The sequence below is a fragment of the Carassius carassius genome, chromosome 8 (assembly GCF_963082965.1).
Source record: "Carassius carassius chromosome 8, fCarCar2.1, whole genome shotgun sequence".
In the NCBI taxonomy this organism is placed as follows: Eukaryota; Metazoa; Chordata; class Actinopteri; order Cypriniformes; family Cyprinidae; genus Carassius; species Carassius carassius.
In genome coordinates, this window is record NC_081762.1 from 11,177,393 (window position 1) to 11,248,962 (window position 71,570).

The 71,570-nt window shown below is 36.6% G+C and overlaps 8 protein-coding genes across 15 annotated transcripts in view; all 8 read right to left on the reverse strand.

The window, feature by feature from the left end:
• Positions 1–5,792: 5,792 nt before the first annotated feature.
• LOC132145252 (homeobox protein Hox-A1a-like) lies at positions 5,793–8,185 on the reverse strand. The gene is made up of 2 exons (XM_059556112.1): positions 7,070–8,185; positions 5,793–6,860 (listed from the first exon to the last, which is right to left on the reverse strand). The coding sequence occupies exons 1-2, from the start codon at positions 7,704–7,706 to the stop codon at positions 6,508–6,510; spliced, it is 990 nt and encodes a 329-aa protein (XP_059412095.1). The 5' UTR covers positions 7,707–8,185; the 3' UTR covers positions 5,793–6,507.
• A 2,544-nt stretch (positions 8,186–10,729) lies between these two features.
• Positions 10,730–14,187, reverse strand: LOC132144865 (homeobox protein Hox-B2-like). Its single transcript, XM_059555421.1, has 3 exons — positions 14,146–14,187; positions 12,061–12,166; positions 10,730–10,969 (listed from the first exon to the last, which is right to left on the reverse strand). Exons 1-3 carry the CDS (start codon positions 14,185–14,187, stop codon positions 10,746–10,748), a joined length of 372 nt encoding a protein of 123 aa, XP_059411404.1. The 3' UTR covers positions 10,730–10,745.
• A 341-nt stretch (positions 14,188–14,528) lies between these two features.
• LOC132145254 (homeobox protein Hox-A3a) lies at positions 14,529–33,616 on the reverse strand. 8 transcript variants are annotated; one of them, XM_059556116.1, is made up of 5 exons: positions 33,297–33,616; positions 20,068–20,128; positions 16,451–17,009; positions 14,780–16,057; positions 14,529–14,748 (listed from the first exon to the last, which is right to left on the reverse strand). In XM_059556116.1, the coding sequence occupies exons 3-4, from the start codon at positions 16,890–16,892 to the stop codon at positions 15,264–15,266; spliced, it is 1,236 nt and encodes a 411-aa protein (XP_059412099.1). In that variant the 5' UTR covers positions 16,893–17,009; positions 20,068–20,128; positions 33,297–33,616; the 3' UTR covers positions 14,529–14,748; positions 14,780–15,263. The 8 variants fall into 8 exon arrangements, with proteins under 8 accessions (XP_059412099.1, XP_059412103.1, XP_059412102.1 ...); XM_059556120.1 differs by lacking the exon at positions 33,297–33,616 and adding an exon at positions 29,629–29,878; XM_059556119.1 differs by lacking the exon at positions 33,297–33,616 and adding an exon at positions 22,001–22,530.
• Positions 26,286–28,186, reverse strand: LOC132145256 (homeobox protein Hox-A4a). Its single transcript, XM_059556124.1, has 2 exons — positions 27,645–28,186; positions 26,286–27,166 (listed from the first exon to the last, which is right to left on the reverse strand). Exons 1-2 carry the CDS (start codon positions 28,054–28,056, stop codon positions 26,841–26,843), a joined length of 738 nt encoding a protein of 245 aa, XP_059412107.1. The 5' UTR covers positions 28,057–28,186; the 3' UTR covers positions 26,286–26,840.
• A 432-nt stretch (positions 33,617–34,048) lies between the features above and the next one.
• Positions 34,049–36,526, reverse strand: LOC132145253 (homeobox protein Hox-A5a). The gene is made up of 2 exons (XM_059556113.1): positions 35,472–36,526; positions 34,049–35,001 (listed from the first exon to the last, which is right to left on the reverse strand). Exons 1-2 carry the CDS (start codon positions 36,016–36,018, stop codon positions 34,751–34,753), a joined length of 798 nt encoding a protein of 265 aa, XP_059412096.1. The 5' UTR covers positions 36,019–36,526; the 3' UTR covers positions 34,049–34,750.
• Positions 36,527–45,213: 8,687 nt separating this feature from the next.
• On the reverse strand, positions 45,214–46,634 carry LOC132145255 (homeobox protein Hox-A9a-like). The gene is made up of 2 exons (XM_059556123.1): positions 45,765–46,634; positions 45,214–45,498 (listed from the first exon to the last, which is right to left on the reverse strand). Exons 1-2 carry the CDS (start codon positions 46,432–46,434, stop codon positions 45,260–45,262), a joined length of 909 nt encoding a protein of 302 aa, XP_059412106.1. The 5' UTR covers positions 46,435–46,634; the 3' UTR covers positions 45,214–45,259.
• A 16,316-nt stretch (positions 46,635–62,950) lies between these two features.
• LOC132144706 (homeobox protein Hox-A11a) lies at positions 62,951–65,010 on the reverse strand. The gene is made up of 2 exons (XM_059555257.1): positions 64,287–65,010; positions 62,951–63,607 (listed from the first exon to the last, which is right to left on the reverse strand). The coding sequence occupies exons 1-2, from the start codon at positions 64,903–64,905 to the stop codon at positions 63,375–63,377; spliced, it is 852 nt and encodes a 283-aa protein (XP_059411240.1). The 5' UTR covers positions 64,906–65,010; the 3' UTR covers positions 62,951–63,374.
• A 5,499-nt stretch (positions 65,011–70,509) lies between these two features.
• The window catches only part of LOC132144707 (homeobox protein Hox-A13a), a 2,154-nt gene continuing 1,093 nt past the window's right edge, over positions 70,510–71,570 (reverse strand). Inside the window, exon 2 of the mRNA XM_059555258.1 lies at positions 70,510–71,570. This exon is cut by the window's right edge and continues 168 nt beyond it. Within this exon, the coding sequence (XP_059411241.1) occupies positions 71,491–71,570 (80 nt within the window). The 3' untranslated portion in view covers positions 70,510–71,490.

Below are 71,570 nucleotides of genomic sequence, written 5' to 3' on the forward strand. Positions count from 1 at the left end.
ACATGATGTTTCAGTTCATAAACATAGTTGAGTGTCATACCCACCCCAGGCTGCATTTCCAGTCTTTTGAGAACAAGAATATCATTATTACTCAGAGACTGACAGTGTGACTATTGTAGGGATTAACAGGAAGTGTAGAAGCAGTTTTTGAAAACCAAGATGTACAAATGATAACACACTTATGCTTCTTGCCCTACGGTAACCACAAGTAACGATTGTTGAGACTGTCGAGTTCTGATGCTTTTCTCCACTCCACGAAGCAGCATGGCAGTGTAGCACACATTGAGAGGTGAAGCCCTCCCTCCCTCCCTTTTAAGTTGTGTTTGTCTTGGTGTGAAGGTGAGTGGTGATGAAAAAAGACTAAGCTACCTGTGCCTCAAAATTTACAGCTAATTATCCAAAAGGCAAATATATTTAATTTGTCTTGCTAACATCGATGACTCATGAGCTACCATGTAATAAGTTAGCTAAAACCATGTAATAAGTTAGCTAAAGTTTAGCTAAGGCAATATATCATGTGCATACAGGCTAACTTACTGGAGAAACAACAGCTGAATACAGTAAAATTAATAATGTCATCAGAATAGCAACATGAATATGCAAATCAGGCATTAAATAATTAAAATGCGTACATTTGCATTTATAAGGTATTGCAGATGAATAGGATAAATAAAATAACCCCAGTTCTAAGTTAATAACTTACATCAAGAGTCTTTTCTCTTGAAATTTTATGTGTAAATATACAGTAGCTTGTTTTGGTTAATAGAAGAAATTTACAGAAGCAAACAGACGAGGGTAGCAGGCTTAAAACAAACACCTTAATGTGTATTTTGGAAATTTCCTTTCCATTAGAGCAAAGGAAGACATGGAAGCAAAATAGACCAAAATCTCAAAAATGAACAGAGTGTCCTGCCTTAAACAATAACTTCATAATTTTGATCCCAGGCTCCTCATCTACTAACTATCCAGTAGTATGTTGTATGCTGATAGATTTTAACAGCCCTCCCTCGAATGTGAAACAAAGTTCTTGTCACCATCAGTTTGTGTGTTTGTGTGCGTGGTACAGTAAGTGTAATTATAGTAACATTGTGAACTGATTATTTTGTAGACATCTGTTGAAAAATGAAACAACATGAAACAATTGGGTGAGTGTGAGGGAATTAAAATAAACAGGTAAGTCGAGTTGTGTTAATATATTTAACGTTTTGTTTAGATTTTTTTTTATAAATCTGAGTCCCCTTTTTTCCACTTGAGCCCCTGCCCCTCAAAATGCCTGTGAACATCCCTGTTCCCCACTTCTCATAACCTATCTTCACTCTCTACTTCTGTTTTTGCACCCAAGGGCATTTTCACATGACCAGCATCAGTAGTTTTTGCACACTGTAAAAATACAATTAGATATAGACAATTAAAAGGACATAAGCACACACAAATACACAAGAACCTAAACCATTTTTGAATAGGAATTATAGTTAAAAATGTTGTTATATTATATTATATTATAAAAATGTATTAAAATGTTATAAAAGAAACTGCTTATGCAGGTGGTCTGACTAGAAAAATCCCATAAAAATTAAAAATCCCATGATATTATGTAGATTTAGCACTATAATTAGCAGAAAGTTGTATATATGTATATATTATTAACAGTTATAAAGCACATATTTTGCATGATCAAATTCTAAAATCCTACCCAATACCTAAACTTAACAACTACCTGATTAACTATTAATAAACAGCTAAGCAGCTAGGCAAAAGTCTTAGTTAATTAGTTAATAGCAAGAACTGGACGTTAAAATAAAGTGTGACAAAATGATTTCAAAATGTTTATTTTTATTTTTTTCTGTATAATTCAAATTAGCCTTTCAGTTCACTACTACTCTCAGTAAAAGGTTAAGGCATACAAACTTTCCATATACAGCCATTCCTATGCCATGCATCTATATGGAGCATCAGAACAGTTTATTATTACATGTATGGTTAGATTGACCTTCAGATGAGAAATATTCTATGATTAATTTATATCAGTTTGTGTGTGTGTGTGCGCGCACATTTTTTCCCCTCGTATGAATGGTTGTGTTCTTATATTTATTTAATCTGAGGTGCTTGGTTTATTTAAGTTATTGTGGATCCAGTCATTTCAATCAAGTAGTGGCATTCACATCAGTTAAGCTGTAGTGAGACGTTCTGGGAGGTGTTGACAGACCGCACAAAAAGAGCATGCTAAAACATTCAGTTCATCTCCACGGTTACCCGATCTCCTGCACAGACGGGAGGTGCCTCATTGGCTGCCAGGCTGGGGTCACTGTGAGGTTAAGACAGTGTGATGGATGGACCTCTCTCTTTCTGTCCTTTTTACTCTATCTGCCTCTCTCTACCCCCCATTTCTTCCTTTTTTTCTAACTGATGCTCCCTTGAACACCCCTCTGTAATGTTTTTCTTATATCAGCTTTGCTTTTATAAATTGAAAATAAAAATACAGGCTTTATGTATGACAATGAGAGTAAAATTCTGTGTATATTGTGTTTGTGTTATTACAGTACAGTTAATTTTACTTAAAGGACGGTTTACTACATATAATCACAAGAACAGAAAAGCTGTGTTGAAGCTTCACACTAAAGTGAAAGTCCTTTTATAACATGAGACAACATGTCTCATCTTAAAAGTACAATTGCAGCTAATATGTAAAACATTCCTTTTCAGCTTTCTACATGTATGGTCCAGTTCCATCTTTAGCTGTTTTAGGATGGACATTTGGAGATGTTTTCTTATGCTAGTGTTTTTGTCAACACGGGAAATGTCTGGAATTTAAGAAGCTTGAGCATCATTCAATCATGTAAAAATAATAAATAAGAGAAGTTTTATATTTTAATTTAATTCCTTCCCTATTGTGCTTGAAAAATATTTTCATGAATTGCAGTCCAGAGCATTTTTAGTTATCTGTTAGATGAAGAAAAAAAAACAACAATATTCTGTTGGAAAGAGTTTGATTTTTGAAGAAAGTATGTTTTTTGCTGTATGTGTGTTGCCAAGTTTGTATCCGAGTGTATCATATGTTATGCTTAATTATTATTTCCAATCAAAGCATTAGTTTTTTTTGCTGGCTTTGTGTTAAGTTATTATGGTTACTCAAAGCAAGGCCACAAGAAAATTAAAGTGTTTTGTGTTGATTCTTAATTCTTGCCTTCTTTAGTTACCAGTCAAACTGTATTCTTCCATATTGTTTTGCAGAGTTGGTAAGGTTTTTAATTTATACTTTTCATTAAAACAGGACAGCATACCTGAGTGAAACTAACAACTAAATTATAAAAGACTTATTATAGACACAAAAATAAATAAATAAATAAAATAAAATAGGTTTAGAACAATGCTTTAAAAAATAATGAACATTCATGTTTATATTCATATTATAAATTATTTATAATTGTAGACAAAGATGGATAAATTTGTTGCCAACTTTCAGATTCATGTTAAAATGACTACATGACTAAACTCCTGACTCATATGACATGAAGATTACTGATATACCAATCATGTCTGTCAAAATAAATAAATAAACGCATACACACATACAAACATTAAAATAAAATTATTTATTTTTCTACCTTTTCGTAATGGTCTTTAGACATCATTCATTTGTGTTGACGCCTGCGTACCTGTATAGGTATGTTCAACTAAGCCATTGTACACCTACGGAATTGCGTTTCTTATATATAAACCTGTAAATTAAATAATTTTTTTGTTTTACATTTTTCAAACTTAGCATTCAGTGTGAAAGTCGTATACATAATATGTCATGGCTCAGTGGCCATTCAGTGACCTCGGGGTTTTCTTTCTAGGGTCAGGTCAATGCAAAGTCGCATCTTTCCTCGATTTCGAAAATAATTAGTCTATAAATGAATATTTGCTTGAAAAAAAATATATTTTTACAACAAACATATAATTTGAAGCATCTTTATTATTGTTGTTGTTATGGAATAATCAAAAGAGGTAAGTTCTGCATTTTTTAGTTTGTAGCGTAGATTCTATTTTCACGAACGCTCTTTCCGTTAATTTTCTCTTTTAATGTCTTGCTTAAGACCTGAATGTTTAATTTAGTTTGGTTGTCAGGAGCTTTAATATTTCTTTAAATCCCGGGTCATTCTTTCAATGATTAACTCAATGAATAAACAAATGTCTCATTTTAGTAATTATAGTAGATCCTGTCACCCTTTTATAGAAATGTAAGTAACATTTCAGTTTTTAATACTTAACAGTCTCTTTAAAAACACGGTCAAAATGGCGATTACATTTTGCAAAATATAAACATACTCAATGTATAAAGTACATGTAATTACATAACATTTATTTAACGTTTCTTGCTTTATTGTTAGCCTATACCCTTTTTTGTTTTTGGCGTACCTACACTGCAAAGAATATAATCGCATTTATGTTTTCACAGTCACGAGTCTTCCTGTTTAAATCTGGTCATTAGAGACTGAACAGCCTGACATTCAAATCTCAGAATCGAAATTTTAGACTGATTTGCGTTTATCTCTTCTAATTCTTTCTTCAGTCTATTTATAATTGAAATAATTAGATATATGTTTGTCTAATGCTTTTTTATTTTGTTACTCTTTTTTGTATTTTGATCAAAATTTACATAATTTTATTGAGTTATGAACTTTTTTGCAATGGTTACTCACACTCACTAAATTCATACAAATGGCATAGAGGCATTTTCGTCACTTCAGCATGAGGACAAATCGATAGCTACATTTTCAGTGCGTTCACAGGTGTGCCCATACCCTAAAAATGTAGAGAAATATCTTTCCTTTTATATTATTAATCTGAATATCTAAACTGACATTTTGCATTGTTTTAGAAATGACATTAACACGATTATCGTTTTGAACATCAACAAACAAACACACGTCGTGCCTTAGGAAGAAGAACATACGCACCCAGGAGACCAGGAGATATTTAGGCTCCATGCAGACTCACACGCAACCCTCATGTTTAAGGTAAAGGTGAAGCTCAAACAAGACCAATGTGAGGGTAGAGAAAATGGCGCGCTCTCTGTACTCAAGTAAGTATTTTTTTAATAACCAAAATATATATATATATTTTTTTTTTTAAAGACAGCATGCCAGTGTGTCTTAGAAAATATTTTCTGTGCTATATGGGCAACAGTTTGGTCGTGGCTTTATAGCTTTATTTGAGAGCGTGTGAATGAGAGAGAGAGAGAGAGAGAGAGAGAGAGAGAGAGAGAGAGAGGGTGGGAGGAGGAATTGACAAGCTATCTTACTTGAATGTGATGTTTGGCTTTCAGATCTGTTATTTAGACTTTCTGCTCTTTATTTTGCTCTGTTACCGACTCACTCAACACTCTGTACGCACAACTGATATGATTGTGATATGAGGAATCAGACATGTCATCAACCCAATGGGGTCAGGCCGACTCATCCTTGTGGATAGTTGAGATGATTTAATCAATGTTCTCTCTCTTTTTTTTTCTTCTTGTCCTCCGTTTTCCTTCGATAAACTAACAGGTCAATAGGGTTGTCATAACGAATGACGGTGACAGCATTGCGCATCCTCTTTCGTGGATAAACATGCTTGCCATGTGCCAATATAGCTTCCTCCCTGAGGAAGAAACTACGAGTGGATGCATATATCAGTCAAAGAGCCAGAGAGCAAGTTATCTGTGGACTGAGACTATGCAAATAATAAAATCGATAATCAAACATAAAAGTTCAGGCAAAAAAAATACTATAAATATAAAAATAAAAAACTTTGGAAAAACGTATACCTAAACGTTATAGAAATTACTTGTAGATTATTTAAAGTTACCAGAAATATTTTGACAGGCTTATACCAGGCATTTGGCACTATCACAAGTAAAACACCAGTGTTCAAATAAATTATATTTACATTTTAATTCACACATTTAATTCACCCGTATCTTGATAGTTTTCTAAAGCATGTTTCTGAAGGAGACTTGAGTCTTTATCTTTGACTGATAAAACTCAGTTTGACCGGATGACAACTCTGAAGAGTTGCGCATCATGTTGCAGAACTCACAACACATACACAGCATCAGAGTTAACACTATACACGTTCCAGAAAAATTGTCAGTGTGTTGAAACAAGCCTTTGGCGAAACGTACAATTGATTTGTCTCTCTTAATAATACATCTCTTAAATATATTGCACTACTTCCTTTGGTTCTTGAGGTAGGTATTTTGACAAGTGGTGCAAGTCCGACCAAACACGTGTAATAGTGCAGCATTTGTTATTACTGTGCATTTCTAGGTGCATGACAATGTGCCCTATACGACAATTAACAGTCATTTCACAAAAACACAAAGTAGCACAGGTGAGTGTTCAAAGTCTGTAAATTGTGCACTGGTCTCTGTGTGACACTGATGTCACATGATGATTTTGACAATAACCTTGACACGAGAGTCACTAACAGTAGCATACTGCAGTATCATTAACAGGTTGGCAGAACAAAAGTGAGACCCTTTTAATTCGAGGTGTAGGCATCAACAGTCGGGGAAGAGGGAGAGGGAGTGGGTGGTGCGGAGAGCGACTTTTCAGATGCAATCTCCTGTTTTTCGTGCCCATCCTTCGTCTCGGACTGAGATTTGGGCAAAAGACCTTCCTTTTCTCGCTTCTTTTGCTTCATACGACGATTCTGGAACCAAATCTTCACCTGAGTCTCGTTTAATTGGAGCGCAGCCGCAATCTCCACCCGCCTTGCACGAGTCAAGTACTTATTGAAATGAAACTCCTTTTCAAGCTCTGTCAACTGTTTTGTAGTAAAATTGGTGCGTACAGTGTTTGGCTGCCCACCAAATCCATACTCTCCAGCCTTCCCTGAAGAGAGACGATGAATAGATGAATAAATGAGAGTGTGCATGCATAATCTTGTCTTAATTATATCACACCAGTTTTCCAGAATTTTACACAACCAGGGTGTTCGCAAAGCAATATTAAATCAGTTCTTGTTTTCTTTTTCATTCTTAACATGAATAGCCTACTTTATCTGGAAAAGAAAATAATCTGAAAGTTCTCTAGCCACTCACCTGTTTTCGGCGGGTTCCGTTTAACCTTCATCCAGTCAAATGTCTGCCCTGTTGACACATCTGATAGAGGTGAACAACATGCGTCGTGATGAGCCACATGCAGAGGGGATAGCGGATTTGAGCAGCCCGCCACAAACGTTAGGTTTGCCTTATCCGAACTACTACCATATGTGGCAGGTGCGTACTGGAATTGGCCATGGAGGTGAACGTTTCCACTACTGTAACCATGGCGATGGTGACGGTGCTGCACAACCGTGGAGGAAATATTTCCAGAGTAAACTAGCGGGCCGCACTGGGGAAAGCTCACAGACGAGTCCACATCCTGATTTAGGGCATAGTGATTGTACCCGGCGCAAAAACTTTGAGTCCCGCAACTTGGATGTGCGCTGTAGGTAATTGACAGAGTCCCGGGGGACTGATACGAGCCGGCTTGGTTTGGCTGAGGGTTAATTGCGTCTTGTGATAATCTACTGGACATGTACCTCTCGTCTCCACCGCAGCCATTTACCCTGACAGCACACGATGACTGAAATGTTGAAAGTCCGTGGTCGCCATGAAACGCTCTGACTGAGCACGAGCCCCCGCCACCTGCATCTCCACCACCACTTATGGCCGAGAAATCTAGAAATGTGCTCATCGTGGCATCTTCTTGGGCGTCTTTGCGCGTGGCTGCCACACTGACAGATCTTTGGGCCTGGGGACTGATTAACGTCGCACGACTCGCACCATTCACCCAGGGTTGAGCCGAGCCACCCTTCTGCCTCCTTCAATCAGTCGTGGATTGGGGGGTGTCCGCGCTAGTGATATGAATGACCAGTGACAGTCACGTGGGCTGGGTCAGCCAGTGATCAGTTGTTCTGTCTCATCTTGATCTTAAGTGGCCTTGCACTGACAGGTTGTCGTTAAAGACCCGGCTTATGTAAATGCCGACCTCTTGTCGATCAACGTGACGTAGGCCCACCTTATCCCCCATTGCAAGGATGGATTCGCTGGCAGAGGAGCAAGGAGGGGATGTAGTTTCACAGACAGCGTCCAGGCAGCAACATATCGGTGTAAGGAATTATGTTGAAGCAATGCGGCAGGTAAGATGAGCTGCAAACCACAGGCAAATAATGTGAAGTGAATGTCTTTTTTTGATCTCTTTCTGGTTTGTTGTATATTTTAGTCAGTTGAGCAGTCATCATCTTTAGTCAACTTGGCCATGTGTATAAAAATGATAAACTGGTAATAAAACTGACTGTATTTGTTTTCCATTATAGCTTATAATTATATATGAAGGACCCTGTATTGCACATTCTGCATGTCTCCCTATATCTGTCACACCCACTTCATGTATTGCAGTATCCACTTATGAGCTGAGTTGAATCAGGTGTGATAACTGAGGGATTCAAAACTTGCAGTGCTGGGGGTACTTCATGGAGAGGTCTGAGATCCCCTGCTCTAGCCCAGTGGTTCCCAACCCTGGTACTGGTGGCACCCCAACACTCCACATTTTGCATGTCTTCTTTCTCTGAAACACCAATTTCAGGTCTTGGAGTTACTACTGATGAGCTGATGACGTGAATCAGGTGTTTGATTAAGGAGTCATGCAAAACGTGCAGTGCTGGGGTCCCTCCAGCACAAGGGTTGGGAACCACTGCAGTCCAGCCTATTGGGAAGGGGGGACGTGCGCCCCCTCTGGACGAAAAGGAGATTTTTGAAAGATATCCAATGTTATTTTTTTTGTCCTCAAAATGGCGCTTTCCACAAGCTTTTGACGGCCTAGTATTTCCCATCCTATCTTCTTAACACATCGTTTTTAATCATGGTCCCTGACAAACAAGGCAAGAAAAATAACAGCTGTTCTAATGCACTTACTGTTTGTTTATTGCGACTGTTCTTCATCTTGTATCGAGCCAGAGTGTTAACATAGTACAAATTAGAACCTTAAAACAATGCATTTAAACAAAATGTCACTACGAATCCGTCATTTGAGGTTTAAAAAGTAGAACCAACTAAATATTGCAGAGCTTTTCAACCACATTCACAGACAATATTCGGAGAAGATTTATAGGAAGTGTGGGTGAGAAATATATGAACAAAAATATGTTTGTCATTACGATTATACTATTTTGTTAATATTGGAAACATTTGAAAAAAGTTTTTAATGTAGGGTTCATAAACCATTTCTATCACATTATTTCAGTTAGGCTAGAAGGACACACATACACAGAAAATAGGCTACTTAAAAGAGACAAAGACAAATATGCCACGCGCAATGAAATATGTAGTTTATGAGTGTTTTGTGTAATCCTAATGCCCGGTGTTAAAACGCCAATAAAAATGAATTATTATCCGTCCACGTGGGTTGTGCTTCGGGATCCAAAATCTTCTTAATGATAAACAGTGAGTGAAAACACTTATTTGGGCAGACTGTTCACAGGCAGTGATTGTCTTGGTGCTGTCAACTTGCCTGAAAGTCTTTGATTTATGAGTTCGTTATGGAAAGAAACATCCTCGGCATTTCCCCACGCTGAGCGGAGAAAAGAATCCGACACAAAGAGCCTATAGCTCTGGCGAAGAAGCCATATTTGAACACGGTTTTGTCATTTAAATCGTGACTTTAAAGATTTAAAAAGTTTACGCATTAATATGTGAGTCTATCAAATTTAGTAGGAGTAATTATACAGTTTCTTAATGTGCATCGTGCAAAATGGGCAACAACATAATATTTCATAAGTAACGATAAAATGTTTTAACTAGTACTGATTTTTCCATGACATCTAATAATATTTCAGCATGGAAATCACACATGCAAGGAACATGTGAAATTATCAAATCAACGTCCATTTCAAACACATTTGTGACTTCTGCAAAGAACACTGTAGTAGACGTGAGTCTAGTACATTTAATTTGGTTAATATTTATTTATTTATTTTGTGTTAGGACTGGTATAATGGATTTATATTTAGCAAATAGTAATAGCTGTTGATCTGAGAACAGAATATTGTCTTGACATTTGTATTTACAAAGTATGTTTATTTATTTTTTTTACAAAAATAAGCAGCACTCGATACAGAAATACAGAAAGTATTCCAAAATGGTTAATACTTCTGTTACGAATGCATTAGGCCTATTACTAAATACAGGGCACATGACTTATATAGCTTACCTTCGATATGTTATCATAATCGCATCAGTTATATTGCAAAAAAATTATCCTTTCATTTCCACTTCGATAATCAGTAGATTGCATTTTGTTAATCAGATAATCCGTTAAGAATATGTGCTTTCCAGAGAATTGTACAGCAGTGGCGAAGCTGCATCAGACAGACATGAGTCAGTCGAAAAAAAGTCCTGCACAAACATGTCCATAAAATCCGGGGAATCGCAATTGTCCGGACTGGCACATCGGTTGCGTATTATTGTCCCCTTGCCCAGAGCAGTGGGTGACTGACTAGAGACATCTTTAAACTTCTTTCCATAATCTGTTGGAAAACATTTTTAAAAAGTTTGCATGTCGTTATCATTACAGGACTGTCCAGAGACGTTTGACAGGTCGTTTTGAAAAGTGTTCGACTCTCCATCTTTAACGCACAATCTTCGATGACTGAGGCCACAAATGGAAGCGTCCTCGTCGCTCGGTGTACCACTATCCTCCTCGACAGTTGTCTTGCTTAACTCCCCGTGGATGTCTTTAGTCTGGGTCTGGCGTTTGTGTTTCATCCTTCGGTTCTGAAACATGGCGTTCCATAAGGTCGAGCAGCACGGCTATTTCCACACGGCGTGGTCGGCAAAGATATTTGTTGTAGTGGAATATTTTCTCCAGCTCCAAAAGCTGTGTGATTGTGTATGCTGCTCTCAGGCAGCGCGAACCTCCTTCTCCTCTAGACAAACCGCCCTCGAGAAGCTCGGGTGAGCCTGAAAAAAATCAGTCCACAAAGTAACACACGAACACTTATGTTGCTTAGTCAAGCTTGCGATATAGGAACATGACAACATGTAGTCTTAACTGTAAACTGCGCTAATTAAAACTGATGAACTAAAAAAGTATTGTTAGAAAAAATAAACTGTAGACTGCAAACAGGATCATCGTGTTAGCGAGGGACGGAGGTACCGACTAGCCTACCATCTTCTAATGAATGCACTCTCCACCACAACAGTAATCTATCATTCTCCCTTACACGTCAGACACCAGAAAGATCTTATTGATTTGAATTAAGCTAGAGAGTCCAAATAAATAAATAAAATACAGAGGTGGTAAATGAGATTAATATTAAGTAAATACTGTGGAGAGGATTGTGCAGATGTATGGCGATGCTCATATTTCCCTCGGACCTTTAATGACCTTAATTCTTCCCATATTCTTCCCATCTCTCTTCGCTTAGCGCTTAGGTTTTCCTAAAACTCACCTTTTGGAGAGAAGCAAATGACTCCCGGGTTGGACTCCTCTAACATGAGAGGACAGTTTCTCATGTTAGGCTTATTTTCGCGCATCGACGGGTAGCCTATTCCTGGGTCAGAGATTTGGCGTGTAGTGGGCTACCCCCATCTACGCTGTGCCGGGGCCCTGCATGGCGTGGCTGAGTCCCGAGACTCAAGCTTGGGATGGTGTGCTCGAAAAGGAGGTTAGGATAAGAGTTCTTGAGCGTTGAGCTTTTGATTGATGACTTCTGAAATGAGTCGTCAACGGGGGGGGGGGGGGGGGGGGGGTGTAAAGAAGTAAGGCTTTCCGCGAGCAAGGGCCGACTATTGATGAAACCCGTCTCACGCTCAAACTCGTAATTCATTGGAAACCTGTTGTCTTACACTCCAAGAGCTCAGGTAGGGAAAGTTTGGCTCCGTTGAAGTTTACGAGTTTTCGCTCTCAATTAAAAATGAAAACATGAAAAAAAAAGGCATTCAAATTATTTTGTAGCTAATATGCCCGTGCGGACCGCTTACGATTGACTATATTCATTCAAAAGTAGACTTGGTTGAAATTGGACGGAAAAGACATGTTACATGATTACCTTTACCCAGTGGCAATGTGGGGTTTATCCAGCTTGAAAGATCGATCCGTAGAACTTCTAAGAGCAACTCCTTTCTTAACAGGGAGGTCACTGCTGTTATGTAGGCCTACATCGGTGTTATTGTGTTCGCTAAAGGCAATGGCCCTGGAGCTTCATTGTCAATCTCAAAACCGGTGGCTGCATGGTGCATATAAGAATTAGAACCTCCCTTTAGCCCCTGCTACACAAGCACGTGCATTCTCTCTGTGTAATGGTTATACAAATAATGTGAGGGAATCAGTCTTACTCCAATACATTTGCCAAATAAGTTAGCCTGCTACTGACAAATAAGTTTTTTGTAATATACTTAATTTTAGCTTGGAAAGACAGCTTTTTCAGCCTATAGTCCCTCGTACATCGCATATCTCCTCCCCCACACGCAAATCAGTTGACGCGGGCTAACTTTTCGCCTATCGATTCTTAAGATACACCAGTTAGAAAAAAAAACCTTACAGCTTCATAAAACAAATCCCCTTACAGAACATTTTGTAAGGCCATCAACGATGGTAGATATTAGCACTGAAAGATATCATAAAATACATTGTTATTATATCAAGCTCTAGTATTATTATGCATTAGCCTAGCCTATTTATTAATTTATTTATTTAACAAAACAACGCGCAAGATAAAATGCAAATTCGAAGTCGGTATATTTAAATATGAAGGATACACTCTCGTCCTCACTCTCTTTGATAGGGACCTACTTCGTTCTTAGTAAATATTTGAAGTAAAAGGCTTCCTGATACCAGATGTTTTCAACTGGAAGCTTTGTTTCCGAGCATAATGTTTGAACAGTGAGGATTAGACTATTTTCTAACAACCTTAATATCACATAAAACGTCACCTCTGCTCATAACTTGTTAATATGACACAACACTTTACCTCTAGTCTAGCTTGTTTCATAATTTAACTTCTAAACCCCGGCATTGTGAAGTCTTTTTGGCTCTGTGACAAATTGCTTTATGACGTTATAGTTGGTAATTCGCTTTGGTTAAATCAATTAATGTAACATGTAAACATATGTTATTTTATAAACGAATATAGATCTTTTGGATTATGATTAAACAAAGTTATTTTGTTACATTTTGATTTCATTCTACACATGGAGGGGATTTTTTTTTTTTTTTTTTTTTTTTTTACTTTGGTCGTTTGTAGCTTCAGTGCTTAGCCTATATACTAAACAAAGAGTTCTAGAAGCATGCACGGCGATCAATCTTACTTGCCAAAAGGTCTGACAGCCTCATGCCCCCACAACACATTTAAACCTTCTAACTCTACGAGAAACAAACCCTGGTAGAACGAGAGGAGAGTCTGGAAAAAGCTCCTCTCGCTCATAAACACAGACTAAAAGTGACCTGGTATTTTCAGTTTTACATAAGGAGATCAGTAATTTGCTTTCGATGAGTAAGTAGTTACTTTCATATTCCATAGCCAGCCTAATTGCGTAGTGTTATACAGCACGGGGAGATGACACTCATTCCAAGTCGGTGAAAACATGGCCTTGTTTTTTCCCATGAAACCCATAACCACATCTTGGGTTAACATGTCCTAAATTGATTAACTTTGCCTCAGGCAAGCTTCTGCTAACATTATGCTATATAAGGGCATTTTACAGAAAACTACAAAATCCAAGTTTTGCATTTATTTATAACATTGAGACGGCAGCAATATAATCTTATGGGCTAAATAGACTGAAGACTTATAGTGAAAAAAAATGTTTTAAATTATATATATATATATATAATTTGTTTTTTTTTTTTACTAGCAATTCTCCTTTTTAACCAGTGTACTACACAACAAGGTTGTTAATCATGGTAATTTAGTTTAACGTCATTTCATGTAAAGGGAAATTATGGAAAAACAATATTGATATTAAAGTTTGAGTCTCTAGATTTAGACTTAAATAGTTAAGAATTGTGTTAATTTCAAGTACTATTACTTATGACGATAACATAAGATTTGGACTCAAATTACCAGTTGTTTCAGAGAATTTTGCATTGATGTGTTTTTTGTGTAATGTGTGTTTTCTTGTTGCATCTGTCTTACATTGCACTGTTGTTGGTCTAAAGGAGGACTGGGCTTGAGCATTTCAGAGCCCGTTAAAGCCCGTTTTAAAGAGTTTTTTTTCTCCCGCAGGTACTGCTGGAGGCCTAGGAGACAGTCACGACAATGGATGGTATTTCTTGCATTTTTCACAAACTGCAAGAATGCAGGAAATGACGGTGTACCACACTTATGCAGTACATCCATCAGTATTTGGTTGTCTCTCCCTATTTCCAAATGTCTTTCATTCGTTTTAATATGCAAGTTTCTTTTCATTTTGCTGAATTTAAACCAAAGAGCGACAAATGATCCACTTTTCATTATATTGCTAATTTTCTGATGCTTTTTGTTGTGTAACACCTCTACTATGAAGGCAAACACTTAAGTCAATTAGTGTCTTTTATTTCTTCAGAAATGGAGCAGCATGGAATGTTTGACATGTCAGATTTCAAACTAATAAAAAGCTTTTGATCGTTGTCTCTTTCGAATGTTTAAGCAACATATGATTAACATTTGCACACATCGATTAATATTTGAACACATTGACCTTTGATGAACAGTCTTGCTGTTAGCACTTGTTTCAGCACTGACATAACTGGAGGAATCCTATGATCTGAGTTCCTTTTACCCAATTAACTGGAGGATGTGGGCTAAATAACACAATATACTGTCCATGGAAACAAATAAATACATTTGAAAGACCTAAAAGACACGAGCCCACACTGTATAAGACTGTTGAATAAAAAAAATCGTGTTCATATGCATCCTTCCTCAAGTGCAAAATGCAAAACCGAAAATAAATCGTGAACTGAGGAGAATTTTGAAAACTTAAAATTCCCATGAAAAACTGTTCTAATATGTGTTCTGATACCCTGTTTCATATTTCATCAAAACAATACAGGCCTACATATTCCCATGATGCCATGACATTTGAGCTTTGAGGAACTTTGATTTCCTTTTCTATGTATTAAGCAAAACCAACAACAAGGTCGTTTCACCTGAGGCTACGTCGGGAAACCAATATGAACCAAATATACGCAGCTATAGGTGGTGGAGAACGCAGTTAGACACGGAGCGCAAATGTGTCACGTGGACTGCGACAGACATACATTGTGTCGGCACTATAGATGCGTCAGTTTGGGCGCTTCCTGAATTCTTCCCTGAGAATAGTGCGGTGTAATGTCTGTGAATGTGCATGGGTTTGGTTCGCACGTTCCTTGCTGATGGCTGTTTCCCATGGTGATAGCGCCGTTGTAGTCTATATTGCCTTGAGGTGGATGCGGTAGATGTGTCAGGCCAAATACCGAGGCCCCCATCCCCACCAAAGAATCCGAGTAGCCTCCACCACCACTTAAATAAACCGGACTACCCTGCACTTGCGTCCCGTAATTGTTGTTGCCTTGAAGATGATGCGTGTCGTATTCCGGTGTGGCTGTGCCGGTCCCCGGATACCGCTTCTGAGGAGGCGGGCAGTTATTCAGAGGAGGTGGATATGACGTAGGAAGGCTGTACGCATTAGGCTGGGGTTTGTTGTACGATGCTGGAGAGGGTGAATCGTAGGGCACGCTATTAACCAGAGAATGCATTGAATTTAAATATGCACTCCCACCCCCTCCTCCGCCACCAGATGATAAGGCAACAGGACTGTGAGGAGACTGTGCTCCAGGAGAGGGCATCATTCCTAGCCCCTTCTGGTCCTTTTTGTACTTCATCCTGCGATTCTGAAACCATATCTTAATCTGTCTTTCCGTCAAATTGAGCAGATTTGCCATTTCCACTCGTCGGGGGCGGCAGAGGTAACGGTTGAAGTGGAATTCTTTCTCCAGCTCTACGAGTTGAGCAGACGTGTATGCAGTACGAGCGCGCTTGGAGGCGGCCGATCCGGGGGGACTCTTGTCTCCAGCGCAGCTCTCTACTGTACGAGGGCAAAAAAGAAAACGAAAAGCGTTATTGCGCATGTCCCAGTATGAACCTCACTGTTCAATATTAATCGTGCATTACTTTTACTGTTATTTAAAAGACTGAATCACTCAAAAAACACTGTGAGAAAAGATAGTTCTACATGCTACATTCTATGCTAATAATATCATCTTATCCCCGTTAAAGCAAGCATTATATAGCTATCAAAAATGTAATAGCTTACTTCTCATTAAGTTATACAATTTTTTTTTTACCAACAACACACTACACAAATGAAATAAAATAAATAATTCCATGTGAATACTTACGTATTCATTCATATTTTATTTTATAAACGTGTATTTATGCTATTTAATTTAAGGTGTTACTATGTGGTTGATGTAATCACCTGAAATGGTGCTACAGGATTTCTGCTTTGTGTTCTGACGGGATTCCTTCATCCACGGAAAAATGTGTTTTCTTGTGCCTGGCGGTGGAGATGCGTGCCCTGGGTTCTTGGCGGTGGTATCACTGCTAGTTATTTGGTTCAGGGAACTGGGGGAAGATGGTCCGGAAGGGGCAGTAGGGGGCTGGTTGTTGTCGGGAATGTCTGGTACTGGGTCTTGTGACCCGTTACTTTGTTGGCAGCCCTCGGAGATTTCACTGGGTTTATGCAGAGCTGCAGAGCCACCTGGGGACTGCAGGGAGCAGGCCTGTTGATGGTACTCACTTTCCACATGAAGGGCCTGGAGATATCGCTGCTGATTGGCATCATAAACTAAACCGTTTGCGCTTTGATAGGGGAAGCCACTGTAAATTGCTGAGCCGTCGCAATAGGTCGCTTTTTGCATCTCGCCGTTTCCCAATGTTTATTTCACTTTCTGACAAGGTCCTGACACCTTCGTAGAAGAACATTGGCTCGGCGTAGTCACGTGACACCTCTTCGCCAATGGGCTTTACGGATGAACCTACGGTGAGAGAAGATACGGTGAGCGGGTGAAATAAGGCCTATCCATCTTACTTTTCAAAGCTCAGTTGACACTGTGGCGAGACTGGGAAAGCCGGTCACCACTTACCTTATGGCCACTTGCAACAATAGACAACATAACTGAGAACATGATGGCCGCTTACACAATCAAAATAAGATATAACTATGGTAAAATAATCATTTTAAATAATCATTCATTATAAAATAATTAACATATAAAAAAATAAGTACAATAGGTAGTGTTTACTGAATTTAAGCATTAGGGCTATAAACATGCAACAATCATTGTCGTGAATTGATGCGACTTTCATTTTCATCAGAACATTATTGTCAGAACATAACTTCTAATGCCGTCTTTTAATTTTAATGTTAAATATAGGCTACATTTTTTTCTATTCTGAAAAAAGGTCATGATTCGAGTCTGATTTTAGTTTTTAAGATGACAAGGTGTTCATGGCATTTTCGTCTACCTACAAGCCCCTGCGTGTATTGTTTGGGTTCGAAAGTGGTAGTAGCAGGAAACCTGAAAAACCGGGCAGACGCGCGTCTCCAAACCACGCCATGATTCCTTCTTCTCCAACCCAAAATAATGGATAATGGTAACTGGCACCTGGGGATGCATGAGGGGTCACCAAGCTAGAAAAGCGATATTGCCACGGCCCGGGACTGGCGCAGAGCGCTGAAATAACAACTAAAACGTATTACATTTACAATATTTGATATTATTGATATAGCAACAAATAAATATCCTGTTAAATATATCCCGCCAGTGAACATTATTTTTATATACTTAAAAACAAAACGAAGATCACAAAAAATAAAATAAAAAGAATCATGCTTTACTTGGAGCGCACAATAAGGAATTCAAGAATTAACAATTCGGGAATAACAGCGATAACAATAACAATAATAATAATATTAATAATAATAGGCCTAACATACCAATTAAGTTATAATCTGCTCAATAATAAAAACAATCATTTAACAATTATTTATAACAAATAGGCTACAAATATAACTATGCTAAATTCAGGCCCAAATAACATACTGAAACCACAAAATTGCATAAAACTAAACCAAGAGGCCTCTTCAGTCTCTAGACGACCCATCCATGCTTGACTTCCACTAACTCACTCTCTGGCACTATCATACTCATGGAAAGCTACAAGAAAAGACACTGAAGCCACAAAGAAGGAGACCCAGCTGCTGCACGGGAGGAATCTGGTTTGACTGTGAGTGAGTGTATGTATGTGCGAGTATGAACTCTCCCTGAACCGAGATTTCAGTCGCGCGATCATAAATCAAAAACTCGCCATTTAACAGCCATGCAAGAACTCTGCCTCTGTCCCGCTTACCTTCCTCTCTGACGAGCAGGCGCAGCACGGCGCGAGCTTCTCTCATTCAGCGGCAGAAATCGATCAAACAGCGGTCCAGGGTAAAGCTAAATCGGGAAGACAACAAAGCCAGAGCTGCACTTGCAGGAGTCATGGGACGTGTCTGCAGTAAAGCTGCGACTCGGTCGCACTCGAGGACTTAAATTCCTTCCTTCTGTCTTTTTTGTTTTTTGACGTAGATCAGTAACAAATTGTCTCCTGTGCCTTGGTTGTAGAGATTAAGCACCTTCACACATAGCCACATATTACATACTACTAAATGAATGGCAGTGTTCTCGGACCTATACTAAATGCCACTATGGGCTGCGCTCTAGTGAGTCTTTCGTGTAACACTAACGTGCACAAACTAGTACGTTAACACATACTTATGCACACCCCAGTGTACTCCCTCGAAACAGAGCGTCACCGTAGACAAGAAAAATTATGCAAATAAAGCGCCTTCTCAAGCACAGAAAGCAGTTCCACTCCCCTGTGAACACAGTCAGGACGATATACATACAACTTTATAAAATCTATAACTAGAAAATTACACTAAGAACTAGACTAGCCTAGCCTATATATTATAAGTTTTGAGTTAAACAAACATAGCTTGATTATTACTAAACAGCTCAAATCTGAAATAAGGATATTATTGGCCTGAAAGGACTGAATTACTTAGGCCTTATTAATTACAGATCGTTTTAGGAGATTATTAATCGCAGCAGCAGCAATAAAAAACAACAACACAGCAGGTCTATTATAATAATAATAATAATATAGTGCAACATTTTAATAAACTCAATCCATTAAAAAAAATAATTGGTCATAAAGTCATAAAGTAAAGGATGTTTTTTCGCTACATAGAAAAAGGTAGTAAAACTCCCGGACCTCCAGAGCAGCCGGAAGAAATAAGGGAGCCGCGAGCTGAGGACAGGAAGTTATGGATCAAACTCTTCTACATACGAATGAATTACCATCATCAACTTGTGTATTTTCTCGGTCAAACTAAAGATTTATGTCCTTACGCAGCACGGCCGTAAACAGAGGCAGATTCCTGTTCTCGCGCTGCCCACTGGATTACAGATTACTAAAGCCAAAGAGAAAAGAGCGGGCGGCGTGGGTTGGTGAGTGGGATTTAAATAATCCTTGCCTTTGCGATTTTTTGACAATTTCAGCATTTTGGACATTTGGACGCAATTGTTTCCTTTTTTTCTTTCATTAAAAACGACGACTAAGAGATTTCATTGATGGCGCAGAAACTGCTAGATGAAAAGGAGATGAAATGTTTGGCAATTTTTGTAAAACATTCTAAATAGCATATATAGAGCTGAAGTTACTGCGATTTAACTTCTTATATTAGATGTTACTTGCAGTACAGTATGCATTAATCTGCAATTAATCTGCATTAAACCGCCTAAAACCGTTATAAGACATTTCTCACGTTAGCTCCTGAGCGTTGATCCAACAGACTCCTTCATAATGATAAATTGCACCCCAGAAACGTGGAAAGGAAGAAATTATAGGTCTTCAGTTTTCATATAGCCTAAGTGTGTGTGTGTATGAGTGCATGTAGCATGTGTGAGCCTTTGCATAAATGAAATGATAGTAAATAATATATAGGCTATAGCAAGACATGACAGTTGTGCAATGTAATAGAAAGCTCACCTTAAGCAAAACACAGTCTCTCGTAGGCTTAGTGATGGAGCACATTCATTTATTTGGAGATCTACGGCAAGAAATAAAAGTATTATCACTTTTTGTTTCAACATCCAGGAGAAATTAAGACAGTATACAGTAACTAATGTCAATGTCTTTTAACTGAACAATTCACTCTAAACTCAATAAATAAATAAAATAAATAAACACACTTCGGTATGTTTGTCACTCATTTATGTCCTTTTTATTTTAAATGTGCATTTAATGCTAAGTTACAATTTCAAATACTTTGAATTTTCATTTTTGTTTTTATTACAAATGGGTTACACTGTTTTTATTACACATCTATTGCACTTAAATGGGTTGAACTCTAACTTGTATCTAACACCAGCTCAGTGATGAACTGACATCAATAAAAAAATAAAAAAATAAAAAAAGATGATGAAAACGACCTTGATATATTGTATCCTTAACCATTGTTCAAACGAATATTAACATAAACAACAGACAACAGCTCGACATCTTTAATTCTCAACCCAGCCTTTAGAGAAATATCAGTATTTAAATATCAGTAAGTAAAAAAATTTACTTACGACTCTCTGCTTCGCTAATGCAATTAATTAAACTACTAATAGATCTAAATGCATATTATAATAAATAGGTGGTGGAACCCTAACAATAACAGCACAGATAAATCAAATTAACAGATGTATTTTTACAGTTAAAGATACAAAATTTTGGCGCATGTGTGAAAATAAGAATGTATCATCAGGAATGTTATAAGGAATAAAACACTCTGGCAAATGTATCGAGTTCTCCTCCATTTTGTTTCCTTTCTAGAGAATTTAGATCGAATAGTCATTAGCTAACAAGCAGCGGCTGCCCTAAGTCCCCCAGCCCATAAATCACACTGGAGCGTCGTGACCTCGTGCGGCAGCGTGCTTCTGGATGATACTCCTTATATTATATCCTCGTTTCCCATGCGAGCCTCCGCAACAAACGGGCAGCCACTGCTCTGTTGAGCTTTATTCGCTGTCTTGTGATTTATTCTTTCTGGGAAAACCCAGTTTACACACCGTCTACAAGCTAGAGGGTTTACAGCCAGACACAAGTGTTACCGATTTGAGACTACGTCCAATACAAAGACTTTATCATTAATCATCCATACAGTTCCAAAAATGAAATGTTTTGTATATACATAAATAGTTTGATTCTGCTCAAAAATAATAATAATAATAATAATAATAAAAAATAAAAAAGATCTGAGCCATATTTTCCTGAGAGAAAATGTATTTGGGCAGTAGACAAATTTTGAAAATGTTGAAATGTTTTTAGAAAGCAGATTAAATTTACTGCATGAAGTCCATAAATGTCTCTGTATTTTCCTGTACTATTACTTTGTTTAAAGACATTTAAGTAAAATTTCTTAATTTTACTTACAATTATTTTACATTAAATTTTATTTAATACAGACTTAAAAAATACAGCATTGGTTCCCCGGGTTTTGCGGATCTAATCTAATTTATGACTTCTTATCACAGAAAACACCTATATAAAAATTCAGTCTAAATTTTATTTAATTTTGTAAAACAATATTAGACTTGTAAAGTGTTGCTTAAAGCAATGCAGCATTTATGTAAATGTATTTACGTGTTTAGTGGTTGTTTCAGTGTTGTTAAGTGAAGAATAAAAGTTGATTGACGAATATGCTCCAAGTTAAGTTTATTTTAATGATCTTAAGTTCGACTCTCCCGTGTGTTCATCCGCCGTTCTACGGTAACTGACCTTCTCTTTTAGCCGAAAAACTCACTAGAAGTGAACAATCAGCGGAAATACCTCAAAATAAAATCCATCCTCATGGTGTGCAGGGCTTTCTGTCTTTTTCTGTGTATAAAAACATATCCGTTCATGACAGCTGTATAACATCATCCGCAAAACGTACCATGGTCTTTCGTTCCTTTAATTTTTTCCAATCCCTATCTCTCCGGCTTTTCAGCAAGTCTACAATGACCCAACCCCACTTTAGTGAAGTAGACTAGCGCTATCAGCACAGCAGCAGACCGGGGTTCCAAGCCATCCCCCCTTCATCATAATATTGCAACCATATTATGCGCCCCACTCACGTGACCAAGTGTCTATTAAAAAGGAAACCTTTTTTGAACTGTAAATCATTAATAGAGACTACTGTTAGTCCCCTTTGAGGAGAATCACAAAGATGGAAGTAGTGTGTTCGAAATACTTCCTCGCAATTTAAAATTTCTGTCTTACTTTTTAGTTTTTTTAACCAGAAAAAAAGCACATCACAGATTAGTATATTGGGAAAATATTATGTTTTGGGAGTAGGCTTTATGGGGTGTGCCACACATATACAAAAGCGTGCCACAATTATTTGGACCTCTTAACACTAATAGTCTTCTTGAGTGCCAGTGTTACAGGAAACAAATGCATTTGCAATAGAACAATACCTGACGTTATGATTTATTAAAATTATATTAATAAAAACATTTATCTGGCATTATCTTTTAGAAATATAACATCCAAATACTAGCTACTAACTCTCTCTCTCTCTCTCTCTCTCTCTCTCTATATATATATATATATATATATATATATATATTACTGTTACTGAATACCTTTAAAGAACTCGTGTGTGCAAGGTGGCCCTCTCTCGGTGATCACGGTGTATCAGTCAAACAAGACTCAATGGAAGTTCTTGTTATCAGCGGACCTACCAAGCATATGATCTTTTTGACCTTAGAATTTGCTCTTGTCAACACTGAAACACTGAAAATGATGAATGTGCATATGTAACAGTGTCTGTGCAGAAGGTACTATTTTAGACATCATAACCTTTAGTTACAAGAGTCACAGGAGCTGAAGCTACAGTTCTGACATCTTTATAGAGCAGTGATCTATCAAGCCTACCTCAACAAACAAAAGAAAGAAGACCCGTCCCGAAAGGGGCCTTCTCTTTACCACCATTTGGTGCTTGTTTTCCGGCAGCAGAGTGTTTAGGCTGAAAGCTCATCCAACAGACGTGGTGAAGCCCTGTAGATAATTAATCACCTCAGCCAGGGACGGCTTCTCCCCCTTACACCAATGCTTTGTTCTCTCCAAAACCACAATTTGAAGGAGCACACACATTTTTTCCGATTTTAACATGAGCTGAACTGTGTTATTATTTTATTTCCATACTCATGCAAAGAGATCTTGGACAGAGGCCAGCGTTGCCCGCTTTTTGAGTGAACAGTGCCAAGGCGACGCATTATACATCTTCATTCTGACGTGCAGTTACTGTGATGTGTAGGCTAATGTGCTTTATCAAGTGTGACTTATGAAAGTCAAATATTTAAAAGGGTAAACGTGTTTCAAGAACCGCTTTAGTCAGACTTGTGTTGTTTAGACCTTTTTGTTAGAGTATTCACCTGCCTGCTATAACTAGAAACAGTCCTGGGGTGTTGCGGGACGCAACGCGAACCTGCCTAGGGTCCCTAGGGTCTGTTCGCTTCTCATACATTTCAACATGCCTCCTAAACTTCCCACTGACCCGAGCACAAAGTTCATCAAGAACGCTTTTACACATTATTCGGAACTAGGACAGAGCATAAACGGTGCAAATAATTCCCGTCTTTTTATGCTATTTTGATAACATCACTTGTTTTTATTTAAATCATTGTCATTACTTTAGTGACTGCAGACCAGCATAAACGTATTTCAAACATTTCGTTTTTATTTCTTAACAAAGTAGTCTGCCTCTTTCCAAGAAGCACAGACAGGGCTGTATTTTCACTCTAAATGGTTCGTGGAGTTTCGTCAGGGGACAGAACAAATCTGTTCTCCATTCTGACATTTGGAGCAAGCTAAGATTACTACAAAACGAAGACGAAGATCATTATTTTCCTTAGATATACCGTTATCATCGTCAAAGCTAATGATGTAGGCCTCAGCTCAGCTAAGTTTGACGATAATGCCAGTGGAACGGCAATGATCTTTGACTGTTTAACAGTTCTGCTCATGAGATCGGATAACGTTTGTTGAATGTGAATGAAATAAAAATAAAAGTTACAAATCTTATCTTCTCTGTAGCCTGTGTTTTGATTATGATAGAAACAGGTGACTGACTGTCCTTAGCTACTAAAGAGATTTAGTAGTTTATGAACATCTAGAATATATTATTGTTATTAGTATTATTGTTGTTGTTGTTTTTATCATCACTACTAGGCTACTACTTGTTATTTACAATTGCCTTATAATAGATATTTTTTTAAAGAATCGAAAAGTAGCCTACTGTAGCTACATAACCACAGTACAGCCATCTAAAAGTAGGCTACAGTACTTCACTTTATTTAAAGTTTGTATATAAACTGACATTTACTGACAAAAAAAAAAGTAAATCTGGATTATTGAGAGAAAATTCCCTACTATTAAATTGTTTAATAACGTAATGATAACGTAATGAGAAAACGGGTTAAAATCAATACAAACAACATCTGTATATAGCTAACTTGTACTTTGAACATGTGCTATATAGTTTTCTATATCTGACATCCAAATTTTAGATTTAAAAAAGCTTAGATTACTTACTCCAAACTCTCTTTTTGAAGACTGACCGCAGCAGCTGGTCGGTTCCGAGTAGTCTCACGAAGTCGACGGTCAACTGCAAAGTGAAAAATCCGACCGATCCTCCTGTGTCTATTTCTAACCAAGAGGTATCTATTATTTAATATGGTCATGTGAGCCAGTCAATTAAAATTTAAGCATGGTAGATTGAGAGGTGAGGTGCTGGTGTCATGATGGAAGTTTAAATTTCCCGTCTGTCAAGATCTGAATCAATGACGACTGAGACTATCTCAGGTGGCTGCAGTTTATGTTTTTTCTCTCGAAATCTGAATATTTAAAAAACGGTCATTTCAAACTCCACAAAGTCGTAAACAGACCACATACTCTTTAAGATCCAATGCTATTGTTGACTCTGAGCTATTCTTGGTGAAAGGCATGCAAACAAAAATATTAGTGCACTTTAGATTACTAAATTGGCATCCTATACATTATTATCGGCCACTGATTTCTTCTACCTGTTTAAATAGTCAATTTCACAGCTTATGTTTTCTATAGCTAATAAATAATTTCGATGTGTCTTGAAAAGAGTCATTGAAGTGTAAATAAATTAGCCGATTTGAACATTTAATTTATATTTTATGTCACATTAGTCGTGTAAATGAAGTTATGCATAAACAGAGTACGGTTTTGGTCTCCCTCTAAATTTTAAAATACAGGCCTTATTCAAGTTCCACTACTGCCCCATGCGTTCGAGGAATAAATAGACCATGGTCTGGAGGGTGCTGATTATGGCGAGGTCAGAGGTTAAAGGGTCGTACACAGTGCTTCAGTTTGATGATTGGACAGCTCGTTTGTGTCCTCTGCTTGACCCCAACAGTAGTTTACACTACTAAGTAGCCTACTGTCCGTCTCTAATTTATTTCAGTAGACTTCTATTGGGGAGAGAGTTAATGGTTTTTGTTATTTAAAGGGCCTATATTTAGATTTTGGAAAGGTACTGCACAAAAGAAATAGCTAAAGTTTAGATTACATTTACAATGGACGTAAATTCAACCAAGTATTGATTGTCCTGAGAAAACAAACAAAGAGACTGGTTGGCGCAAACGTTTTACTGAAATTATTATAATTTCAGGAATGGCTCAGTGTTTAATATCAATGTATGTGATTTTGTCTCAATAGCCTACAACAGCTTGGATATTTAAAAATTAATACTACTGTATTTAAGTTAAACATGCACTCAGCTCATCATCAGGTATTTTGTAATGCTGTATTGTATTAAAGATCAGCTTAAAGAAACACTAATATATAACCGCAATGCACGTTTTAATTATTTTACCAAAAGGATAACCAAATAGAATAAATAAAAACTAAACGTCACTAGAATTAGGGCAATATAACTTGGTTTGTGAAGTGAACCGTTTTTTTAGGCTATGTTATAATACCTTGATAAACCAAAAAAGCAAATCTAAACCATTGGCCTTCATAGCAATGCCAATATATAGGCTAACACAAAATTCGGAGTCAAGCTTTTTAGTCTAATAATGAATAGGCTATTTATAGTTTTTGTTATTATTTATCAATGTAGCCTACGTTGGAATAAAACAGTAACACGATTCAGTAAACAGCTAAATTACACAGCCTACATTAGTCCTGTGGATTAAACTAAATAGATAATACACAATATTTTATTATTTTCACGGGAAGCCTACAATTACTTGCATACAGGCTTACTAAAACAACTTGACATCATTCACCAATATACAAATAACCAAATACACGAATATTCACAGCTTTGATGACGTAAATACACTTAACAATACTCTAAAATATGAGACTAAGACAAATAAGATAACTACTCCAGGAAGATTGTTCCTATACTTGTGCCTTCAAGTTAAAATGTCAATTTTGTACACGCGTAACTAGCGCAGATCTTCACAAACAAGACTCGGTAATGTCTCGGTTAAAGACAGAAAACGTAACTATCCACTGTCCAAGTTAAAGTACATTCTACTATTGTTCCTTTAAGAGAGAGAGAGAAACTATTTTTACAGGAAGGATGTGTTTTCCAGCTCAAATTAGAGGGGAGGAAGAGGTTGGGAAAGCGAGGTTAAGTTGCCTCATCGGACACTGAATAAAAAGTAACCCTGTGAAGTTCCGATCCTAATACTGCTATATGTTCTTCTTTCTTGTTCAGTTCCGTTTGTGCCGATTTGCTTCTAGCACTATAGGTTCGAGGAACAAGGCGTAGGAAGCAGCGTTTGCTGCTGCTGAGTGGCGTCCGTTTTCACGTGAAGGTTGGAGGGCGCAGAGCTCGAGGAGCGGATCTTTGTATTAGGCAGCTTGTGGTCTTTTTTCCATTTCATGCGGCGGTTCTGAAACCAGATTTTCACCTGACGCTCAGAAAGACACATAGTGTGCGCTATCTCCACTCGTCGACGTCGAGTAAGATATCGGTTAAAGTGGAACTCTTTCTCAAGCTCAAGAGCCTGCTGGCGCGTGTAGGCGGTGCGAGACCTCTTGGGCACTCCTCCAGAGTAGCTGGCGGTCACTAAACACACAAACACATAACCAAGCAGGTGTTATTGACATTCTAAGGTATTGGTGAGATGTCCGATAATTAGTACACTTACTAAACATTTTGAATAGTGCTAAATGACTAGAGTATGGAACAATGGATATGCGTCGTTCTAAAACAACAGCATTCCATTCACGCACGCAGTAACCTATTGATGTAAACAGTTTGATAGCACTGCAAAATGGAAAATAACAAAAATTTAAAGGCCTGTGTTGTGCTAACTTGGTAAACGATAAACTTTCCTTTGAGTCATAAGAAACAAACGCAAATGGGCAGGGTGGAACATGGAGCGAAATAAAATGTGCGAATCCTCGTAATCACCTGGACTTCATCTCGATGGCAGTAAATCCTTTAAATGAGCAATTACAACAGGGTATGTTCCCCACATGCCTTACGACGAACGCCCTCCACAGGGCTCCTAGAGCTTTTATTGCCCGTGCACATTACTTACCAGTATTAATATGGACTTTTTTCATCCAGGGATACACCACCGGCTCTTTACCCTTCTGTGCGTCTGGGAGAGCCTCTGACACGAGGCTACAATCCTTGTTCGCAGTTGAGCCAGCACAGCTCTCTGTGGTGAGGCGGGGTCCATGATTCTGCGGAACGGATTGAGGTTGCGCGTGATGACGGTCGGGGAAATCGTTGAGGCCGTTGGTTGACACATTACCGTAATCATAGCTCGGCTCTTGGTAGTTTGATCGCGGGTATGATGCCTCCTCGTGATGGGGGAAGCCCGCGTCTTTCGGCCGCTCATAATAATCAGAGGACACGGGAATGTATCCATTCTGCTGATATTCCTCGCATGGTGGGAAAGAAGGTTCGATGTAATTTGAATTGATCAAGTAGGAACTCATGATCATTAATTTGGAAAGTGCAACAATTCTAATTTTTATCGTGCTGTCGTTTGTCTGATCTCTCCAAAACCCACCTACTCCTCTGTCAAATGTACAAAGTTGGTCGGTCACGTGAGAAATGCGACCAATCAGCGCCTCCTGTGGGCATCGTGTAAACAAGCACCAATAGCAGGCCAGGCATCAGCACAGCAAAATGTGTTCGAGCGGTGAATGCGTCTGTTTTTGTTATCGAATCAAAATATATTAGAAATTAATTCGATATAGTTACCATATGCATTGCATAGAAAACGAAACAGTTGACTGAATGTACAAGATGTATGTTAAAATGTATTATATACTGTGAAAAACAATTGAGTGCAATAGAGTACGTAATTTATCACGAAAGCATCCCCTTCTAATGTTAATGCCCGTTTTCATGATGAATGTACAAAATATATAGTTTGTTTGAGTACCACGACCTGCAGTTTTGTACCCTTCAGGGACTTTAAAGTTTCTATAGGTTCCTCAAAAGAACCTTCAAGAAGGCCCACGACCACTTTAACAAAAACAACTATATCAGTAGACTCAGTGACTAAGAATGCACCTGTTAATGAATAGCACAAAGACTACTTTCAAGCCAGCAAACGCATTAACCAATAATTTCACACGTCTTTTGTAACAAATGTAACAAACACAATGAACAGACTTAGTTTTGGGGGTTCCACCACTGGCATAGTCAAAGGAATATTACGAAAGACCATCAGTTAGACGATTTGACGAAGAGTGTGTAGTCAAGAACAACGAGAGGATGCTCCAACCCCGGGATGCTACATGAGCTTTTTAGATGCACCCATTTGCATCTTTCGATTTTTAGCTTTTGAATTATTATGATTACTGAATTAGTAATAAAAACCTCACATATTACTTCAGCAAAGCGAAAATACATACATTGTAATGTCTAAGTGTCTACATAAACAGACGTGGCTTTCGTTATTGTCTCATAGAAGCTCCATAATGAAATATGTTGGCTTTTACCAACATATTTTTATATATATATATATATATATATATATATATATTTTTTTTTTTTTTTTTTTACTGTCCAGTTAAACTGAACTGGACATCTTGTCATCTTTCATGTATTGCACAGTGGCTTAGATCTATTGTATTTCGTCTTCTACTCTAACAAGGGAAAACCAGAACTAACTCAGAATTTGTATTTAGAAGGCACTGAACTATAGTCTGCAGGCAACCACTAATTGTTTATTGCAGTTGTTTTTTGTTGTTGTTGTTGTTTACTGCAATATGTAGCACTGTTTATTCAATTATATCCATATTGATTATGCTTATATTTTGATGAAAATGATCTAGATCCATTGTAATAAAGACTGAAATGTCATGTTTATGTTCTTGAAATATCTCTGAAACATCCATCTTAAAAAAAAAAATTGTAAAGCCAATACACTTTTTCAACCATTTCTTGTTTTTGGGAAATGCACAACACTGACAGACTCGATTCCATAACGTTACCATAGTCCTTTTAGACTGGTTAAATAGCAGTGTTTATATAAACACTAAAATATAAATTAGAAGGCCTACCTTGTGTACGTTTATGAGCAAAATATTATCCCTGTCCCTGATGCTTATATGCCAGGCCCAGATAAACCAAAATAATGACACATCCTTTGCGCGGGTAGTTCCCATGTAATGTTTCTTTATCCTTAACATTTCCATGTTGTGAATCAACAGCCACCCTGAACTGAAAACTCCTGTATCCACGCGATCTTCAAGTTAGAATTAAACTATCTGAGCCTCTTGCGGTTCCACAGCTTCAGAACCGCTCTGGCTACCTTTCTTTAATAGCTACACGGAGATAACTTCGGTTTGACCTCTCAGTGACTCAATGTCCATTTCGCCTCTTATTAATCTTGTTCATTGACAGTCTTTGTTAAACAACAAGGCGTGCCCTCTGAAAAGGTGACATTTTCATATTTGTTAGACGCAGTGACCTTGCGTTTACCCCGGCCTTGGACTTCATTTATCCCATCAGGGAACAGGGTCCTTCTGGTCGGAACTCAGCATAGGCTATATATATATAAATAAAGGTATGACAAATTCATTTTATTTTCTACTTTTACTGAGGCCCATAAAAAAATTATCATTATCTCCTTTGTGTACACACTGGAGGGCTAAAATTAAACACGCTGCAATATTTACATATTTAAAACTAGTAAAACTAACAATTATTCACAGAATCAAATGAAAGAAAACTCTGATTATATATTTTTAAAACTAGCATCTAAAAGTCTTCTTCATCTATATTACATTGATGCTAGCTGTCACATTTTTGTTCCACGTATATTATTCAGGATATTTAAAGTCATTTGAATGAGAGAAAATGAGAATGAGACAGTGACAATTAATTGGCTATAAAAAAATCCTTAAAGATTAAACCAACTGTTTAATGCAACACGAAAAAATGTAAAAGGTAGCCTAACATATGCAGATGGTATAAAATCAATCTGATTACTCAACTTAAAACATACGGGGCAACCTGCACCACCGACCTGTTTTTGTATTTTTTTAATACCCTAGTTATGAAAACCTGCTTTTACTGCATAACTGCCTTAAGGTTAATTTAAGCTAATGTAGCCTTATCGTGTTAAATTGACCCAACTGCTTTAACAAAATACAATGATATTTCACTTTAATTTGAGAATGCAATTTTAAGATACATTTTTCCAGTTTGCTGTTAATTTGAACTGCTTTTGGCTGAAACCAACATATAAAATCAAAAACATTTCAAATCGCATGCATTTCTGTAATTGGACTTTTGACTCAAAATCTTATAATTCCAGAGAGAGCCTACAGTCGTTGTGCTTCCCAGTGTAACATATCTAATCTCTTATGAAAAGCAATACGTCCATATTAAGTCGTCGCGTTTTCTGTAAACCCGCGAATTAAACGAATATACAACAATGGACAAAATTTTTCGAAATGAGTAACATTGAACAAATTTTGTCGACACAAATGTGTCATATTCAGATCTATGTATAATGGCATTTGTGGTTTAATATTCTGTATTGGAAAATGATGTATTTATTTATTTATTTCTCGGAAAAGGTCAGATAGCTTATTTTCACAAAATATAGGCCTATACATTCTTTAAAAATGTATTATTATATTTAATAATAATAATAATTATTATGATTAATTCTTTAAAAATAAAATAATATTAAACAGAAATAAACAGTTAGGATATCCAATAAAAAGATGTTAATTTGAATATTTATTAAACAATTTGAGGCCTGTATTCGCAAAAAAACAACAACAAATAAATAAAATGAGAGAATTTAATTATATATTAATATTACATATTCGATGATTCTTCGCTTGTCTAAAACGAGATTTGTCCAAAAGTGATGAGTAGGCTATTAGATAAACTTATTTGTAGGATAATTTCAAATAATTTTCCTACAAACCGTCTCAATAACGTTTCGGACTCGTTTAGTCCTGATTTACCGGTAAATAATGCTAACAGCATATTTTCCTTTATTGTTTTTTTCTTTTTTGTTGTCTTTTATTTTCTTTTGTTAAATTAACGAATGTTTAGTTTTCAAGATGCTACAACATGAAAAAACTACTCTTCAGAACTATGCAAACAAAGAAAAGTTAATTGCGGAAATATTATCAATCCTAAATGCAAATGTCCTGTCGAGCTTATGGTCATCAAATAGGATTTATTCAAAGGAAATTCACCAATCAAACTCCTTAATACAACCTGAATGCTCAATCTCTGGTACAGGAGGAGGAGGTAGTCTCTTGGGGATGCTAACCCAGGGTCACCCAGCTTGCAGAGTTCATCGCGAGGTTAGACCAGAACTCGCGGGATTCACAGCTATTCCATCTTTTGTGCCATTATAAAAGTGGCACTGCGCTCTACAAGAACAGATGACAGCTACTTGTTGTGCTGTAAACTTTTGACCCCGGCCCTCCCCCTACCTTTACAATCTCACTCTCTCTCTCAGACAAACAAGCACAAACAAACAGATGGACACAAACAAGCCTTGGAGCTCATCAACTTTCTTTCTCCTTTTTTCTCTCTCTCTCTCTTTCATTCTTTTCTTAGCTATTGTTTTCCCAATACACCTTTTATAACTGCCATTTTTCATGGCAACTAATATTAGACCAAAACTATTAATATGTTATCAGACAACCTTTATACCTCCAGACAGCTTGGCCTGTTGTAGCCATCAATTTAATTCTGCTGATATCCATGCTGCACCCAGATTTTCACCCACATTTCTATTCTACCGAGAGTCCCTGCAATTAAAGGTGTATGCGGGAGTTATTACTCTTTTTCTTTGTCTTTTCTATCCTTTTAGGGAGAAGGGGCGCCAATGCGGGTGACACTGAACTTGGCCAAAAGCGAGCTCTGCTGGTGGTTTACGGCGTGTGCACATTCATCTTCCTGCCGACGCTGACCTCACGGTGAACCAGGAGCGAAGACATTTTTCTTCAGTCCCTCTCCCTCCTTCATTGTCTATCGAATTCTGTCTATCTCCCACTCGCTCTCACACATCACTTTAAGTATGCGGATGTTATACGCGCATTTGCTCAAATAAGGCAAGCAAAAACATAAAAAAACAATATTTTACTTTTTGTGTGCCTCAAAGATAAAATAAAACAGCGTTGTTGGTAATGATAACTACAGTGCTGCTGAGCAGTGGCGGTGCTTGAAAATGATCATGATTAATAATTAGCCTACTCAGTTTTATCAGATTTCCAGTCACAAAATAGACAGTTGGTAAAAATGTACAGAAATATTAAGAAATTATCTATATTGAGCGTATAAAATAATATTTTTTACAGAGGGAAGACAGACAGACAGACAGACAGATAGATAGATAGATTCTGGCTTGGGGTCGGATTTGTGCATCAACGTCTACCAAAAAGTCATGTGAATGGAGTGGTTGATACTAGAAAAACTGACAAAAATCCAAAACATTTTTAAAATCATTATTCAATTCATAAATACAAAGGGCAGAGAACGTTACAGTATAGGAAGTAAGCAATTAACAGTCAGACAGCAATGCCCCCTATACCACCCATCTGCCAGACAAGCAGGTCTTCACAGTACAAGCCCCAATTAACGCAGTTGGAACTTGAATGTGTTTATGTTCTGCTTATTGTTTCACTGAGGGCCTAAAGGAAAATGTGTCTCTAAACAGCACATAAAATTCGAAACAAAACAAACTCGAACTTACCAAGAGCTGACCCTCGTCCAACAGAGTGAATCCGGTCGACGTGTTTCCACTCCATAGCAATCTGGTTTGTTAGAAGCAGTTGTGGATGCAGTCAATGAACACCTCCACGGTCTGCGGAGAAAGAGAACGAAGCTCCACGTCAGTGCGATTAAACTTTATATGCGATATTGTGTCGACTCCCCAAAACCATAAAACTGACTTTAATTGCCACCACGTGACTGTTTTATGGCCATCTGAGCCTATCTGCCGTCTCACTCCGGGTGAATTTTACGATCTAACTCGTGGACCAAACCTCATTAATTATCTTACGCCAATGTCAGAGATCCAGAGTGGTAAAGGGTCTAGTAAAGTTTGCCTTTCAAAACCCTGTCCAGATTCCCAAAGAAGAGAAGAGTGCGAGACACTGGGCGTGGACGCACACTCATGTTGAGAAGTTGGCAAGGGGGACCATAAGTCCCCTTTCCACATCGGTGGAGTAAAGTAGTGATTATAGTGCGTCTCATACCTGTTGAACTACTCAAACAAATTTTTACAGAAATGGAGGACATTTTTCTAAACTATCTAGATTCTAAATGCCTTGGATAACATTGTATACAAGTTTCCCAAAGTGGAATATCCTATGGTATTTAGAAGTTTTATGTATATACTCACCCTCACAAAAATAATCAAACAATTATGAGTTACATTTGACTTTTACGTCTGTTACTTACACAAGAAACACCTGACAAATCACCGAGATCTAATTTTTAAAGTAAAAACTTTATTCCAGTTGGCATTCAAATTTCACGAGAAGGAAAATAAAGAATTAGCTTTTACCCCAATATTTCAAAACGTACAACACTCAAACATACTCAAGTAGAAAAATGAGGACATGACAAATATGCGGACAAGTCTGAACGGAACGATTTTATCAATACACAAAGATGACAGTACAACACGAACAAAACAGGTCTTCTACTTCAGCTTCACAACAAATAAAATACAATCGATATTTGATATCGAATCGAAATAAATACATAAAATACAACAGTTCATATTTACAAACCATAAGACAAAAACTAACAACAAAAATATTTTAAGTTATGCTTAATTTAGTAACAGTCCAATACTTTTACAGTTCGGCTTATAATACACCTTTCAGAAACTTAAAAAAAACATTTTTCGTCATTACGTGTTATATTAATTTACACCTTCATAGCTTTTCTAAGACAATGCATAGATCTTTCCACATACGCAACATTACATGAAAACACAGAGAGGAAGTGTTTGTTTCATTTTTTTTCTGACCAAGGACGCAACGCAGGGCGTTCACTCTCTCAAGACCAGTGGAAAGTTCTTTTGTAAAATGGGTAAAGTCTTCATCCCCTTGTCGAACACACACTTACAATAAGGAATCAGACGCGCACACACACCTATGCAAATAACAGATTGAATTTATATATGCACATATACAATTACGGCCGGTATCCGCTTCCTGCAGCCGCCATATTCATACTCTTCAACTTGTTGTCCTTTTTCCATTTCATTCTCCGGTTTTGAAACCATATTTTGATTTGTCTCTCTGAGAGACAGAGCGTGTGTGCAATCTCAATTCGTCGGCGACGTGTCAGGTACCGGTTGAAGTGGAACTCCTTCTCAAGCTCAAGTGTCTGGTAGCGTGTGTAGGCTGTCCTGGGCCTTTTCCCCTCTGGTCCGACCAAACTGTCTGTTATACACAAAAGTGTGACATTGACATTTTTAGAATTTTAATGCACAATAATACATAATGCATGACACAAAACATGGCTGAAAGGATATGCATCAACCTCAAGGCATGCGTGACGTTCTCAGGGACAGAAAGCATGAAATTAAATTCAGGTAATTTCCTTAAATTATCTCAAATTAAGTCAGTTTTATTCAATGAATTTAATAGCACGGACAATTCATTACTGGATAATCGACAAGTCAATTAATAATTTAATTAAATCATTTTATATTTATAAAAGAAAATCCATTTAATTTTTACGAGACATAGTGACATATTTCTATGTAACAGTCTAAAACCACAGTAAACTAACTGTATTTGCATTAAACGTTCCCAGCTGACTTTGTGTAAAATTTGACGGGCCATTCACACCCAAACCACAACACTCAGAACACAAACAGAAAAAGCAGAACTCAATGTTTGCAGTTTACCATGACTTATATGAAGTTTTCGCATCCATGGATAAATCTGTGGTGCCTCGGATGTATTCTGTGCAGCTGTCTGCGAACTTCCCGGTGGTTTTTCTTCCTCCATAGTGCCGGACGCTTTAGTGGCGTCCTCGCGACTGAGAACCGTCCCGACGCTGTTGGTTGTAGAGCCAGCGGTGCTCGGTAGTGAGGTTTTCAGAGCGCGGTGTGACTGCTCGCTGACAGGAGATTTGGCTAAGGATGAGCACGGGAGAGGGTCAGAGGAAGGCTCAGTGCTGCTCGCGGTAACCGGTTGATTGTACCGGACAGGCGTCGCAGTTGGACTGTCTGTGTAGCTTTGAGTTCGCTCACCGGATGAGAGAAAGTGTCCGGTGGTAGAGCGCCCAGTGCTGAGATCCATTCCATTGTAGCCAAAAGCATACCTGCCCGAATGCATGCCCGTAGAATCTCGGCATTGGTCGCTAGAGCTGTGATCTCCATAGTTATGCAAGGGATAGTCCGCGCCATTTGGATAGCGACCGCAAAATGAGTTCACAAAATAAGAGCTCATTTGTTGACAATTACCTTATAATAATTTTAATTACTACAGCTACCTTTATGGAGAGAACAATTCTGCCGTTTGTTTTTGATTTGTGTCTCTTGATGGTTTTGAGCTTCTATTGCACCCTTGCACAATTTATGATGAATTATGGAAATGAGTGAGACACAGACTTAATGCTCCCTTACGTAGGCTCCCAAATATGGGGTACGGCTTCGAGTCACGTGTTTTTGTTGACCAGTAGTAAATCCTATTCTATGACCTCCAGCGGTAAACTCACGCGTAAGCAGGAAATCAGGGTGGAATTGTTTGGACACGGGAGCGCGCAACAAAAGTTTCACCGAACTAGCAGTTGTGTGCCATGCAAGATTGTAGTGGCGCGCCACCCTCTGGTTAGAGGCGTGACTGCCTAAACCATCAGACTTGAAGCGAGCACGCGATGGGGTCATTCAGAGGGTAACGACTCCACGGTAGAAAAATTGTATCTGCTGAAACAATGCGCCGTGACCTGCACACAAAACAAGCCCACTAGAATGTCTAATGGATTTACTAGATTCACAAACACGCAAGGTTTGTGAGGTTTGAAATAATCGTCAACAAAAACACGACAGCAAAAAAAAAAAAAAGGTCTGAGTATTGCATGTCTACTTAAAATACGCATCATAATTCCTCATAATTCCATAAATCCCTATTGGGTATAAAAACAGGATATTTGTTTTAGTTAATTATGATTTAGTTCGACAGATTCTAAATATTTATGTATTTAAAAAGAAACAATTCAGGAGACGATGTACAACATAAAAGACTTGGCCTATCTTTTCGAATAAACTGGACTTAAGTTCGTTTTGTTGTTAATTAGGCTATTGTTTTTAAGAGCAGTTTTTTAAAGTAAAAAAATGTCTCTGAATACTAAAATACATTTTTTTTTAAGTTTATATATTTCATCCAGTTCACTGTGTTTTGCCAGTTTCCTTGACGAACTGACAAGCAAGAAAAAAAACATCAGCATCTTATGATTTTGAAAAGAGCTAAGTGGTGACAAAAAAGTAGCTGGTCCTTAGTCAAACACATTTGAATGGAAACGCTTTTTATAACATTGTAACCTATGCTATATGTAGAAACGTTCATTCATTAACGAGAATTTAAATTAAGGAGTACACTGTATAAAATGCACTGGTAAAATTCAGCTTTACAACAATTAGTTTTTTCCGCATACTAAATTTAGGTCTACTTTGATAAACTAACAAACAGCTAATTGAAGTTGAAGTCTATATATTGATAAAATAGTAGCCTACCAATATAACAAGAAATATTGCAAAACATTAATGAACATATAGTATGAATAAAACAAACTGTGCTAAAATTGAATTCACTGCTAGAGTCCAGGAGATAGGAGCTATTTTCGGCCTCAGTTCAGCACCTTAAGACAACAGCTCCGATGTGAACAGTCTACTTGACTGACCGCGCTCATCGTAAAATGCACAAACGCACAAAGATAGTCGAGGAGCGTGTAAGCGTGATCTGTTACAGAAAAGCCAATTCATTACCTAAAAACCAGAAATTGTTGTTTTTAAGTGAACTGCGGATTATACAGAGATCGTCTCATTCTGCTTTCTGCTTCTCTAAAGATCCAGATAGGCTTCTAGTGAAATATGGTGCAAAAACGTTCAATCAATTTCTTATATATAGGCTATATATACACATTTATACACATAAACACACACACATATGTGTGTGTGTATATATATATATATATATACACACACACACACACACACACACATATACATATTTTCAGAAATTCAGACTGTTGCAAAAGCAAGAGCTCTACACATTCTGGTATGCAGATGTTTCAAACAACCTGACAAAACCATTTTCTGTATAATGTCATTGTTATGAAAAGTAAAAAAGGATCTGGAATCTGTAGGATCTGGAACGATTCCTTTCCATATCACTTCACATTCAAGCATCTGTTACATTGATAGCATAGCTTGCCTTGAACAAACGAACTTAAACCTGCTTTTGCAGTCAGCAAAGTGGTAGGTCACCACCTAGTGGTGGTTTTGATGTACCGCCATTTACCTTGTAGTTCACAGAAGATCTACATAATTATGCCAAGCTGTTATATTGTCCTCTTTTGTATTGTAAACTTCCTATAGGACCTCTTTCCCTGATAACGATAGACGTTAAATCTTAAGAGCGTTCTAGAAGAATTCTACACTTTGTTTGCTGAAACAAGAAGTAAAATTACATTTCATTTTCAAAACTTTGAATGTAATAAATTTAAACTCACATTGTAAAAACTACCGTATTTTGTACATATATAGCCTATATAGGCTAGTTTTTAATACGTTTAGGTGTAATTTTGCAGTTGCCCTGCAGGTGACCGCATAGTCTGTATCTTTGTGCACTTTAGCACTCGTACGATTATTTTCAAGTTCTAATATATGAAGCTTTAAGGAAAATATTATTTGAAGCAGCGTTTCAATTAAGCCATCTACATAACCTACACCCTAATTACAAATTGACCTATTATTATAAGGCAACAGACCTATTATTATTGCTCGAATCATCAAACTTTTGTGAAACACGGACCACCACAGCTCTTGCCTTAACGCAAGTGTGATGCACTGAATACTTAAGATAATATCAAATTCAACAAACTGTTAGGCTATATCGACATACTGAATTGAACAACCTTCTCCCAGAGGTAGCCTACTTCTTCAAATTCAAATAGCCTACTGTTTTGCTAATGCAAAAAAAAAGGAATATACTAAGTTTTACTTATACTTTAGCAAGTTGCTTTTATCAAGACATGACCAATATTTGAAACGTTTAGATACATAGTCATAAGACATAACCTACAGTTTATAAGGGCACAACAGTAGACGTGGACAATAAATAAGACAGCAGCAACAACAAACACGACGACGACCTCTCCATCCAGAATAACAAAAAAACAAACCTCTTTAATTAAAAAAAAAAATGTCTGCAGTATTACATGACATCAGAGATGTTCGACAGTATCCCATTCAAAACAAACCGATTCCTTACCATTCAGTGTGTCTGTTGGTCGACGAAAGCAAGAAACAGAGAGCGAAAAATACTTCACAGCTCTTCGGAAAGCTTCTTTATCTTCTCATAGTCTGCCAAACAAGATGAGCAGTTCTCCGTTTACTGTCAGCCAATGCAATGCTAAATTCGATGGAGGCGAATGTAGAATATTACCTTTAAATTACACAAAGCTAGACAAAGCAATGTCAGGAGAAGAATGCAGCTCTATTTTGGGTAGGGATGCGTACAAAAAAGTAAACGTTCATGTGGCCTTAAAACACGTGACCAATTGATAGCCAATAGGATCGAGCGGCAGCTCATAAAGTTGCACGGCAAAGTAGTAAATTTTCATAAACAACAACAGATTTATAGCTTCTCTAGGGAAGAGGACAGAGGTGGGGGCTGGTAAAGCAATGTTTGCAGCCAGGCGCCATTTTACAAAGGAGGAGCTCATTGAAAAAGTAACTATAGATTTATCCGAATTACATTTAAACAGGCCTAACTAAACATTATTAACATCATTTGTTGAATTGTTATTATACTGCTAATAATGTAACCGCGTAAACACCTATTTAAATAAATAGAGTATTGCTTAAATATAGTTAATTATAATAGGCTAATAATAAAAGTCTCCATATATAAATAAATAAATAAATATATATAGCATCTATAGGCTGTATGTATATATGGTCCGTTTATATATGGCCCGTTATATATATATAGCGTTATATATATATATATATATACAGCCTATATATAGCTATATATTATATATTTAAATATTTTTATCAGAGAAACGGACCACAATATTTACACACGGTTTTACTTTAAAACGTAGGCCTGTCAGTTAAGTCAACTAAAGTGAAAAATATTTTACATTATTTAGTTGTAAAGCTGTCATTATACGACCAATGTTCTTTGTGCCCACATTACCACTGTTTATATGTTCCCAGAATTTAGAAACTTCATACTAATGCTAATGAAGCAATAAATATAATATTGCCATCTGAATTATGCTACGTGTTTACATTATAACATCTAAATAGTGTAAATATGCATACGAGTTTTCACATTTGTTGTCCCCTCCTGAGTCCATGGCTTTGTGACAAATAAGCTACAGCAGTGTCGTAGCAAGTCAGCCCCGGGCCCATATGCAAAAAATAAATAAATAAATAGACTTAGGCCCTATTGTTGATTTTTTTTTTTGGAAGTAAATAAAGGTTACGTGAATCGCGACTATTTACAAGCTGTTTTACTTGTTATAGGTTAATGCTTGGAAATGATGTTTAAAGTAGGCTATTCAAGGGCATTCATTATATATAGCACACAAGCCACCCAATAATCTCAGCTTTGTGCTTTGTTACTTCGAAGTCTCAGCCTTAATGTTATGATAAAATCAAATGTCTTTTACGCGCTTTAATTTGTAGTGAGATCATTTGCCTCAGTTCAAGCTAAATATGAATCAATTATATTTTCCTCTTTAGGCTAATATTTGCAGCACGAAATAAACACGGATATTTAAATGCATGTTGAAAAAAAATCTGAACTATTGAATACAAACGTCTCATGAATCGATCAATCAGAATGTAAAAAAAAGTCAAAAGAATGACGGATGCCACAGACTTTTTTTTTTTTTTGGAGTAGCTACGACTATGGGTGGAACTTTCATATTAACTTCACACAATAAAACATTATTTTATTATCGTACTTTTGACTTGTACGATGCTGCTGTATATGGTACTAAATACAAACACAATTTTGGCACAGCGCCTGAATAAATAAATGAATAACTAAATATAAATAAATAAATAAATAAATAAATAAATAAATAAATGGGAAGGGATATTTTATTTATTTGTTAATAAACTAATGTTCAGTGTTGCAAAAATTAAATTGACAAACCTGACTCCCATCTCCTCATTGGAAGTGCCTTAGAGAGAAAGGCATCTTTACAGATTACATAATGAAAGAGTTTTTGTTTTCGATTAAAATATTTCGTTTTAAAATAGTAATTTAAAGCATTTTATAGATACATTTATTATGTCTGTGAAGCACTTTTGCTAAAGACCAAGATAACAGAAAGCACATCCAGTTTGTTTTTCTTATTTTACAAAAGCACAAGGTGTTGATATGCACACAAATACAAGTAGATCCTTTCAGTTCCGTATGATGTATACTCTTACCTTTATGGAAAAGAAAAAGTATTTTTAAGTTTCCTGTTATAAAAATTTTTTTTAAAAAAAGTTCTCGTTCCCAGAACTTTTATTTTTATTTTTTTATGGTTTGTTTTTAGTTAGCCAGGAAGGTTTTCTTAACGGAAATAGAACAGTAGGTTTTGGTTTTTAGAACATTATTCTAACGTTTCCCTAACATTATTATAACATTTCTCTAACCTCTTTACTAGTAGGCCTATTATCACCCCGCTGTTTGTCAGTAATCATCCGCCCTCCATCAAGCGCCGACACCGACGCCCCGTGTGAATGTACCGTAATGAAAGTATCCTAAGTCTCAAGTTATTTATGTATTTCTTTATAAACTACACGATTGCTTCTAGGAGAGACGTGCTGTGACGTTTTATTAATTAGGGCGACGTCACTGCTCATCATGACTTGTTAAAATCAATCTTAGATTTGTATTAATTAATTTATTATATTATGAAAGCTTATATGACTGAGCTAGTAGACCTTGGTCAGCAGTTACAAGAAACGGAATTCCTCTAACTTAAGATACAACCGAGTAATTAATTTATTAGGCTACTACAGAGCCGAGACATTAAAACGTTTACGACTTCACACATGCATGAAGAGATGTATCAGTAGTTTAAAGGATGTAGGCCTAGTTGCAGGACACGTCTCTGTAGCCGCTGACACTAGATACACAACAAGTTGTTTCAAATAAACGTGAAAGTCATAGGCCTACCTTAATTCCCATTTGAAGATTCACATTTGGGAGGTTTTGTCCGTTCATGCTTGCTATATGAATTTGGGGCGGGAGATGTCCAAGTCCTTTCTAAAGCCCCGATGATCCGAATCTTGACCGCGTCACGTGTAAGCAATATTTTAGAAACAGTCGTTTCCTCCTGTAGTAGGCTACATTGTACGCAAAGCTACATTTTTTGGCCAGTGCTGAAGAGTGAGTGCTCGCTGCATATGACCAAGACATTCAAGTTTAATTCTATTTCATATTCTTTGTCATCCTGCTGAGTTGTCGTGCAGGAATCCTCGGTGTCGTTTTTACGAGCTAGGGTGATATACAATCCCATTATAGCCGGAGTTCATATTAAATCCCACTTCTCTGGCATTGGGCCCATGAAGTCACATGATCACTCCGCAAGCACCGTCGAGTCGGTTATCTCCACAGGACACAAGGCTGTATATTTTTTTCGACGTCACTTTACCAACGTGAGTATAAACATAGGTTAGCCTATTTTTCCCCAGTCAGCCCTATACTGATATAGGGTATAAAATATACAGATATTTTTTTGTTCAAATTTTTTATTAAATATTATAATTATTTTATGGACTTTAATCAAATTTGTCAGTCTTATTACTAAATTAATATTTCCATTACCAGTTAGTAGCTAAGTGTAATTTTGGGTAGGCATAATTAAATCCACTATTAGTTCATTTACACATTTTTTATAATTCATTGGGTTAGTCCAACACGTGTTCTATATAGAATTTACCCAGTTGCGGATTAGGCTACTAATTTTTTTGCGGGTCAGTTTTTAAAACAGCGATTTATACATCATATAAACCTCATAAAAGAATACATCGACTTCTCTCTTTCTACACACACATACATATAGCTATATAAAATGCATTAAATGAATATCATTAATACACAATGCATTAATGCAAAAATTAAATGTATTTTTAGTAGGCTACTTTAATGCACACAACTAATTACAATTCGAGACCGTTAGCTATAAAGCAGACATGACTTCAATTATTGTGCATCAGGGTTAAAACGTACATTGTAGCCAATTATTTTGATAATGAAAGAAAAATAAGGAACAGGAGGCATACAGATTATTAATTTTATTATTATTATTATTATTATTATTATTATTATTATTATTATTATTATTATTATTATTATTATTATGTAATTTCAGACAAAAATTAAACTAATGAAGACTTAGAAAGCGGGAACAAATTAGTCGCGATTTTTAGGTTTTACTGACATCAAGTGGTCAGACTGTATAACAACGCAGACAACTACTTTGACAAACAGAGTGGTTACTTTAGACGTCCACGATTAAACAATGTGTTATGGGCATTTGTCCAAATGAAAGCAAGAAAATGAAAGATTTTCATTAATTTCATCGGTATTGCTTTAAAGCTTCTGTAAAATTTACACTGACGCCTTCATTTCGTCGTGTAAGTCAAATTGCAATCAGAAGCCAATAAAAATAGATTATTTCCGCTGTCTTATTGTGCATGTAATCGAGTCTCTCTGAAAGCGAAGGGTGAGTGAAGAAAAAAAAACACATCTCCAAATGGGTGTCGAGCCTCTGAAAACGGTCTAATTGTGTCTGGACGGTCATAAAGCCATTGAAACAGGAATGCCAGTCTCTGTTGCCGTGTCTGCTATTCATTGCCTTGTCTCCGTGGTGAGGACTTTCAAGTCAAAGTCCCCCGCTATACCTGTGCCACTTATGCCAGTAGGTTATATACACAATAATATAGCCGTAAATAATATAAAAAAATTACATTTTAATGTTTGTATGTTTTAACAGACATCACGTTGAGCAAAAGCATCTCATCATGGATGTAAAGACTATATCTGCTTTTTTATTTCCATAGATTCGCATGGTGCGTTGCTCATTGGCCCCAGCTGTGGAGTCCTATAATATCTCTGTTGTGTTGCGTTCTCTCGCCTCGCAGCGCTTTGCACACCATAAACGGTTATAGCAGTAATTGTCTTTTATGACAGCATGCAGCCAACAACCTCATCTGCCAGACGGTCTACGGACCAGAGTACAAACTCGCCCAGCATAACCTGGCCTCAGAACACATTCCTCAGGTCTGCCATCTCCTGGTATGGGTAAATTAAATTCGTGTTTTTATAAGACTTAAATTTTTTACATCTAAGAAAGTTTTACGCCCTTTGTGTAAAATAGCGGCTGCAATTCGATATGTTGATAGCATTACATTAAACCAATGTAGAAACAAAAATATAAAATAACATAACAATAATTAAATATTTATTTTTCCATGATGAAAATACAACTCTATGAAAAGCATGGTAATTACAAGATATTCACACACTCACACAGAATTAGGCTAAATGTTTATATCTACACGTAATTTAATAGGCTACATCGTTCTCAACTTAATTGTTATTTAAAAGGTCACGAGGACTAGGGAATCTAAGGGAGACTTGTTTGGAGATATGAAATGCTTTTATTATTCAATAAATAAAATCACAAATTACATCTGAGAAATGTAAGTAAACAAAATAAAAACTAAGTAAACTAACAATATGAGACGGCCAACAGACCATGAGGTATTTGAAAAGTTGCCTACAGTGTTTACTACAGCTCGACTGAAACGACTTTTTTTTTACTTGGCCTATTCCCTGAAGTTCACATACTTCACCCAATATCACATCAGCTGATAATGGCGTGAAGATTTTGGTCGATTCAAAACAAATAGGCTAGGTAAGGTGACTAGGTTGTTGTAGTCACAATTTTCAATACAAAACAATTTCTAAGGACAAAAAAAAAGGAAATAATTTCTAAGAGTAGGCCTACATGATCTCATATCTCCTCAAGTATATTAACTTAAACCTGGAAACGCTACAGAACCGAACATAGAAAACTCTAAATTTGCGGCCCGAAACACACACTGATATGCTGACTACAACTGAAAAAGAACAGTAAATATTTCAGACATGTTCATTCTTTACTAATAAATTTGGTTAAAGTGAAATACAGAATTTTAATAAATACTGCGTCAGCGAGTATTTAGCTAAACATAGGCTATACGTCTGAAAAATAGATTTGTGTCGTATTTATAAAAAACGGAACCACTTATGACAAACAAATAGCCTAATCCATTTTATCGAAGGACTGGATCCCAAAGTACTTTTCCTTTAAGAAATGCTTGAATAACACAAGACCCGATGTGAAATCACACGACATTATCATTTCAGGGATGGATCTTCACACATCCTCACCTACACGACTTGCATCTTAGTCGTCCTTCCTTATATCTTTGTTTAATTTTTTCATCTTCATCCTGCGGTTTTGGAACCAAATTTTGACCTGCCTCTCCGTGAGGTTCAGTACACGGGCGACCTCGTACCGCCGGTCGCGCGTGAGGTAACTGTTAAATAAAAACTCTTTTTCCAGCTCAAGGATCTGGTGCTTAGTATAAGGGCATCGTTTTTTACGCGTCGAGCTCGCGTGTAGCCAGTTGGACACAGGATTGTCTGGGGAAAGGTAGAGGGAAGGGAATGAGGGTTTCGAAATCAAAAGCGAGTAGAGAATGATTTTAACACAATATCCTATATATATATATATATATATATATATATATATATATATATATATATAATCCAGACCATGGTATAAATCAAAGTTATTTAAGCATTTAACTAGAATGAGAATGATGTTAAAACGCAGGGATTTATCAATAGTGCTTAATATGCATTTTATATCATTGTACTCCTATATCCCACCATTTGGCCAGCCTTACCTGGATCAGCGCCCGGTTTCTCCTCTACATCGCCTCCCTTGTCAGCAGTCCGGCCTAATACGGTCTCAGTATCGGTAGAACATCCTCCGTTAGTGAAGACTCCAGAAGGGAGTACGGCATGTGAACTGGACTCTGTGCCGTTATCATTCGTTCTATTTGTATCAGGTTTGGCTTGATAGTGCTGATGGATCGTCGGTACCTCAGTTAGTGGCAGCCCACATGCAGAGTCCAAAAGCCAAGACTGCACGTAATCCCCAGATACTGGTGGTTGCGTATGCGGCGGATACACTGACGGTACACCTCTGGAGTAACGCGTTGGGATGTGGCCCCAACCCGAGCCACCATAAACGGGTTCCTTTGCCGGGAATACGCAGGGACCGAGCTCTGTACGGTCTCTCGGTAGAACGGAGGGCCTGTGCTGAATGGGTCCTGAACCTGAGGAGAAACGATTCTCCTCGTTGTCCGGCATAACGAGGGAGTCAACATAATATCCTGTCAGAGCTCCGGATGTCGACATGGCCGGGACGCACTCTCGTTCATACACACACATAAAAACACTAACACAAACACATACAGTAGCACGCTCACAAAATAACAATCTGTGAAAATGAGGAGGAAACTTTCCCCTCACAAAACACCATTCAGCTAATAAGTTGAGAGCAACTGCCATTTGATTGGGTAAAGTGCACACGTGACCATTCGAACAAAAAAAGAGAAGAAATCTAAGGAATTTCTGTAGGCTTAAAAAAGTGCTTTGCTTTTAATCCTCTCCTCTAAATACAAACATCGAACTACAGTATAGAAATAAATATGGGCATGTTTCCAAATTGTAACAAAACATACGCATACACACACACACACACACACACACACACACACACACATATATATATATATATATATATATACTCTGAATTTGTTTAGTTTCAAGATTTAAAGCACAATCCCAAGGTTTGTTATTTACAAAATGTCATGCATTCAATCCTTTCTGCAGATAAACATCATGGACAGGAGTCAGAAATGCATGTATTCAAACTGTATCTATACGACAAATCGAGACGAATTAGATATGGAACGGCCTGTTTCATATACTGCACATAATATGTGTTCTACTTGTTAGCTGTGCGGTTTTGGTTTTGATATTCTAACCATTAAGATAAAATAGTTACAGTACAGTGTACATGACGACTTGGAATCACATGGGAAGCTACCATGGTCAGCTACATTTTCACTTCATGGTTAGCAGCAAGCGGCTACTGCTTGTATATTACCAGTATCAGTAGCATCCCAGTAGAAAAGCATGTTCTTTATGATATAAAGACTAGTTGATTTTCCAGAATATACTGTATTTTCGCATTTATTGCAGAAGAATTGGTCTAAAAAAATATAGCTTCGTCGCAGCAAAACAGAAGATTCAAAATGTCTCAAAGTATTAATTCCACAAAAAATATGATTTGTAAATTGTATATTAATCTGCTCAGTCGAAAAGACGACATCAAAATAGCTATGACATTCAAAGTGACTTGGTACAGAATAAAAAGCGCCACTTAAATATTAAAGTCACCTTAACACGAATACTATTAGAAATAACAGAATAAAGCAAATTAGGCTACTAATATAGCTAGCCTAATTATTATTATTGATAATTATTATTATTATAAATGTTATGTTGTATGCTTTATTCGGCTATCATTGGCCATAAATGGATTCCATTTATTTATCGTTTTGATATAAATTATGTTTGCCAAACAAAAAGATTTTAAAAGACTTTCCTATAATATGTAGCCTAGACTAACAGAAATGGAAGCATAATACAATAAATTAATCTCAAGTAAAAACAAGTAATATCATTAACAATTTTAGTCAGGTTTATTTTCAACTGACATATATAGACAAGAAGAAAGTATAAAGCACATCGGCTCAGTAAAGTAGTCTCGTTCAACAATGAAAATGAAACATAATTTGTTTTTAAATAATTAAATAATTATTCACTCTGTTTAATAATCCATCAGTGATTATCAAAAGGATTTTACTATTTTACAGCAGGAACATCTTTAAAAAAAATTAAAAAAAAGAAGAGAGAGACGGAAACAGTATGGCCCTTTTGAGGCCGTAAACTGCACCTGGGTGTTTGTTAACACAACCAAGTTTTACTGTAGGCGTTATTCATGCTTTTTAGGCACAAACAAATTCCCTTTAGCTGTACTGGAGAGCCACCATAAAGCCAATCTTTTCTTTTGTGTTCAGCCACTTCTTACGGCGCCAGGCGGAAGCTGGGAACGCAATTTCTCGAGCTCAGTGGCACGCCACCGAGGTTGTTGTTGCTTACAGCGGACAAGACTCGATTGCCGTGTATTGGACGTAACCGAGGCCTTGTCAAGTAGCTACTGTCTACACTGAGTTTAACAAATCAGTGTCTACATTCAGTCCGAAAATGAAAACATCAAACAACTTGGCGATTGTGTTAAAAAAACAATTTCTGAAATAATAGACTACTGAATACTTTTTTAATATAGGCTAGCTATATATGAGAACAAAAAATATTTGGGATTGCTTCGATGTCCACTAGGTGAAAAAGAAGTAGATCTTAGGTTACGGACGACTGAAACTGGGGCAATTAAGACAGTTTCATGTTGCAGAGTTTAAATATACAATCCCAACAACATGAAACTACCTAAACCACTCAACAGTCTGCTTTCGACTCTTCAGACAAAACAACTGCTATCAAAACAAATCGTCCGCATTACCTTTCATCTAATCTTTATTATGCATTTTCTATCAAACAACATGCATTTTTCGTAACAGCCAAGCCTATCAGAAGTCATATCACTATCATTCATACCAGAATAGCATGTTACCTGTATTAATTTGATTTAAATGAAACTCTTTTCCATCGCTTGAAATCCGGACGTCTTCATTCTTGCCTCCATCCAGCCTGTACTGATTGTAGTCACTGAGAAAAGTGAGCCTCATAAAGTAGCCAGCAATAAAATGCCACAAAAGCAGACTTAACTCGTCATAATACCACAGTGTCTGTACATGTTGCGGCCCCTTCGCTGAAGTATGCTTAAATACTGTATATTTCTGTACTGTAAATTTCACTGCAAAACGAAGTTTGACTTAGAACGTAATCTAGAACGTAATATGCTACATATTTATAATACTACCTTTTCACAGCATATCTCAACAAAGGTCATGTAAGCACAAATGCTAAATATACACACTGGAAACCAACATTATGTGTTTAAGTTTGGACACATATACAAGCACATTCTTTATCCGGTGCTAGAACACTAAATAATTTGTTTTTCTGTTTCGTCGCACAGAGGTTACATAGCTACTTCGTAGTTCGAGGTAGTTTTAATTTAAAGATTAGATAAGTAGATAGATAGATAGATAGATAGATAGATAGATAGATAGATAGATAGATAGATAGATAGATAGATAGATAGATAGATAGATAGATAGATAGATAGATAGATAGATAGATAGATAGATAGATAGATAGATAGATAGATAGATAGATGGATAGATAGATCGATCTACACGCATCGCCTTTGCAAGTAGCTTATGCTGCAGGGCTACATAGCCAGGAGATCTGTATAAAAATAAAATGTATGTGCGAGCACACAATTTTCATAATTCTTGAATAATGCGTATTAGGGTTAAAATAATAAAGAAAAATCCACAGCCTGCATACAATTGTTATTTAAAAAAAACATTAATAGCAACATAATCAAGGTGGTCAACTGTTTCTTTTGCACAATGTTAACATACTAAACACAGCCTAGACATACGGAATGGCAAGAACAAAGCGAAATCATACTGACACGTAGGCTACTGAACGAAAATGAATAAACAGTATAAAATTAAAATGGTAAACAAATGTATATATATATATATATATATATATATATATATATATATATGGCATAAAATAAAGTCATCATTAAAAAAAAAAAATTCTGATTATTTTTGACTTGCCTGTCAGATGCAAACTGTGGCTGATTTTTAGGCGGCGCTGCTGAGTCATGTACATCTTGTAAAATGTAGAGGTTCTACTTCTCCAGCTCTAAGGATTGTTGTTTGGTGTAAGGACAGCGCTTCTACCGGAAAGTCTTCCGTCAGCCAGTTTGCTGAACAGTCCATGTCAATGTCTCCTATACAAGATAGCACATGTAGGCTATTAGTAAAGCGAGTGACAGCAAAATTGGGCTGCATAATAAAATAGTTTTATGGTATGAATAATTAAAAGTTGTGTTGTTTCAGACATTTGGTTTCAAAAAACACAAAGTAACAATATTTGAGATCACTGTCTGAAAAAAAATAAATAGTATCGAAATCTTGCCATAGGCCCCTCTCTCTCTCTCTCTCTCTCTCTCTCTCTCTCTCTCTCTCTCTCTCTCTCTCTCTTTACCCAAAGTGACATTTTTTGTAAAAAATGCCTTTTTGAATGTATATTGATAGCCAATCGTTTTTTTTTACTAAGCCATGCATAATCTATTATATAGTATTTTATGTTTATGTTGTCAAAGAGTATTTTTCTGTCAGTAAATGTCTGAATATATAGGCCTAGTACTAACATTTTATTTCAAATTTAACATGCTATTTAGCTATATTGTATATTCTCTACACCAGATGAATACATAAATTGCTTTAAATATGTTAGTAATAAATTAATAGTATTAAATATACATTGAAGACCAGACCTAAAACAGACCTTACCTTTGCCTCATTACACCAAGCAAGTCTGACATATTTCTCGAATGTGCTACGTTTTTTTTTTTTTTTAAGTCATTGTCATCCGGCATACAGACAACACTAAGGGTTGTAAATAGGCAGCCATGACGTCAGATGGCCTGAATCCCTGCAAGATACTATTGGAGCCTAGCACAAGGCCGGTGTATTCCATGAACGATAATCCTCTTTTGGGTCTGGCTAGATGCTACTTTGGTGCATATCCACTGCTCGAACTTCTTTGATGTCCTGAGGACAGAGGCAAAATGTATTAACTATGCGACACGAGCTGCTCCAAACCACATCGCCATGTTGATCACAGTTATGGTTTGAGCAGCCACATTTGTCTGAAGTTTTGCTGGGTTGTGAGTAGGCTAATGTCGCTTTTCAAAGTAAGATGCCAAACTCCATTAACTGATGCTTATCTAGCTGCCAGGTTTAGTCCGCTTATTATTTAGGGAATCCAAAAGGCACTCACTCCATTTTGCGCTAACACTTTCCACGCCTTTACCGGGAAGTGTTTTGAGGATAGTGTATGAAAAAGCTCATTGGTGTTCATTTACTTCGTTTGACAAGCTGCTGACTTGAGATAACCTTACAAACCAATCGGGACTAAAGCGGTTTCATAAAGGACAATTTAAGTTCACACAATTTCATTAATTCGATTCAGGTTCAATGAGACAGGATAATTTGATGTGCACCCTAATTCTTAAACTGCCCTTATTGTCAAATGGATCCACTATGGCAAACAGCGAATATTTGGTATAATGCATTTGAGACATTGTGTTTTCCTCAGTGCAGAACTGACACATAACAGGTATATTTTTCATCTGTAAATGTGAGAAACTCCTGCAAATAGGCCTATATTAATTTTGCTGTCAGGAGTGAGACTTGGGTCTCTGCAGAGCAAAAGTGGGCGTTTATCACCTTGTGGGTGTTTTCAAACTGCTGGGTGTTTCTAGATCATGCAATCTGAATGATCCCTCTAACCCAACCCCACCCCTAAACCTAACGTCACTATGACGTCAACCAATCAGGTATCATGGTGTAAAAACACCCTGATCTGGTAACTCCCATTACTTTCCTGCAGAGACCTATACTTGTCAGGAGTGGGAGAGGCTTGCGTGAATGAACGAGCGCTGCTGCGCACATGCGCACATGTAGAATTTTAATCCTGCATATAAGTGTATTTTCATGATAGCAGTAATTGTAGCTACATTTTCTGTACTTTTATTTTTTGACTGATAAGAGAGTCAGCGGTGCCATATCAATGCGTTTCTATTGGTCAGTGTTAGAGGAATTAGGCTTAGCCTGACAGTTAGCTTGCCCTGGACCAGGGGTGCATTTCCCAAAAGCATCGTTAGCTAACTATGGTAGTTAGTTCCACTGAAATCTATTGGTAACGGAACTTGCGACAAGTTGCTTTTGGGAAACGCACCCCAGGTTAGTTTCCGTTGCAACCCTATCTCACAGCGGATTCGTACTTATTCGTACGAATTAGGCTAACCAAGTGGCTAAATCGTACAATATCGTACGAGCTGGGTCGTATGAATTTGTACGATTTGTTCATTGCATTTAATAAAAGCCCATCAAGACGAATTCGTACTAATTCGCACGATTTAATGTATTGGTTAAATCGTACTATATCGTACGATTTGTATTTCACATTCAATTAGCGTGTCCCAGTCTCACGGCAGTTCGTGATTTGGTCACGTAATTTAATCTATTGATTCGTGGCAGGGACACGTTTATTTCGTTATTTTCGTGATTGCAGCACGTTTTTTTTTAACTAATGCATTTCAATTCGATGCATATTTCGTGTTTTCGATAGGCCTACTTTCTGATTAATTAATTAATTAACTTTTTTCCACAGGACAACAGAAGAAACTCACAAAAAAATTTTTTTTTTAAATCGGAGCTTAACTTAAGCCTGGTTCACATGGCAGGATTCACCCCTTCCGACAATCTTAAGGATGCTCCGATTATCGTAAAATAATCTGATCAGATATTCCTGCCGTGTGTGGTGTGTTAAGACTGCACTCCTCTGCTCGGAAGGACGTCGGGACCACTCCGATCTCAAATCGGGGATATCCAACATGTTGGATTTATTTGGCCCGATTTCTTCTCGTGTGTGGTGTCCCCCGAGGACAAACGATCACGCAGCCTGTGGACTGTGGCGTGTAGCCAATCAGAAAGCGAGGTGACGAGGCAGCGAGGAAGTACCGGGAAACAAAATCAAAACAGCCGGCGGCATGGCGCACCAGAAAGTCCGGTTTCTTGTTTTTCTTATGTTTTTTTTCGGTTAAAAACAAAGCACAAACTATGGATTCTGCATCCTCTTCGTCCACCATGATTGTTTACTCTGAAGTCATGTTTGATCTCGAGGGATTTTGCGAGATTTCCCGTCTGACCTGGGAATGCTCCGGAGCCAAATCGGTACGTGTATGATGTGTTGATTTGCCATGTGGCTGCACACCACACACTGTACGACCAAAACTGTTAGACCCGTGATTTTTTATTGCCGTGTGTGGGGTCTCTCAGGTTTGGAAAACCGGCCGACAATTTTAAAATCGTCCCGTATGAACCAGGCTTTACTGTAACAAAACTGAGCAACATACTGTATTGCTGGTGACAAAAAAACATATTCAAACTTTTTTTGCTGTAAAATGCGCAATGGTTCTTTTTTTTTTAAACTTTTTTATTGATTTTATTTTTATATATATATAGATATATATATATATAAAGAAGAGGATGTGGTAAATTGTCTTCAGAGAAAAAGATTCTCAAAAGGTCTTAAAACAGCTTGAAGAATGAAGAATGATATGTGTCCAGTACTACATGGGGCATAGTTGCTCACACTGCTAAAATCACGCAGAACATAAGTTGAGCTCTCTGTCCATTAAACAACTTCATCTGGATTGTTTGTTTTACTTTGACCAGGTCTGGGATCATAGGACTGAGAGATCCTCTGGCTGAGAAAAGCTACACCACATCAGTGCTGGATATCAACCACAAACTGTTTCCAGACATGAGAGAAGAAGATCACTATGGGGAGATGAAACCAGTTTAGATGTGATGATAAGGAATCATTATTTTCTGAAACTGTATCACATGTCTTATATGTATCACATTATCTGTATCAAAGTTGATGGGACTGTGTGACTTTTAAGGACATTTCATCACTCATCTGTGTGAACTGATTAATATATGAGTGTATTTTTGATGATAAATAATAATTTTCCTTGAATCTTATTTGTCTTGATGCAACTTTATCAACTTTATAGTCTATGCTTCAATAAAATGAATATGGTGAATATTGTGTTCTGAAGATTCTTGGTAAACACATCATTTTACTAGGTAGGCTCATATGTGCTTATTTTAGACTTGGAAAAACTACATATTATTAATTATCGGGATAATTTCTTTTACTTAAGAGATAAACATTTTTTATAAGATTAATGACATCTGGTACATCAATACACCAGAAAGTTATTATTGTTTATATTTAGTAAATGCCAATTTTTTGTGAAATAAAGGGAGTTACGAGATTCATTATTTTGCATTACAAGATGGTGCCATGGGCTTTATTGCTACAAACACTTGAGGGATAACTGAGAATGTAGCAGGAATGATCAACGTGGATCTTGTACTGCATTAAAACCAAGAGCATGCACATTACTGATCTCCAGCACATGAGGAGCAAGATACGGGGGTGAGGAGGACATTTTTACACTGATTTTTGCTAATTAGTTATTTATATATATATATATATATATATATATATATATATATATGAATGAATTCTTCCTTGTGTAATAGTGAAGTATCACAATATGTATACATTGTCCTTGATTACTGCTTAAAAGTGGGGAATAGATAATGGCATGTTGTTGCAGGATCATCCATTGTATTTATTGCTGTTTACTTAAAAAATCAAATAAATAATCTATTATTTTTATTATTAAATCATTTCTTTAAAATTTTGTCCATGTTTCATTGGATGGCCTCACAATGTCCTGTCAAAAGGTATAATAGCCATGATGTAAAAATAGAAAAGGTTGATCTGTGAAAATTGTCAGATATAAATGTGACTCAGCTCAGTTTGTTGTCCATGATGATGAGAATATATACATGTAAGTTTTACTGCCCTTCTACCCCCAGGGGCTCAGTAGCACCCCCTGGAAGATCCCAAAACTGTACATTTCAAATGGCTGTAAATCAGAGTAAAATTAACGTATCAAAGCGAAAATCAGCAGGATTACTACTTATACTATGCTGATAAAATAATGTTGGGCACAGTTTTTAGAAATAAATGGAAAGGTGGCATAAAGGCATTTTAAATATTGCTCACTCTAATATACTAAGTTTCATCATGCCTCTCAAATATATCATAGAGTTTTACACAGTGAACATATTTATGTGTCCAGTTTTCCATTAAATATATTATTAATTTCATTTCATTAATAAAATGTTTTAAACTACATTACCCACAAGCCTCTGTCGTTCTATCTATGGAATGGGAAAACTAGGCACTGTTTTTGTAGTTCATTGAAGTTATGCTTAGGGTTAGGGTTAGGATCTCACTAAAGAGGTAATTTTTCTCAACATAGAAACACTTCATTGTTGCCTTAATATATTACTTATGTAATAATAGCAGCAAAACATTATTTTGTAACATGATGCGCTGTTTAATATGGGTTAAAAGATAGTCCAACCACAGACAGTCCTGCGGTGACAAGGGACATTCACAGTCAATGACATCAAAGCTGAGCAGCGTCTTCACACTTCCTTAATCACTTATGGTCATTCGTGAGCACTGTTTTCCGTTTTTCAACTAAAGGGATAGATTGGTTAACAATAACTTAAATTGCTAAAATGCTACCTATTAGATAGTGTTTTATTAACGTCTACACCTTCTTCCAACAATAATGCAAATACAGAATTTATTGTTATTCAGTTTGACAAAAATTAGGTAATATTGATGTGCACATGTGTATGTACAACTACACATGTGATGTGAATTGCACAGTCACAGTTGTATCTTATGTAACCGATAGATTCATTTCAATTTAAAAGATAAAATTTTTTTCTGACCAAAGACAAGAGCATTTACTAACAAAAAGTAAAAAAGTTAAATTATTAAAGGAGCTTTAAATTATTAAAGATTTTTCTTAAAGAAAATCTTTAAGATAGAGTTTTCATTTGTACATGTATGAGCCAACCATGATGTAAAAAAAAGAATGACACCTCGACTGTCCACCACGGTTGCCTCTATCAGCCTGTAGGCTCAATTGTGTGTGGAGGAGTCGGGCCCGAATTGGCGCGAAAATTCACAAAATGTGACGTCATGCCCGTTCTCGTCTACTTGGGCTTACAACCGTACGGCACACCAGCCATTATAGTAAGCAGCAATAGTGTTTTCAAATGGACTCTGCGGATGGAAAGAAGCGACCAGCCTCCAGCAAAATTCAGACACCCACGGACACTCCTCGTAAGTAAAAAAAAAAAAAAAAGAGCGTGCGCACTGAGAACGAGCATGAGACTGGCTGCAGTTCCTCTAATGGCCACTGGTGTCAGTAACGGTTAGAAATTTCAGAACCTACACAATGCTCCTTTAAAGAGTAACTAAACCCTAAACCAACTTTTTTTAGTTACTGATCTATAAGAATGGGGCTTTATTAGTGCTGTTCATTGATTCGAGTAACTTTTTTGACATTTGAGTATAAAGTGTTTTAATTCTACAATATATGGTGTAAAAACATCTGAGTGCTGCCCTCTTCAGGTTGAATGGTGGCTACTGCAGTTGATTTTTCCTATTGGATGTTGCGGTGGCAAGTGACGTAAGTGGTGGCAGGTGACGTAAGCAGTTTCCAGCTCACCACGCTCCTTGGTACGAGCTACCACGCCCTTGGCAGTATAAAACCATCAAAATCACTGTAGTGAGTCAGGAGCTGTTATTGCGAGTATTGGTAACGACCAGAATAGACTATTATAGCATCTTTCAGCATAGCAATTATATAGTTATTTAGATCCTCAAGTTAGTGTAGATTTATCTGTATTTAGTACAGTGGTCAGGATGGTACGGAGGTGTGTTGCTAGTTGTGACAGCACTGCTGGACTGCATAGTTTACCAGCAGACTTTAAAATTAAGCGCCAGTGGTTGCATGCACTTGGCCTGGAAGACCGCAAGTTCCCGCCTAGAGCTCGAGTGTGCAAACTGCATTTTACACGGGATTGCTTCTCCAATGCAATATGAGCAGATACCTCGACACCCTCCACTTCAGGTGAAAGTGGGGGAGAAAAGTCCTCTACTTCAAAGGATTGCTCTGTTGCAAAGCTACTTGCGTCATTACAGTCACTCTCCATTTTAGCGTCTCTGACAGCAGCTGTCAATCAATCCGTCACTGCGGGTCTCAGGATCACGCCGCACTCGCTCAGCCCCGCCCTAGGTTCGTCCCCTGTATCTCCGCTGTGATCTGCCCACTTTTCAGCATTTTTCAAATATTGTCAGTGGGTGGAGTCAGGCTCTGAGCAGGGGTTTAGTTACACTTTAAGTTATTAGATTATTCACTTTTTTGTTTCTGTGATTTGCCTTGCTTTGCCAATTGATCTCTAGGAATAAAAACTGAAATAAAGCATAATGAAAATACATAATTCTGTAAGAATTTTCCAGTATTTATTGATATGTCAAATTCATTTAAAGACAAAGTGCCCATATTACTGCACTTCATCCTCTGTCACCAAGCTTGTTTTTGAAGAATAAAACTATGAAGAATAAAAAGGCAGTTATGTTGTAAACGTTAACTATTTTCAGTATGCAAATACTTTTATTAAAAAACAAAACAGTATAAATACAGTATGTCTTTCAGAGAAAACTGGAAAAAGATAAATTTTCTTAAAAGATTCTATTGACCAAAAAGTGATACAACACAATGTAAATTTTTCAAACTCACAAAATAACATCATGAAGACATGCATGTCAAGTGTGCAATATCATCTATAAAACTCAATCAGCACAGCATCAAATAAACACTGATTGTCCGAACAATGGAAGAAAGATAACGTGTTCAGGAAAACAAACACCTGCTACATAAAAATGCAGAAATATAACTTTGACATTAACATCATTTACTTCCTGACTGGAACTAGGGGATGGCTGTGCATGAATATGTCCTTTACTAAAACTCCTGATGAGAACCGATGCTTTTTTTATGATAAAAGCACCAGAAGTAAAGTTTACTGTATGAAGCTTGAAAAAGAGAACACAATGCTTTATCAATATGAAAATACTAGCTATTTTTAACTATTGTTGTCATCACTGGTTCTGTATACAGTACAGTATATGGGTTGCTGGAAGGTCACAATGTATTCATTATAAGCTTAATTAAAACAAAGTTACATCTTCTGCAAAAATCAAACCACTGCAAAGTCTAAAGTCACTGATCCAGGAACCATTTCTGTGTGTGTGTGGGGGGGGGGGGTATAAACAGTTAGAGAGGTGAGTCCTTGTGCATGATGGGGAACTACAGTGTTATCTGCAAACAATCCTGTAAGACAGAAAGGAAGGAAATATTATTTAATTACATGCAACATTACTGTGTTTTTTTTAGATCATAAAAGCAGCCTCTGCAAAGATGCTCTATAATTAAATGTGAAATGCATCCATTATTAAAAGCAAGTCATTAATAGCAGGCTATATTTATATGAGTTTGTTTAAAAATGAATACATGCTAACAGGACTGTTACCAGTAGTGTAATTGATCTGGTTCTGACAAATTAATCAAAGATTTAAAATATATCACGTGACACATTAAACTAGCATTTCTACTCCTGGAGATCACATATAGTGGGAACATGAACTGATGGGGCTTATTTGAAGTAATTTAATGAGAAGCCAATGAACAATATACACTTTCTGACTGTGTGGGGCAACTGATTTTCCAATATTGTGATAGTGTCAGATGAGATTGTCCAGGGGCTTGTACAATATCATACAAGTGTTAAATGAATGAAATGAATTAAATGAATTACTGAATTATTAAGACTTCGATGTGCGACTGTATTTAGGGATCATTTTAAAGACTTTTTCCCTTTCCAAATACCCACACTTGAGGTATTAATAATAATAATTAGATATTGAGAATAATTTGGTAGTAAAACAAAGTGTTGCACGTTTTCTTGGTGCACAGAAAAGTATATTAATTTTGTACATCATTTGCAACTGCTTTTTATCACTTAATTAGAAGCACTACAAATTAAATTGTCATCTTTAATAGGGACTATTGAAAAGACATTTAGAAGTTTATTTTAAAATGCAAAGTTGAAACAAACTTTGTCATGTTAAGATCGACACACACTTGTGATCTTCATGCTCACTTGGGCCAAATAAAGGAAATGTGCAAAGATGGCAAGTGTGGGTATTTGGACAGTACAACAGTTTAAGAAACAACAAATGCTGTGCAAATGATAACAGCAGGAATGTTTGATAAAAGGGACAAACTATCACAGACCAACCTGCATCTGCAGCTTTCTGTCTTCTCCATTTCTGAAGGAATACCTCTCCACAAACACGACTTTACGTCTTTTCAGCTAAAAAATAAATAAAAGGGGCGAGAAAATAAAATAGAATTATATACAGAATGTTATCCGTGAGAAAAATATTTAAGATATAAACTAATATGAATGAACTGCAAGACGGGAAAAAGTTTTTTTTTTGGATTTACATTAAAAAGGTATTACAAACATGGTACAGTAAATGTGATTACTGTGAAATATGACATATAAAAGCACATTAAAACACTACCATTACAGTGGTACAACCATAGTTATTTTGGTGATTATTGTGCTATTACTATACCATAGTAAACCTACAGTTACTGTGGTAAAAAAAACATGGTAAATGTCTTGTTTACTGGGTTTTACCTATTATTGTACGTGTCATGGTTACCATGATTTTACTACAAAAACAACTTCCATCTTTGAACCTGAAATGGATATAAAACCTGGATCCCAGGTCTGTGACACGTCACGTGACAGATAGTTTAATCACCCCAGTTAGCAGCTCTGTTCATTAGGTTAAACGCAATGAAACTCAAAGATAGCCTCGGATGACCGATATAATACAGAGAGTAAGCATTAATAAATAAAGACAGAATACATTTTATAACAGGCATTAAAAGAGCATATTTATTACTACTCACCGAACCTGTGGCTCTTGTAAACTGATGGCAAGTATCGCGATGTGTGCTGAATTAGACTTCTTGAACGTGATTTCTCATGTCAGTGACGCTAGAGGCGCTTGACCGTGCTTCAGTTTTGGACGCTTTGGGAGTAATGGATGGATGCACAGCGCGTGATGCGCGTGGTGGGAGTGGCTGCGCTGTATATTAATTATGTATTATTATTATTTTGGTCTTTTTCGGTTATTATATCGAAGCTGGGTTGCTTTGCTGTTTATGGATATTTTTAAAACTATAACGCTACATCTATCAACATTTATTTAGATGTTATCATAGTATTCATTCATTTCTTTTTTTCAATTATATTATTTCGGTCTTATTACCGGTGAAATATTGCAGTAAGCCAGAACTCGGGCCGAACGGGGCTCATTCTAAGCCCATTAGCCACAATCCAACGCGGACATTCATATCACAGAATCTGACAGCGATCAGCGGCTCATCAACGACAGTATAGGCTATCGCATTTTTAATCAGCCTTTACAATAACTTAATTTATTTTTTGGTTCTTTTTATTTTAAACTATATTTTTACTAAATGTGAAAATGCGTTAAAGTAACGTGTCAAGGACTTGATATTGAATTCTGTAATTTTAATATATATATATATATATATATATATATATATATATATATATATTTTTTTTTTTTCTTTTTTTTTTTTTTTTTTTAATAGAATGCTATAGATTGTACTGCTTGTTAGATTGATTATTGTGCCATATGTCCATATGTCTTACTAACAAGAAACTATGCTTCTAACCACAGGTCGATAGCTGTTTGCAACGCTGTTTGCGAATGTGACTTTGAGCTGGTATCGAGAAACACCGAATCGTTGAACAATGCTTTTGGGAAACGCACCCCTGGTCAGGAGCAGATTGTCTGTCAGGCTAAGAGCTCTTCTAATACTGACCAATATGAACGCATCAATATGAAGAAGACTGACAATTAGAATTAAAATACAATTAGTTGTCTTTATCATTAGTCCAAAAATAAAAGTATCTATACAGAAAATGCAACTTAAATAATTAAATAAATAAAAATATAAGCTACAACCACCAACTGTATTTAATGTATTGTGCTCCAAATGCAATGACCTTTTTTTTAAAGATATATGAAACATCTGAACACAATTGCTACTTGCACATTCAGTTGATCAGCAGTTACTAGCCATTTCTCTTAGATTAGTATTGAGCATGGCACAAGAGACAAATAGTCCACACACAGTGTAACACTACCCGTCCGTCTGCTCTCACCTCTTCTGTCTGTAAGTCCTAATGCGGAAAAGCAAAATTATGTATCACAATTACAAACATCATTTTAAATTATATAATTCAATTTTTCAACGGAAGAGAAAAAAAGAGCTGTTCAGACAGCATAGTCACTGTTCTCCAGTTAATGTTAATCATCGCTGACAGCTCGAATGAACCATGTGCGTCATTTTTAGACCAATTAATCGTTGATTACAGCTGGCTATAAATTTTTGCAAAGAAAAAAAAAATTATATTAATTTTGCTCAAAGATATAAGCGAAAACGTCTTTGGTATATCCTTAATGGATTTCTTAATCGACGGAGCATAGTTCGTTTGCCATAAATTTTAATTCAGTGTAAAAGTGAATTTTTAATACCCTCATATTTTAAAATATCATTTTTAATATAATAAGAACAGTGGACATTTAATGCGTGTTCTGTTCCAGACGGTTTAAGCTGTGGAATGTTTTAGTGACTGTCTGAATGTACGGTTGGAACACCTGTAGGGAATTTGGTATGTTTCAACGAACCCCAAAATAGTTCCCAATAATAGACTCTTTATTGACCATATATATATATATATATATATATATATATATATATATATCAAACATCAAAAGATTTCTTTTTGCCTCAAAACAACGATATGACATTCAAACATTTGAGTCTGCAAATATCCTGTTCAATCAATAAGTCAAATATGTAAATAGAGAAAGAATAAAATAAAAGAAAATATTAATAAGTAATAAACAAAACATAAAACTGAGAAAACAGCACTACGCACGGCAGAAAACCTTTTGTGTGAAATTAATCCAAGAGGCAGAAAGTACAGTAGCATTTCTGAAAGCCGCCCGTCAAAATATCTTTGCCTCTGTCCCCTTGGAACTGTGGCTAATAACCTTGGTTCTCAGACGGTTTATGACACCACACTGCAATTGCCCAAATGCTCCAGACAGAGACAGCTTTTATGGTCGTGTTGCTGAAGCAACAAGGAGGATGTCCCCATAATTAGGCGGATATTCCTCACCGCCTCAAAGGATGCGCCAGCCAGGCCATGTCGCTCTGCAGCGAGCCACCATAAAGCTCAGTCTTTCTATCCCCCTCTCTTCTACTTTATTTCTCTCTGCCACTGTCTTAGTTTATTGCTCTTAGGCTGTCATATATGAACACTACGAGTACAGCCATAAACATTCAGATGATAACTACAAATAGTAGCCTATACTGTCACTGAGACGGTAAAACTGCAAGGTAACAATTATTTCTTCTTATGGTCCGAAGGAGATCTTAAGAAAAATAAGAAAAACAAAAAATTGCTTTTTTATATATAAATGCACATATTGTGCAAGTGTATAGCTTACTCATGCATAAAACATATGTACACAATTATATATTTGAAAAGAAAACGGTGAATGCTACAACAAATATTGCGCCCCTTTAATTATTTAATTTAGTAAATGTAAAAAAAGTAAATATAAAAAATCATAAAGTCATAAAGATGATTTTCTGTATTACAATTAGCCAAACCATATTTTAACCCCAGGATAATGTTAATAACGGTGCAGAGTAGGCTACAACATGGGCGAATAAGGTTATTGTTAAAACGTTATTTCTTAAGCCTGAAAGAGTCTACTTCATAAAGATCACCAATTTCGAGTCCGAAAATGTTTATGAGATTCACCGAGATGGCATGTTCTCCTTTGGGTCAGGCTCACTGTCCGTTTTATTTCTGTGTTCACAGAGTTTGCAGCAAGTGAAAACTTTGGATGATCAAAATGTAGTCAGTACACAATTTGCGTTTAATGAGTCGTTTACATTCCCGAGAGACGGCCGTAAAAGAACGTATTATTGCTTAAAGACGTTCACTAACAACGACGGATGACAATTATATTTGGTGGCAAATCGTATAAATAATTTGGAAACTGGGAGCAGTCACGCTAACATTTTAGCAGTTTTTATATATATATATATATATATATATTTGGTCACACCAAAGTCATTAGGCCAACCTGTAGACTACAACATTCCTCCACAAAAATTAACATGCCATACGAATGGCTTGTCAAAAGCATTTTCTTGTTTAGACCCAAATATTTCATCCTCGCGTGTAGTCCATAACAACTGCAAGCGGAATAATCCACGTTCAGTGTGTATCACGAGCTCTTAATTAAATAATTTCTGTTCGCCAAAAAATGTGTACATTAATCTATGACGAGCACAAACAACCCTTATTTAAAATGTGAATTTCAATGTCCTATATGCTCTCAATAAATGTATACACGTGAATGGTGCCTTGTCACGAACTTGAAGTTAACCGCTGAGAGTCTGTATAAGCTCTCCTATGATCTCATTACTGCAGCTGTAGTATTGTATCTGTTGTTATTTCCTTGCCCTAAAGCAGTGGGTTGGTACTGTAGTACTGCAACCGGTCCCGATTTAGTTTCTTTTCCTTCATCCGCCGGTTCTGGAACCAAATTTTCACTTGGCGATCGGTGAGGTTAAGCATCCTTGAGAGCTGAAGTCGTTTCTCTTTGTTGATGTACACGCTGAAGAAAAATTCCCTCTCGAGCTCGCGGATTTGAAATTTTGTATAGGGACATCTCTTCTTGCGAACCCTGGGTCCACCTTAAAGAAAATGACCAATAAAAAAATGATCATCATTACTCCAAAGGGTTAGATGATTTAAAATAAGATTATTAGGCTATATAGACTATAGAAAAATAAGTTAAATAAGTTAGTAGCCTACAGTATACGCAATGTCTATCTATCTATACATCCATCTATCTATAGCCTACATTATCTATGCAGCTAACTATCTATAGATTGCCATTGTTAAGGTCAATAAATACAAAGACAAATCTAAATCTAAAGTTTATTTAGGCTACAAACAACATATCTTCTATCTAAAGAGTTGCAAAATTTAAAATATAGGCCTACGTTTTTTATAGACTACTATCATATGATAACGTATTTTTACTTAAAAAAATAACATGCATTAATTACCTTAGAATAACTAAGGCGCTTGTGACTTTGACTGTTGTAAGCAATCCTGTGAAATCACCGCGTCCACTTAAATAGATTTTAAAGTTCAAGTTAAAAATGCGCAAGCTTTGAGTCTTTTCATGGCCAATTTCAATTCCAAGCACGTGATTCTCACAGTTTACATGTAGCCTAGGTTTTGTTGGGGAAATCTCAGGCCCTCCATAAAGCTTATACGCTTATAAAACAGCATATAAAAATGTTAACAGGAGAACGCAAGATTGCAAACTTTCTCGCATGACAGTCTCGCTGAGCTCATACTTACTGCTTGCACCACTATTCTTTTCCTCGTTGTTTCCGGAAGAAGACTCGGGGCTACTGGTCTCCTGTCGCTCCTTTCTTTCGGATTCGGAATCCGGAGCGGGCGCTGGCGTTGGCTGTTTGCTGGAGTGCATTTTATCCCTCGCTGTATAGTCGCTGTTCGCTACACTATCCGAACCTCCGTAGGCGGTGTCAAAAAACTGGTCAAATGCTTGAGGAAGAACCCCGTTTCTTCCAACATTGCCATAGAAATTGGACGCGGAGGTCGAGTTCGATGAGTGAAAATACGCAGATGCATTATTCTTGGGGAACATTTCACCAACTGTCGTTGTTGCTGGTAAACACTCCCTGTGTACTATGTCCTCCGACGGATAACACTGAGCCAGTGGACCCCTGTGAGGCCATTTACTGGACGCGTCAATAGCATAGTCTCGGAATGTAACCTCCCTGACGTGCTGTACCTGAGGCAGGTTAGAGGAGTAAGAGTAGGTAACTGGACGAGAAGACGGACTTTGGGAAAGGAAAGAGGGCAACGTGGAGAAATCAGCCCCCGGAACGTAATACGTGCAGCTGGGCAGATACATGTTGGACCCAACGGAAACCCTCTCGTCAAAATCCATCATTGTACCCGTGCAGCTTCTAGCTTGGGCTAGCGAGACCTATACGTAACGCCCACAACATAGCTCTCATGTGCGCGTGCCTTTTACCCGAGTTGTAGGGGTATCCGCGAGGCAGAAATTTTGAGACGTAAGATGACGTGGAAATCCATCTCTATCCAGTCCAACTGAGGCCAGGATCACGTGATCTAGAAAAGAAATGGACAGATCCTCGCTGACTTGTTTTGTTATATTGACATTGAAAGATAATTAATGGCATATCCAAACTGTTTAACGAAGTTCAGACTGAATTACTAATTAATTTCTAATTGGTTTGCCAATAGGCCTAGTTTGTGAAAATTAAAACATTGTCTGTTGCTGAACATAAATCATTTGTACTTTTTTCGACTATGATTTTTAAATGTCGTTTTAAATTTACAAATAGGCTACACGTTATGAAATTACATTCTAAAAAATAAATACAAAGTCTTGCCAAATTAGGCTACTGTAGTCTATTCTTAGAAGTTTGTAAGTCAAAAACACAAGTGTTTGCGACTTAGGCTAAGGCTTGCGAGCGATGAGTACTGTCTATCATAACATCATCGGCATTAAAAAAAGAAAAGAAAATGACTGTGGCTTCTGTAACCCAGACTTCCTATAAAACACTACCCTACATTTAAAAATATTTGCTCTAGGCCTATAGCTTTCAGTCTTTCAGTCTTAGGCCTACGTCTTACATTTTTATTGTCATTATTAAGTTATTTGTATTGACACAAAATGCATATGATGATTAATGATTATGCTTTGATTATCAGAATACATGATTAACTCATTATAATAATTAGGGCATTGCTTCTCCGTTAAAATTTTGCAATACAAAATCATCCTAAATTGAATTCACACGATGAACAAGCTATACATTCAGAAAGTAAGTTTTTTTTTTTTTTTTTTACTTGCGCTGGAATTAAGTAGCCTACTATAGAAAACAGTTTGAGTTTTGAACGTCGGGAGAATAAATGAGTTTGGTTTTTAAACCTGGATTAAGCCGTAGGCCTATAGGCCTCACTTTTCCACAATACATAACCCTTAAACCCCTTGCACCCTTAGTGCCTCCGAGGAACGCACAGGGAGGTCTAAGATATTGTGATGATATGATTCCTTTATGCTTATAAGTTCTCCACGATAATTAGCACAATGATAAGCTACAACCCAAAATCGGTGGCCCCAAGACGCTCCTCCTCTTTGTCAACTCAAGACAAATTCTGCGCCATGTGCTGCAAAGCTTTCAGCAGTAATTTGGGGACACAAAGGAAACCTGTGATGGGTAACTGGAAAGCAGAGATTTTAATGCAATTTGTAACTTCTAAATCACAAAAAATACACAAAATAATAAAAGAGGAACATGGATTACAATATGAATATACGAATATAATGCCATATTAATATATACAACCATTTTTAAATATAGGCCTATGTTATGCAAAGTAAGAGATTGAATCATATAACCTGCTTTTATATAACGTTATATAATCTCATTCGTTTTCTTTCTTTTTTTTCGTTCCACAGTGTATCCATGTCTAGTCTGGCGTTGCAGCCGACACCCAGGGAGCTCAGGTTTACCGCAGACTTGGCTGTGCGGTCGACTTCAAGTTCGGGGAGGGGGGCGGGCTACCGCCCACCGAGCAAGTCTGAAAAAGAGAATGAACAACAAACGCCACGCAAGCCACTCCATGCCCCGGATGGAGTTTCACAAACTTCGCTTTCACATTAGGGAACTTTACAAAGGAAAGACAAAAAACAATATAATGTGACAAGTAGGAAAAACAGGCACTTGGAGAAAAAACGAAAAAAAAAAAACGAACGAAACCTCCGCATACACATAATGCCTGCATAGCCTCTCTCACACACGCCTGAGTAAATATATCACACACAGCAACATGCAGTTTTTAAACAATTATAACCGTAAATATATCAGAAGAATATCTAATATGAAGCTAAATAATATTTTATTTGTGCAAAAATTTTTTTATTTTTTTGCATCCAATCTGTTTGTATGTGGAATGTCCATTCACCAGCTACAGTGTGAATATAACTTGTACGACTAAGCTGACTTGTTTTCATACAACGCACAACAGAAGCTATTTGTTTGGAACCATGTGCTTTATTAAACATGTTCGAGCTCGTTTGGGAATTAATGGACTGCTAGTAGTCACAAATTAGATTACAAATGATACGAATGCGTGCAGCTATAACGATAATTTATATTAGCTACAATTACACAGCAATTTTTTAAAGCGAGATTGAAATACAACAGTGTAAGGTAGCTACACAGTAAATAACAATAATGATAAACAAAATAAATAATGTTAGGTGGCTGCATAGGCCTAATGTCATTAAGACTTTGTTAAGTCCAATGAGGATAAAACGAAAAAATAAATAAATGTAACAAAATTTAGCAAGATGGAAAAATACCAAACGTTTTTTACCAAATTTTTAATTAAATTATAAAAACCTCTCAAACTGGTATGAGAACGTGTGCTGTCCCCCAAAAAACAACTAGGCCTACAAGGGACTTTATTTCACGTAAGCCTATTAGTAACTTTCTTTGATGGACTAGTATTAGTTTGAAGTTGAGGCGTAATTCAAAGTCTTACTGGAAGTTAAGTGACCGGCAAAAAAATCTGTATTTTGAGTCACTTTTTAAATAAATGTTTATTGTCTAATATTTTTTTTATAGTGCACGACAATTCAGGGATTGACTGAGAATGCAATAAAATCATGCCTTAAATAGTATTTACATGCACGTTTAACTATTTGTTTACAAATGTAAAAGCAAAAACAACTATTAGGCTAACTCCCGAGATTTCAAGAGTGCGCATTGTTGACTGGTGTTTTGCAAGTTTAAGACATCAACTAAAAGAGCTATAACCATGAACAAATGTATGTAGGTTATTTGGCAATGTTATTTTTGACTTGAACAAAATCAGTTAGCCTAAATAACTTGCTATCACATGAATCACATTTAGGTCATTTTTCTGTTTGAATTTCACATTTATACTGATCAAATATAAGACTTCTTTGTATTTATCTCTACCATCTACATCCTTCACCGTTAGAAGTGTGTTGGTTACTTAAAATTATCGGACCAAGTCGTGCTTTGAAAAATAGCCCGATTAATGAGATCACAAATGTAGGCTATTGTAACTTCATAAAACCAACAAGAGGGGAAAAAAGCAGATATACTAATTAAACAAAACCAGCATAACTTGTGGAATAGCCTACAGAAATTAAGGTATAAAAATGGAATTTAAAAAAAGTCATTTATTGTATTAACGATGCATAATCAAACGCATTATTAGAAAATGGCAAGAAACGGTTATCAAATTTATTTATTTTTCCTAAAAAAAAACAAAAAAACAGGCTAAAACAGATATACACTTGAGATATTGTCTGTGGCCTTGGCTTTCATTGTCTAGAGGACCACCCCGAGGTTTAACCCCTTTTAACGGCGCACAGAATGAAACCTGAGAGAAAAGCTGCGCCATTTTACTAGTCATTCACAAAACCCGAAATCACATTCCGACATTCTCTCATGAAACATTCAGTTGTTTGAGCCAAGCTAAGTATCGCCCAAGTATAAATAAAAGGATTTTTTTAATTCAAACTTAGCCTATTGAATAATTTTTATTTTATTGTAGGCCTATTTTATATTTATTTTTAATTGCAGTTTTCTGTTTTCTATCAATTCAGACAACATGCCAAATCGTAAAACTATGGTTTTCTATGGGCTAGAACAATTCACATTAAAATAAACAAATCATTGTTTCTAGTTATAACAGTTCCTAATTAATATGTAACCTACAATAGTTGAATTCGGACTGGTCGTTAGCTAACCGACAACAACGAAATATAAAGAAAAGAAAAATGAAATAGCCAACAAAGAAAAAAATGATTTCCCCCCAGGAAAGAATTGCATGTGCTATTCTATTTTTGTTCTTAAGATGGCGCCAGAAACCAGATTTACTAATGAGCACAGGATTCGTGAATGGTCCAAATGCGTTCACTCTCTCCGGACTACGTGCGCGCACTGGAGACATTACGTCAACACAACAGATCTCCCTCACACACACAAACACACAAGACGGCGGAGAAAACTGAAACGTGCGTTTGGAATGCCCAAGCACATAACCATTGTCAGTTCTTTGGCTTATTATTATTTGAATATTGTGACTCTCAAATAGACGGAGAAGCTATGATCTAATATTAATGTGGATGTGTATGGAGATACAAAAAAACCCTGAAATCCTTTTAGATAATAATAATAATAATAACCCATTGTAATGGAAATACAAAGTAGACAGTCGTTACAAGGAATTATATTAACAGACCATGGAAGTTGTGAGATAGGCTAAATATAGGCAAAAACATGGTTTCCTTGACACCAGGATGGTATAATTTCCCCTAAAACTTTTAATTTTACTTTCATAACTGTGCCAACAAAGAGCTAAACAAATTAAGGTTTAAATAATTTTTATAATTAGTCTATATGTTTTGCCTATACAGACTAGTCGATTTTGTCTGCGATAATGCGTAGCAGTTTGAACAGTCAGCAGAATTTAAATTTTACCGTTGTATTCCCATCTTGATAAAAAAAAAAAACTAAATTTAGGTGATCATTATATTTATATGTAGCAAATCAAAGCTTCTTGCTGAGGAAAGCTGAAATAAAGAAATAAAAAGGCTTTTCACATGCTTGTCTGATCGTGAGCGTGTGGCTTCTACAAATATTGTAACACCCCATCAAACTCATGATATGACTAAAAACAAAGTACTCCAAAAGCTATAGCTATATATATATATATATATATATATATATATATATATAGCTATATATATATATATAAATACAAAAAATACAATACAAAACATGGCGCTTTTTTAAAAAGATTGATATTGAGCCAGGTCAGCTTAAACGACAGAGGCTTGATAAACACACGATGTTCTCCAGGGAATCTTACTTGTAGACGTATCGTCATGTGTAATTTGAATAAATTAACATTTATCTATAAGACCTAATTTTACAAATTTTTATTTCTCAATCAATCGGCAATTTACATTTTTAATGTAGCCTATGTAAAATATCTATGTAATCGTACATGAACTTAGCACTCATAATCGTAGGCTACATTGCTTATTGATAATTGTCATAACCTAATCAACAAGCAATGTAAACATATCCGGTCTATCTCAACAACAAAACAGGCAAAACTTTATTGTTAATAATACAGTGGTAAAAATGTATAAAAAAAATTCTGTGTTTGTATATATATATATATATATATATATATATATATATATATATATATATATATATATATATATATATATATATATATATATATATATATATATATATATATATATAAAATTGTTTGAGTTTTTTTTTTTTTTTGCATTTTTGCTTTCTTATTATTATTTTATATTATTTACCTATATACATACGCCTACGATGTGGAATATAACTTCTAAAACAAGGCAAACGTAAATGAATTAGTTATACATTGATGCATAACAGATTACTGTGTGTGATTCAATTTGTAAAATTATTTATTTTTTGGCTTTATATATATATATTAATAATTAACATGCCCATGACCAGCCGCTTCACTTACAAATGGACATCAGAAGATGGCGCAATTGCTCTATCACACGGCTGAAGTATGCAGTCCCCTAGTTTTCGCAGGCACTCGAGAACAAATCCAAAATGCATCATTTCTTGTTTAAGTCTATGGACAAGAACAAAAAGTGTATATTCACGAAGACACATATTTTACTGTCCATAAAGTTTTGGACACCATCCAAACAGGTTAATTACTTGCTAGCAAGCCTACTACATTTACAAAGAGCTACTCATGTTAAATTCGATTCAATGTTCTAGTTTAGTATTATTGCCATATTAATTGATAATATTATCGTGTGGTTTGATGTTGCCATACTGAAGTGTAAATTATTTCGTCGCATACATATTTTTCTTATGAATGGTTTATTAGGAGGGGTTTGCGCAACACTATACAACGACAAAACACACTTACGGTACTCTTTAACACACAAGTCTAAAGTGAAGGGTATATTATTTTGGCACAAATATAACCACATATTGTACATGGCTTGGACAGGCTCCATGCCTCATATTCTCCAGCATGAGACGAAATTTCATGAGATTTCAAGCAAATTATAATTTCAGTTATAATCGACACTGGAGGTGGCGAAAGAAAAGTCGTACCACACTGTAAAAGAGTTACAGTATCACAATTTCAATATCCAATGTATTTCTCTCCACAAGATATTTTGGTGAGCAGAAAATAATCTCAACAAACGAACTTATCTTTTGGCTCTCTTTGTCCTGAGTTGGTATTATGGCCATACACCGTTTGCAGCCAATAAATGACGCACCGCATCACCAACAACCCTCCCCGGCCCAAAGTGATCACTTCAAAGCGGTAGTCCAAGGGGTAGAAAACAATTCGTTAAAACGTCTATAATTTCATCGCTTTGAGTGTGTGTGGACCATCGCTGTTCAAAATTGTTCACTTGCATTTACACAGAGCAAAGCTAACTGTTGCTTTTTAATTTGTTGACGACTTTTTTCTCCTTTACCCGTCGGTTCTGGAACCAGATAGTAACCTGTCGTT

Excerpts from the sequence above, each read along its gene's own strand:
- LOC132145252 (XM_059556112.1), bottom strand. The coding sequence starts at position 7,706 with ATGAGCACATTTCTAGATTTCTCGGCCATAAGTGGTGGTGGAGATGCA. Across the intron at positions 6,861-7,069 it reads ACGGAACCCGCCGAAAACAG|GGAAGGCTGGAGAGTATGGA; the intron begins GTGAGTGGCTAG and ends GTCTCTCTTCAG.
- LOC132144865 (XM_059555421.1), bottom strand. The coding sequence starts at position 14,187 with ATGCTCAAGCCCAGTCCTCCTTTAGACCAACAACAGTGCAAT. Across the intron at positions 12,167-14,145 it reads TAGACCAACAACAGTGCAAT|GCCTACATAACAGCAGTGAC; the intron begins GTAAGACAGATG and ends ACACCGATGTAG. Across the intron at positions 10,970-12,060 it reads CACATTGCCACTGGGTAAAG|GCTCACCCGAGCTTCTCGAG; the intron begins GTAATCATGTAA and ends GATTTTTTTCAG.
- LOC132145254 (XM_059556118.1), bottom strand. The coding sequence starts at position 16,892 with ATGCAAAAAGCGACCTATTGCGACGGCTCAGCAATTTACAGTGGCTTC. Across the intron at positions 16,058-16,450 it reads ATCCTGTAGCACCATTTCAG|TAGAGAGCTGCGCTGGAGAC; the intron begins GTGATTACATCA and ends GCCCTCGTACAG.
- LOC132145256 (XM_059556124.1), bottom strand. The coding sequence starts at position 28,056 with ATGATCATGAGTTCCTACTTGATCAATTCAAATTACATCGAACCTTCT. Across the intron at positions 27,167-27,644 it reads AAAAGTCCATATTAATACTG|TGACCGCCAGCTACTCTGGA; the intron begins GTAAGTAATGTG and ends TTGTGTGTTTAG.
- LOC132145253 (XM_059556113.1), bottom strand. The coding sequence starts at position 36,018 with ATGAGCTCTTATTTTGTGAACTCATTTTGCGGTCGCTATCCAAATGGC. Across the intron at positions 35,002-35,471 it reads AAAACTTCATATAAGTCATG|ACAGTTTGGTCGGACCAGAG; the intron begins GTAAACTGCAAA and ends TGTGTATAACAG.
- LOC132145255 (XM_059556123.1), bottom strand. The coding sequence starts at position 46,434 with ATGGCAGTTGCTCTCAACTTATTAGCTGAATGGTGTTTTGTGAGGGGA. Across the intron at positions 45,499-45,764 it reads GAAACCGGGCGCTGATCCAG|ACAATCCTGTGTCCAACTGG; the intron begins GTAAGGCTGGCC and ends ACCTTTCCCCAG.
- LOC132144706 (XM_059555257.1), bottom strand. The coding sequence starts at position 64,905 with ATGATGGATTTTGACGAGAGGGTTTCCGTTGGGTCCAACATGTATCTG. Across the intron at positions 63,608-64,286 it reads AAAGAATAGTGGTGCAAGCA|GTGGACCCAGGGTTCGCAAG; the intron begins GTAAGTATGAGC and ends ATTTTCTTTAAG.